Source organism: Apium graveolens, chromosome 11, assembly GCF_009905375.1.
Source record: "Apium graveolens cultivar Ventura chromosome 11, ASM990537v1, whole genome shotgun sequence".
NCBI lineage: Eukaryota > Viridiplantae > Streptophyta > Magnoliopsida > Apiales > Apiaceae > Apium > Apium graveolens.
The window spans coordinates 134,823,420-134,895,508 of record NC_133657.1 but is presented as its reverse complement, the minus strand read 5'-3'; the positions used below and the strand labels follow the sequence as shown (position 1 = coordinate 134,895,508).

The following is a 72,089-nucleotide window of genomic DNA, read 5'->3' as shown; positions in this document are numbered from 1 at the left end:
AGACATTAATATTTTGCATACCTTTGCCTTTATTATAGCTCGTTGACGGAAAATTACTCTTATAGTTAGGAGTGTAATTTTGAGAGTAATTTGGCCTTCCATTAGAGTTAAAAACTCTTTGTTGATTATTTGATTTAAGGAAGCCTTTTCCATATCTTCGAGTTTTTCTTTGAAGCACACGACGGAGTTGTCTCTTAAGTAAAGCAATTTCGGTTTCATCGAGATTTTGGATTTCTTCATTTAATTCATCTTCGTTTTCTTCTTCATCTATAAGTATACATTTTAAAGCCATGTTTATCTTTTTGTCTTCCACTTTTGGAATGACTTTTTCTTGTAGATTATCTTCTTCGTATGCACGAAGATTTCCAAATAGATTATCTATTTTGTAATCATTGAGATTGTGCATCTCTTTGATTGTGGTTACTTTAACCTTCCAACTCGGAGGTAATGATTTAAGAATTCTTCGGTTCTTTTCATTTTGTGTATAACTCTTGCCGAGTTGAGATAGTTCATCGACAATGCGAGTGTATCTAGTTTCCATATCGATGATATTTTCTCCTTCTTGGAGTTTAAAGTTCTCGTATTCTTGGATCAAGGTGTCCATTTGAGAATCTTTTATATCACTGGTTCCTTAGTAGGTAACCACTAATTTATCCCACATTTCTTGTGCTGACTTGCAATTATTTACTCTTTTATATTCTTTTTCAGCAAGTACACTTGTGAGTACCATTTCTGCCTTAGCAACTATATTCATTCTTTCTTCCTCTATTGCGCTATATTCACTAACCTTCTTTTCGATGATGATGTCATCAACCGTTTTGGTAGGAATAACAACTCCATCTTCTATGGCCATCCAAACTCTGACTCCTTGAGATCTAACATAAATGCGAAACCTCGTTTTCCATGTTGCAAAGTTAGTGCCGTCAAATAGAGGAAGGCGAGAGATAGATAGACCTTCACCACAACCAATGGTATTTAGATACGCCATTTCTGATCACTTTTTATTGTGCCTGTAAATCTGCAAATCACTTAACAAACACGTTAAAAAGCACTGCTCTGTAAATAAAACATGAACGGTTTTTTTATGAAAGCAGATATACCTTGTTGGCTCAGTTTGGGCTATAATAAATAATTAAAAATATAATTCCCTAAATATAAAATATTTTAAGAGTGTGGGAAATATTTTTAAGTATTTAAAAGTATTTTCTTCGATAAATAATATATTTGAGATACGAGAGAAGTTTACTTTGAAAAAATATAAAGAGGGGGATAAAATGAGATATTAATATTCCTTTATCAAATATTAATTTCTAAGAGTGTAAAAATATATCTTTGGATTTATAAATGTTTATGGAGTGAAGGATATATATTTTATCCCTTTTAAAACATTTGTTTTTGAATTAAATTTAGCACGAGCCTTCTAAAGAATATCCAAGTTGTGATATTCCTTTTTCAAACTTGTTGCCTTATTAATATTGTAAGAGAGCCTAAGAAAGATCATATTCCGATAATTCTTTTACGATCTCATTACTTTGAAGTATATTCCTTTAAATATATATATATTTTGATTTTCAGCAAATTGAAATATCTCTTGTATTTATATTTAAAATATAAATACATGTTGAAAAACATTTTTGAAATATTTTGCTAGATATGGTTTTTCACTTTTGATTATGTCAATTAAATTCATGCCTATTTGGAGAGGATATACGTGTTTTAAATTTTATGTTAAATTATGCAAATACCAAAATAAATAATTAATTGAAGATGTCCTTTCAATCTTCCCCTTTTGGTATTTGCCAAATAAAATTTAAAATTTAAAATTTTCTAAGTGTGTGATTCTCCTAAGTGTATGCATGTAGTTTGAAAAATATTTTTCACATTAATATATTAAAGGAGAAAGTATTATTGTATATCCCATGAATTTAATTCTTGCAAAACTGAACAACTTATTAGATAAATAAATTTTGATGTAGAATTTACGTCATTTTAGCAAGAATGTTTTAAAATTTTCAAATTGGGGGTCTAATTTCTTCTTCCCCTTTTATTTGGATAATATCAAAAAAAATAGTAAAAAGTGTATATAATTAGCTCCCCCTTAATGTAATATCATTTTAGAAAAATGTAGAGACAAGATATGTAATTTTAAAAGAACTTTGCTAATTTCTTCTTCCCTTTGTAAATAATATTTCTTTCCTTTTGTTGTGATTTTATCATTTTAGAGATAAGAGATTCTTCATTTAAAGAGTGATGAAATGATAATTTGGTTGTTATCTTTATTTTAAGATAACACAATTTACAATTTCTTTCTTTCCCTGATTTTAGAATTCTAGTGCATCAATGTGATTCTGTTTGATCGAATTCTTATAAGTCCGTTAAATCATTTATGTTTTAACTACAAAGGAGGGTGTTTATTCATTTTCCTTGTATGCATTTTAATTTATACCAGTACCTTTATTTAGAAAGAATTATGTTCTTTCAATTTTATACAAGTTTTAGTCAAACTCGAGATTTCTATTATGTATAATAGATTTCTTGATTTCCTTTTTGGTTAAACTATTTCTGAGTCATTAAACCAATATTTACTGATTTGGTGTGAACTTGTTCACTTTTATCAGTTTTTAAGCTTGACTTAGGTGCTGAGGTTGAACTCTCCTCATAAACTAACTTAATAGCATCAACACTTAAGTTAAACTTAAACGGTCTTAACTGAGACTTATTCAGTTTTACCTTCTTATCAGTATTTACTGATTTTACTTTCTCAGTTTCCTTCTTGTTACACTTTTCAGAATTAGTTTTATCAGCATGTCCTAATTCTGATCCTTAACTGCCATTTTCTATTAAACCATGAGTTGTTTTTCCTAAATCAGTCCAAAGTTTAATCACTTCTCTTTATTTAGATAATTCCTTTTTCTAGATAAACATGCTTTTCTAATAGTTTTTCTTTAACATACAACACATCATCTCTTTTCTTTTGAGTTTCTAGCATGAAAATCAATTCAGATTCTAAGTGATCATTCATTTTCTTAAGATCAAGGTTTTCAGTCTTAATCCTAGCATTTTCAAGAGTTTGATCTATATAACTAACATGCAGAGATTTAAGAAACACCCTTAGTTCATAAATATCATCATTATCAAAAGCAAGTGTGATTTGAGGTACCTTTAATTCAGCAGTGTCAGCCTCAATATCAGCATTTTCCATAAGAGCATAGTTAACACCATCATCAGATTCTGATGTATCATCTCAGTTCTTCTTAGTGGTGATTGTTGTGCAAGACATGTCTGTACAATAACAAGATTAAGTCAAATTGACAACCCTAAGTAAGTTGTATTGTAATCTTAGTTTGTATTTTGTATTGTAACATTTAAAGTCTGTAAAAATGTCAAAGAGCAGACTGGAGTTTTTTCCTTTAAACAGTATCAAGCCTAAGAATTCTATCTGGAAGAAGATCAAGAAGATCATGCCTCAGAAGAACTATGAAGAAGCTTGGGGTTGAATAAATCTGTTTTGAGAAAAATGTTCCAAGTCAAGATCTCTACAAGTCACAGATTTAGTTTTATAGAGAAGTCATTCTAGAACTCCAGAATGACTTAAAGAGAACTCAGGAAAGCTACTAGAGAACTCAGAGATATTGACAAGCCAAATTGAAGACATAAAGATTGAAGATATCGACAAGTCATTTCTTCACTAGAGAACTCAGAGTTATTGGCAAGTCAAATATCATTAGAGAACTCTGAGTTATCGACAAGTCAAATATAATTAGAGAACTATGAGATATCGATAAGTCCATTATCACTAGAGAACTCTGACATATCGAAAAGTCAAATATCACTAGAGAACTCTGAGTTATCGACAAGTCAATTAGTCACTAGAGAACTCAGAGATGTCTATAAGCCAAAGTGAAGGCATGAAGTGAAGAGATCTCGACAAGCTAAATTCTCTTATATAGAACTCAGAGACCTCTACAAGTCAAATCAACTATAGAGTAATGAGAGATCTCGATAAGCCAATATACTTATCAAGATGTCAAGTTCTCTATATACCAAACTGGAGATCTAGAGGTAAAACTCAAAGTACAAAGTGCAGATCAGTTCAATATCCAAGATTAACAATCAACAAACAATCCAACCAGTTGGATTGACAAGTTTACAAAAAGCAGCTTGAAGAGTATGCAAGATCAAGGGTGAAGATTAACTGACAAAGGAAGATCAAAGTTAACACAGTATGCAAAGATATGCTAAGCCATAAATGGAAGATATACTTTTCCTAAAATGGAATGATCAGTGACAGTTTACTAAAGTAAATAGCATCTCTTATTACATACTGTGTAAACCAGTAGTTAACTATCATAAGAAGTTTACACTGGTCCTTTGTTAGAAACAACAATTTAGATAAGAAAATCTTGTATTCTCTCAAGGAAGAAGCTAAGCTCTTTATCAAAAAAGAGCCTAGAAATTTTGTAGCAAGACATTCTTAATTTTAATATAAAATTTAGTGAGTTTTGAAGATCGGTGTTCTCTATTATTAACTGTCAAATTTTAGTATTAATACAATTGACTACAAGATCAAATTTACTTTGTTCACCACCAAATATAAATCAAGAAAAGCATAAAAATACTAAAATACATTCACCCCCCCCTTTGTGAGTTAGTCATTACCTAACAAGTGATATTAGAGCAAAATCTGAAAGTAAACAGATTCAAGATCTTGGAAGAATGAATACACAAAAAATCAGTAGTATTAAAATCCCTACTTTTGATAAAGCTAACTATAATCTATGGAAGAAGAAAATGATTGTAATAACCCCAAAATTTTGAACTTTTGTAACCCTTATGAATAGTGTTTTTGCTGTTATTGCTGAATAAGAAAACTTTTCATGTCACACTATGTAGGGGTTCTTTTATTGTTATTCTGAGATCTTATTAGTACTCTATATGATATATAAGTGTATGTAAAGATCGTTAGAATCCAAATTCGAACACTTTGATTTTTCCCGAAAATCCACCAGATACCGAAAGAATTGAGTATAAGGTAACAGGATAAAAAGGATTTAAATTAAAGGATTATAAGAGAGAATCATAAAAGGAATATAATGTATTGAGAAAGGTTAAGGAAACCCAAGTAATAAGATCCCGGGTATGATCCCTCAAACGATAAACGAAAACGAAAGTTAAGCGAACCGTATAACAGATCAGCGGTCATTAGCCAAGTAATTAGAAGCTAATCAAAGAGGTTAGTGAGGATGATGTCATCAAACCAATAAGAGGAGGACAAGTGGGGGAGGATGACATAACAAGGTGACATAAGCATGACAAAGAAAGGTGTGTTGTTGGTTGATTAAGAACCACACAAAAGTTACCATGGTAAAAAGTAATTAATCAAAACAAAAACCAAAAAACAACCAACCAACCATTCATTTCACCAAAACACAAGTTGACTTCCCCTTTTTGCAAGCAAAGCTCTCGGCCTTTTGCATTATTTCAAGAAGGAAAATTCAAAATCTAAGATCCAAGCCTTGTTAATTAGTGAGGTAATTATCTAATACTCCTTATGCATAGATATAGCTATCCTATAAGTTTGAGCTTCTAATTCATTCACAATCTCTTCCTAAAAATCATGGACGAAGAGGGTGAATAGTGTTTTTCAAGAACTTAAATTTTTGTTCTTGAGTTTTTGTTTAGATTAAGCTTGGATAAGAACTTTTAAGGGTGATTCCAAGCTAATTACTTGATTCTCCACTCTCCAAGGAAGGTATTACCCCTCCAAACCCTAACTTTACTTGAGTATTAGGTTTAGTTTTGTTGTTATGGCTCATGAGAAGCATGATTCTTGTGGACTTAGAGATTGGTTGGTTTTATTATGTTTTGGAGTTGTAAATCTTGATGATTAGTTAGTAAACTTAAGTAAACTCTTAGTTCATGATTGAGAAATAAGTATGAATTGGTAATATTGAGTTGTTGGGGCTGTTATAGTATGGTATGGATGGATTTTTGTTGTATAAATGAATTGTGGTTGATTGGTGGTTGGTTTGGAGTAGAATAAAAATTGGTAATCGCGTAAACATAGCCGTCGTAATGTCCGATTTACTTTAGACTGTTTTTGCTCATAACATCAGGACCCGAGAACTCCCTGTTAGATTTTGACCATTGCCATGATTAGATAGTACATGTTACGAGCTTCTTTTTGATATGTGGTTCGTTTGAATCCGATGGACGGTTTAGGAGAAACGACCGTTTTAAATAACGGCGTTTCGTGAACGAACCATTACCCCTCGCCTTACTTTGAAACATAGGTTAAAGACCTAAAAGGACTAATTGGAATATGAAACATTTATGTAAAGTGTATTAGGCAGTTGGTAAGGCACTTGCGAAAGAATCGCCTTAAAACTCTTAATGGTTAATTTATTAAAAATGGTGGAGCCGAGGGTACTCGAGCGACTTAAGAGAATCATTAAGCGCAAAGCGAGCGTTAGAGTCTAAATTGGTTAAAGTATAGATTTATAAGTGACTTTGGTTTAATTCCAACTTATATGTTGTTTATAGGTTACCAGACTCGTCCCAAGCCATTTATAACCCCCAGTCGCTCAGGCAAGTTTTCAACCCGTTATACTGTTGTTGTGATGTATACATATGTATATGCATTATCTTGTGATAGATGCATGATGGTTAATTAGCAAATTCTTGCGATATATTGTAGCATGTGATATGGTATATATGCATGCCTGTTTCGTAATCTTGATACATATATCTGTTGATTCAGTTGATAATACCTATGCTAGAGATAAGCGGTATTTGCGTATACCCTTAGTATAGGGGACCCAAAGGTGAACATTTTTCTAAAACCGGGAGTCGATGTTCCCGAGTATAATATATATATATTTATATATATATATGAATAGTTTTCATGACTATTATTCAAATAAGGTTTATTCGATAACTTTATTTTTATTAATGAATATTACTTTGAATATTCATTCGAGGACTTATGACTCCGTTTATTTTATTTAATGAATATTATTTTGAATATTCATTCGAGGGCTTATGACTCCGTTTATTTTATTAATGAATATTATTTTGAATATTCATTCGAGGACTTATGACTCCGATTAATTACTAATTATTATTCTTTATTTTATTAAGGAATAATGTGTCGATAATCAAACTCACTTTTGATTATTCAAATAAAGATAGTACTTTCGTATTAGTATATCTTTGGTTATTTAATATTCATTGCAAGTATAATTTTTAAAACTTCTACTTCAATTATTTTTATAAAGATTATTCTTTATGAGAATATTATTTAAATAATAATATTCAGATATTTTCTAATATATTGGGACTGATTTATTTTATTAAAGCAGCATCACTCCAAACATTCTTAAAAATGTTTTCGAGTCTTCAAAATGATTTTTAAAGGTTAGGGTGGATCCCAAAAACTCATATTTATATTTAAGATCCTCTTTTCAAAGGGGATTTAAATACTCACTCAAAACCTGAGGGATCCGGCTCTGTGGTGTGTTTATATTCGCAACAAGGTTACTGTTTTGATAAAAGAGTTTTTGATTACTTACCCAACACTCGGGAAGTAAAATTCTTGGAACAAGTTAATCCATTAACAGGCATCGCCTGGGAAATATTGGTGAGTTTTCCTTTCCAACTAGATACGACTTCTTGGTGGAGCCGTATCAACAAGTTTCTACTTGGGGAAAGGGGGACGAGCTTTACGTTTCAGAGTCATGGATTTCTTCTGAACTAGGAGTGGCGTAAGTGGTCGAGTCGCGCAGGCCCAGCATTATTATTTTGGCCCAAATGGCCTGGAAGTTCCGCTAAGACGGTACATTCCTTAGGAGTCCAGTGTTCGGTTGATAAGTAAATCCGACAGGTTCTCCTCTACATGTAGAAAATGGTGGGGTTGCACTACTACGACTGATCATCGTAAGTGGTCTTCCTGGCGCGGCAAACTCCCGTAATGAGTTCATCGTCCAGTTGGATAATTCTGCAACACTACTCGGAGCATTTCAATCGAAAGGCTACGAATGGGTGGTTGCCGAAGCTTTGACAGGGTCAAACAGTTATAATGGTGTTTCCATTGAATGAAGTATCTCGTAACTTCATTTCCTTTAAAAATATTTCAAAGATTGAATCTATTCAAGTCTTAACTTGTGGTCCCATCTATGGGATGACCTTTTGAAACTTATTATACTTTGAATAGTAGTAGTTCAAGTAGATTTCTAAAAATGGTATAAGTATAGTGAAGTAATTGGTAAATTCATCTTCCTTTAAGCTTATATCCAGTAAGTAATTACCTTACACTTGATAAAGGATTCCAGTAAGTTATCCATTTAGATACTTGCATTATTGTTTACACTATATATTATCTTGCGAGCTGTAATGCTCACTCTTGCTTCATTTCTTTATCACACAACAACAGTTAGGAAAGATCGCCAGACTCAAGCAGACCCAGCGCAAGCGCGTGGGAAGCGTCCCGCGTCTTCCCGTTGATGTTGTAGCTGCTATAGCTGCAGAGGTAGATCTATTGGTAGATTAGGCATTCTACTTTTGGGAACCAAATATTGTATAATTATAACTTGTGACAGATAATGGCAATTAACTGTAAACTTATCAAGTACTCATTTTGGGTTGTAATAACTTTTAAAATTGTGGATTCAAGGACTTGTACTTATTTCAATTTCATCTCTGAGACTATAACGGGTTGTGGTGTGTGTTAGTGTGGGGTCACAGTATGAGGTTATTTATTATTAATTAAGTGAAGTGATATTGTGGAAAGAAAGACCGTGACGACCCGGATCCCCGACCCCGGATCTGGGGGTGTTACAGGAATGGTATCAGAGCCAAGCGTTATAAACCTCAGAGATGATGACACGATATAATAATAAACTCACAAAGATAATCAGAACTCTTGCCAAGTTCATAGTCAGACTACTTAAAGTAGCACTGACAGTTAAAAGCTTACGGGAACCCTTATAAGTATCATGATAGTAACTTAGCTCGTTTAATGTGTAGGCACATGAGATAGAGGACCCTGAGATGTTCGAGCGTGAGCATGATGAGGCACTGCTAGATGCCGAGGATCAGGAGGAGCCTGAGATGGAGGAGGATGAGGAGGACCCCTCAGAGGAGTCAGAGACAGAGGTTGTTGCTATTTTAGATGAGGAGGACCCGGATGAGGTCCCAGTAGCTGAGGAGCATGTCGGAGCTATAGTGGAGTATACTAGTACCCCTTTACCCTCACTCCCGGTGGTCAGAGCTCCTACCCCTCCACCACTATCATGGAGCCCCTATGACGACAGCTCAGAGACCCATACTCCCGAGCCTAGGCAGACCGATGAGGCACCCCCAACGGCTCCGAATTCACCACCTCTCGACCCTGCCCATAGGCAGTCTTTGTTAGCCCACGGCTATGTTCAGGATGTACTGAGGACCCGAGTGGCTGTTGCTGAGGCCCGGCTGGATAAGGTCAGGAGGGAGTTGGATGCGGAGAGGGCGGGTAGGTGTGCCCGAGCTTATGAGACTAAGGCAACTATACCCCGATCCTTGAGGAGGGAGCTGACGGGGATAGAGCTCACGTCCCGAGCGAGACTCCGATCGCTCCAGGGGGACAGGCATGGTAGGATCTTCAGGCGGCAGGCCGACTATATCTTCCGTTGTGCGATGGAAAGGGTATGGGAGCTGACCCGCTCCAGTGTGTGATTCAGGACTGACGATGGGATAGTCTAGTTGTCTAGTTAGTCGAGGCCTTAGTAAGAGCCAATTTTTCGGGATAGTTGACTTGTATATAGGATCCCTTTTTCTGACTAGACAGATAGACTCTTGTGTATCACTTTTGGGCAGATGGCTGTAGCACTGTTGTACTTTTGACCAGATCAAACTATGTATTTCTCGTATTATGTATATATTTGTTTCCTTTCAGTTCAATTCCTTAGTGACGAGATCACTATTTTTATCATTATTATTACTGCACTTCTTTTAGAACTATCATAATATAATAGAATTGCGAGATACATTCTCCCCATTATAGAACTGTGCAAGTCACAATGTTGTGTATGATTGTGACCTAACATTGAATTTCCCAAATATTTATCAGTATCATGTCGCCAAGAAAGATTGGAACTAGGGTGAACCCTGGGTCTGAGGACCAGGGAAGCCATAACCAGGACGGTAGGAACCAAGAACACAGTGAAGAGGAAAACGAGGATTATGTTGAACAAGATGACTCCCTGTATGAAGAGGAGGAGGAAACATATGATGTTGAGGGATTTGAGATAGAGGCTGAAGAAGGAGAAACTGAGGTTGAGCAACCAGTACCAAACCCAGGCATGGATCTCATGGGACAGTTTATGCAACTACTAAGGCAGAATTTGGAATGTCAACCCAACCCACCCCCTCAAGGAAATAACAATGCAGTGGCAAAGTCTTTCAGGGCTTTCAAGTCCCTTAAGCCCCCTGAGTTCCACGGATCAGCCGACCCAGTTGAGGCAAGGGCATGGTTAAAGGAAATGGAGAAATCCTTTGAGATTCTGAGTATCGATGAGGCACAGAAGACTGTATTCGCTACCTACCTTCTGAAAGGAGAGGCTAACTACTGGTGGGAGGCCAAGAAAAACATGGAGACAGATGCTATTATAACCTGGGAGAGATTCAGTCAGTTGTTTCTGAGAAAATATTTTCCGAGGTTTATGGAAAACCAGATGGAGCTCAAGTTCTTGGAGCTAAAGCAGAATAACTTATCTGTAGCAGAGTACGAAGCGAAATTTACTGAGTTATCAAGGTTTGTGCCGGAGTTTGTGAGCACTGAGGAAAAGAAAGCTAGGAGGTTTCAGCAGGGACTGAAACCGTGGATTCAAAATAAGGTGGCAATCCTTGAGCTTACTGATTATGCCACTCTGGTGCAAAAGGCAACAATTGAAGAAGCCGGAAGCGAACAGATGCAGAAGGAAAGAGAAAAGAAAGGAATAAAGAGGAAAAGTATGAGCATGGGTGGAGGTTCCACAGGAAGGAGCTTCCCAACTAGATTTAATCGAGGAGCAGTGTCCCTACCTGGAAAGAACACTGGGTTTAAGCGGCCAATGAGTGTGAATGTGAGCCAGAGCGGCCAGAAATCAAGAATGTCCTATTCCAACCAGTCTCGACCCCCATTGTCAGCCTGTAACACTTGTGGAAGGATGCATTCTGGGGAATGTAAGGGAAAGCCAGTAACCTGCTTTAAGTGTGGGCAAGTGGGCCACTATTCCCACAAATGCCCTTCGTCAGCCCCTGCCGTCATTCCAACCACCACTTGTCATCAGTGTGGACGCCCGGGTCATTGGAAGAAGGAATTCCCAATGAACAAACCAGCAGCTTCAGGAGCCAGCAGGGCTGCCTCCAATAAGCCATCTACTGCGAGGACTTTCAACATGACAGTCCAGGATGCTATGAAAGACTCAGATGTGATAGCAGGTACCCTTTCTCCAAATTCAGTCAGTGCAAACGTTTTATTTGATTCGGGAGCAACTAAATCTTTTATATCAAAGGACCTTGCGCGTAAATTAAGACTTAAGGCTGAACCCTTGATAGAACCCTTACAAGTAGAAATAGCCAATCATGAAATTATTCATGTTAACCAGATTCACCCCGTCTGTGAGTTAGGCATAGGGGAACATACTTTTAGTGTTGATCTGATTCCTTTTAAATTAGGGGAGTTTGATGTAATTTTGGGAATGGACTGGCTATCTAGCAATGATGCTCAGATAGACTGTAAGGGGAAAAAAGTTAAGTTGAATATCCCAGGAAAGAAAGAAATCCTATTTAGAGGAAAGAGGTAGACGCAAAATTTTTTGACTATGGCCCAGGCTAAAAGGATGCTACAAAAAGGAAATGAGGCTTACCTAGCCTATGTGGTGGACACGCAGAAGGAGGTGCCCAACTTACAAGATATTCCGGTAGTCAACAAATTTGAAGATGTATTCCCACAAGACCTTTCGGGATTACCACCCGATAGAGTGATTGAATTTGCTATTGAGTTGGCCCCAGGGACGGCGCCAGTTTCAAAAGCACCTTACCGGTTAGCCCCGTTAGAAATGAAGGAATTAGCTACCCAATTGCAGGAACTCTTGGATAAGGGTATGATAAGACCCAGTGTGTCTCCGTGGGGAGCACCAGTGTTATTTGTTAAGAAGAAAGATGGGAGCATGAGGCTGTGCATCGAATATCGAGAGTTGAACAAGCTAACCATAAAGAACAGGTACCCGTTACCTAGAATAGACGATCTGTTCGACCAGCTAAAGGATGCTGTTTATTTTTCCAAGATTGACCTGAGAACTGGATATCACCAACTAAAGATTAAACCCGAAGATATTCCCAAAACCGCGTTCCGTACCGGGTATGGGCACTATGAGTTCTTGGTAATGTCCTTTGGATTAACCAACGCCCCAACGGCTTTCACGGATTTAATGAACAGAGTATTTAAGAAGTACTTGGACAATTGTGTGATAGTTTTTATCGATGATATTTTAATCTACTCAAGGACTGAGGCAGAACATGCAGAGCATTTGAGGATAGCACTAGGAATACTCAGAGGGGAATAGTTATATGCCAAATTCTCGAAGTGTGAATTCTGGCGGAATGAAGTACAGTTTTTAGGACATGTGATCAATAAAGAAGGAGTATTGGTCGACCCCTCCAAGATAGAGGCGGTCTCAAATTGGGAAAGGCCAACCACACCCACAGAGGTAAGGAGTTTCATAGGATTGGCCGGCTACTATCGTAGATTTGTGCAGGACTTTGTGAAGATTGCAGCCCCTTTGACACGACTTACTCGTAAGACAGAGAAGTTTGAATGGACGGAGAAATGCGAGAACAGTCTTCAGGAATTAAAGAAAAGGTTGGTAACGGCCCAGGTGTTGGCATTGCCAGACGGAAAAGGAGATTTTGTGATATATAGTGACGCGTCGCACAAAGGATTAGGGTGTGTGCTTATGCAGCATGGTAAAGTGATTGCGTATGCGTCGAGACAACTGAAGGAATACGAGATTAGATATCCTACTCATGACCTGGAGCTCGCAGCAATAGTTTTTGCCCTAAAAATTTGGAGGCACTACTTGTATGGAGAGAAGTGCGAGATTTTCACAGACCATAAGAGCCTCTAGTACATATTTACGCAGAAAGAGCTCAACATGCGCCAGAGGAGATGGTTAGAGCTAATCAAGGACTATGATTATGAGATTCTCTATCATCCGGGGAAAGCCAATGTGGTGGCTGATGCCCTTAGTAGGAAGGAAAGACTCAGAATGATAATGACTTTGAAAGAATTGATAAAGGATTTCGAGAGAATGGAAATAGAAGTAAAGGTAACCGGAACCGGAACTGAAAAGCTGTTTGAGATCTCGATGCAGCCAGAGTTATTGGAAAAGATCATATTATGCCAAGAGAAAATAATGAATGAAGGCAGAGAGTCAATGACTGGAGAAGAGACCCATACTGAGAAAGATGATAAAGGGATAATGAGGAACTCCTACCGGATTTGGGTTCCGAACGTTCAAGAGCTTAAAGACGAGATTTTGGATGAAAGCCATAGTTCAAGATATTCCATTCACCCGGGAAGCACCAAGATGTATAGGGATTTGAAGGAGTATTACTGGTGGCCCAACATGAAGAGGGACATATCAGAATGGGTAAGCAAATGTTTGACTTGCCAAAGAGTAAAGGCAGAGCACCAGAGACCCAGTGGACTTTTACGACCCCTGGAGATTCTCGAATGGAAATGGGAACAGATAGCCATGGATAGCCATGGATTTTGGAGGAGCTTTCAAGAATGTGCGGGGACCAAGTTAAATATGAGTACCGCTTACCATCCCCGGACGGATGGGCAGAGTGAAAGGACCATCCAGATACTAGAGGATATGTTGAGAGTCTGTGCAATTGACTTTAAAGGAAGTTGGGATGATCACTTGCCGTTGATCGAGTTTTCTTATAACAATAGCTTTCATGCTAGCATCGGAATGCCGCCTTATGAGGCCCTGTACGGAAGAAGGTGTCGATCTCCCTTATACTGGGATGAAGTAGGAGAGCGGAAGATGCTCCGACCCGAAGTGGTCCAAAGGACCAAAGACATAGTGGATCTTATCAGAGGACGACTGGTAGCAGCCCATGACAGACAGAAGAAATATGCAGACCTAGCCCGAAAGGACAAGGAGTATAAAGTAGGGGACTTAGTACTACTAAAAGTATCCCCTTGGAAGGGGTTAATGAGGTTCAGAAAGAAAGGAAAACTAAGCCCAAGATACATTGGACCATTTGAGGTACTAAGACGGATTGGAATGTTGGCTTACGAGCTAGCCTTACCCCCGAACCTACAACAAGTTCATAATGTGTTCATGTGTCAATGCTAAGGAAGTATCATCGGGATGCCAGACACATAGTGGAGTACGAGCATGTGGATATGCAACCAGATCTGACTTACGTGGAGAAACCAGTAAAGATTATGGATAAGAAGGAGCAGGTGCTTCAGAACAAAGTGATCAAGCTAGTCAGAGTGCTATGGCAGAATCATAATGTGGAAGAATCAACTTGGGAACTAGAGAGCGCAATGCTAGAAAAGTACCCCCATTTGTTTTCTATTTGATTCCGGGACGGAATCCTTTTAAGGAGGGGAGACTGTAATAACCCCAAAATTTTGAACTTTTGTAACCCTTATGAATAGTGGTTTTGCTGTTATTGCTGAATAAGAAAACTTTTCATGCCACACTATGTAGGGGTTCTTTTATTGTTATTTTGAGATCTTATTAGTACTCTATATGATATATAAGTGTATGTAAAGATCGTCAGAATCCAAATTCGAACACTTTGATTTTTCCCGAAAATCCACCAAATACCGAAAGAATTGAGTATAAGGTAACAGGATAAAAAGGATTTAAATTAAAGGATTATAAGAGAGGATCATAAAAGGAATATAAAGTATTGAGAAAGGTTAAGGAAACCCAAGTAATAAGATCCCGGGTATGATCCCTCAAACGATAAACGAAAACGAAAGTTAAGCGAACCGTATAACAGATCAGTGGTCATTAGCCAAGTAATTAGAAGCTAATCAAAGAGGTTAGTGAGGATGATGTCATCAAACCAATAAGAGGAGGACAAGTGGGGGAGGATGACATAACAAGGTGACATAAGCATGACAAAGAAAGGTGTGTTGTTGGTTGATTAAGAACCACACAAAAGTTACCATGGTAAAAAGTAATAAATCAAAACAAAAACCAAAAAACAACCAACCAACCATTCATTTCACCAAAACACAAGTTGACTTCCCCTTTTTGCAAGCAAAGCTCTCGGCCTTTTACATTATTTCAAGAAGGAAAATTCAAAATCTAAGATCCAAGCCTTGTTAATTAGTGAGGTAATTATCTAATACTCCTTATGCATAGATATAGCTATCCTATAAGTTTGAGCTTCTAATTCATTCACAATCTCTTCCTAAAAATCATGGAAGAAGAGGGTGAATAGTGTTTTTCAAGAACTTAAATTTTTGTTCTTGAGTTTTTGTTTAGATTAAGCTTGGATAAGGACTTTTAAGGGTGATTCCAAGCTAATTACTTGATTCTCCACTCTTCAAGGAAGGTATAACCCCTCCAAACCCTAACTTTACTTGAGTATTAGGTTTAGTTTTGTTGTTATGGCTCATGAGAAGCATGATTCTTGTAGACTTAGAGATTGGTTGGTTTTATTATGTTTTGGAGTTGTAAATCTTGATGATTAGTTAGTAAACTTAAGTAAACTCTTAGTTCATGATTGAGAAATAAGTATGAATTGGTAATATTGAGTTGTTGGGGCTGTTGTAGTATGGTATGGATGGATTTTGGTTGTATGAATGAATTGTGGTTGATTGGTGGTTGGTTTGGAGTAGAATAAAAATTGGTAATCGCGTAATCATAGCTGTCGTAATGTCCGATTTACTTTAGACTGTTTTTGCTCTTAACATCATGACCCGAGAACTCCCTGTTAGATTTTGACCATTGTCATGATTAGATATTTCATGTTATGAGCTTCGTTTTGATATGTGGTTCGTTTGAATCCGATGTACGGTTTAGGAGAAACGATCGTTTTAAGTAACAGTGTTTCGTGAACGAACCATTACCCCTCGCCTTACTTTGAAACATAGGTTAAAGACCTAAAATGACTAATTGGAATATGAAACATTTATGTAAAGTGTATTAGTCAGTTGGTAAGGCACTCGCGAAAGAATCGCCTTAAAACTCTTAATGGTTAATTTATTAAAAATGGTGGAGCCGAGGGTACTCGAGCGACTTAATAGAATCATTAACCGCAAAACGAGCGTTAGAGTCTAAATTGGTTAAAGTATAGATTTATAAGTGACTTTGGTTTAATTCCAACTTATATGTTGTTTATAGGTTACCAGACTCGTCCCAAGCCATTTATAACCCCCAGTCGCTCAGGCAAGTTTTCTACCCGTTATATTGTTGTTGTGATGTATACATATGTATATGCATTATCTTGTGATAGATGCATGATGGTTAATTAGCAAATTCTTGCGATATATTGTAGCATGTGATATGGTATATATGCATGCCTGTTTCGTAATCTTGATACATATATCTGTTGATTCAGTTGATAATACCTATGCTAGAGATAAGCGGTATTTGCGTATACCCTTAGTATAGGGGACCCAAAGGTGAACATTTTTCTAAAACCGGGAGTCGATGTTCCCGTGTATAATATATATATATTTATATATATATATATATGAATAGTTTTCAAGACTATTATTCGAATAAGGTTTATTCGATAACTTTATTTTTATTAATGAATATTACTTTGAATATTCATTCGAGGACTTATGACTCCGTTTATTTTATTTAATGAATATTATTTTGAATATTCATTCGAGGGCTTATGACTCCGTTTATTTTATTAATGAATATTATTTTGAATATTCATTCGAGGACTTATGACTCCGATTAATTACTAATTATTATTCTTTATTTTATTAAGGAATAATGTGTCGATAATCAAACTCACTTTTGATTATTCAAATAAAGATAGTACTTTCGTATAAGTATATCTTTGGTTATTTAATATTCATTGCAAGTATAAGTTTTAAAACTTCTACTTCAATTATTTTTATAAAGATTATTCTTTATGAGAATATTATTTAAATAATAATATTCATATATTTTCTACTATATTGGGACTGATTTATTTTATTAAATCAGGTAAAGGACAATCATTCAACAAAGACAACAGCTGGAAAAGAAAGGAAAGTACACATCTGATAGAAAAAAATGGTAACAAAACTCGATATGTGGACAGATCAAAGATAAGGTGCTTTAACTGTGATGAGTTAGGCCATTTTGCTACAGATTGCGGGAAACCCAAGAAAGCAAAGAAAGATAAAGCTTATCTTGAATTGGAAGTAAAATATGAAGCTCTTCTAAAGAAACAACAAAGCAAAGATTATATTGCAGAGGGTAAAAGTTGGGATGATTCTGATAATGATGAAGATGATGAAGTTGGAAATTATGCACTAATGGCCTTGGAGAAAGGAGAGTCATCCTCATGAAAAACACAGGTACCAACTCTTACCACCATTGATTTAAATGTAAATCATTATAAGGAAACTGTTGAAAAGATGAGCACATAAATGTTTCACATTCATACAAGTATGGTTGCTGCTAATGAAGAAGTTAGCAGACTGACAAAGATAAATGAGAAGCTTGAGAATGAGAAACAAGAAACTGAATTGTTGATAGTGGAGCTTGAAGCTGTAAAATAAGAAAATGCATACCTGAAGAACAAGCTCAAGTGTACAAATGAGATTGAAGTTGTGTCAAGGGAGAAGCTAGAGAAAATGAAGTAAAATTGAAGTCTTTCAAGAATGCATCTGAGTTGGTTGGATTATACCATGAGAAAAATAAAGCATGTGCTAACATAGCCATTGGATTTGATTATGAAGCCTTGAATAGAAAAAAAAGTTGCAGATGAAAAGGATAAGAGAATTGCTAGTGAAGACGTCCCAGTAATTCTGAGAAAAGTGAAGTCACCTGTGTTCAAGGCTGGAGAAATTAAATTCAGTGAAAATGAGTTAATAATCAAATAGGAGCTGGCAGATGAAGATGCTGCAAAGATAAATGAAGAAAGCTCTCTTATCAATGAGGTTAAAATGAAGCTCATGGATGATCAAGACTCCAAGACACCTGTCAAGGAAATAAAAACTGAAGATGCAAGAAAGAAGAAGAAGAATAGGAATGGGAAAATTGGAATAAATAAAAGCAATAACTTTGTTTATGTTACAGATGCTCCAAGAAAGAAATGTGAAAAATGTGGTTCTGTAAATCACCTAACCTAACCTTGTAAAAAGTTAGTTAGCAAGCCAGTTGAGGGAGCCTGCAAGTATAATGAAGTCAAGGCAAATAATCCCTATTCATTCTGCGATAAGTTTGATTGCATTCCCTTTAATTTAAAAGTAATGAAGAGTTGCCACAAGATGAGAGTAGATCTTAAAGAAGTTAGTATTGGATCTACAACTGCAAGGGAGAATGCACAAACATCTATGAATACTAATCTTTCTGAGACTTCTAAATCTACTTCTACTAAATCAGTTAACAAGAAGAAAGTACCCAACACTGCTTGGGTTGCTAAACACGCTTAAAACTCATTGTGTGCGGGGCAAAATGAAGAAGGTCATATGGATTATAGACAGTGGATGCTCCAGACATATGACATCTGATAAGGCCATGCTATCATAATTTGAGGAGAAGGTTGGCCCTTTGGTGACCTTTGGAGACAATAGCAAAAGATTCACAATGGGATATGGCAAGATTGTTTCTGGAAATATTGTCATTGATGATGTAGCATTGGTAGCTTGTCATGAAGTAAATCTTCTCAGTGTCAGCCAGTTTGCAGACAAGAGTTTTAAAGTTCTATTTGATAAAGAAGAATGCATTTTCATCAGCAAGAAAACCAATGAAGTTGCTCTAAAAGGAGCAAGGAAAGGAAGCTTATTTGTTGCAGACTTGGAATCAATAAATGAGGATGGAATTTGTTGCTTCTACACCAAGGCATTTACAGAGCAAAACAAATTATGGCATAAATGTAATAACCCCAATTTTTGGAAATTTTTGAAACCCTTATGAATAGTGATTTTGCAGATTATGCTGAATGAGAAAACTTTTCATGCCACTCTATGTAGAGGTTCTTTTATGGATATTCTGAGATTTTATTGGCACTCTATATGACATATAAGTGTATGTAAAGATCGTCAGAATCCAATTCCGAACACTTTAATTTTCCCCGGAAATCCACTAGATACGGAAAGAATTGAGTATAAGGTAATAGGATAAAAATGATTTAAATAAAAGGATTACAAGAGAGGATCATAAAAGGATTAGAATGTATTGAGAAAGGTTAAGGAAACCCAAGTAATAAGATCCCGGGTATGATCCCTCAAACGAGAAACGAGAACGAAAGTTAAGCGAACCGTATAACAGATCAGCGATCATTAGGCAAACAATTAGAAGCTAATCAAAGATATTAGAGGGGATGATGTCATCCAACCAATGAGAAGAGGGCAAGAAAGGGATGATAACATAGCAATGTGATGTAAGCATGACATAGGAGGGAAGGAAGTGTGGTTGAATGATAACCACACAAAGTCAAGGTTAATTAGGTAATTAACCTAAAACAAATCAAAATTCAACCAACCAAGCAAAACGTTTCATTTTTTTCATCAAACAAAACACAAAACCCTCCATTTCTTCATGAAGCTCTCGGCTTCTTTCTTAGCAAAATGAAGATCCAAGCTCCACCACTTACTATTTAGTAAGGTATTTATCTAAGCTTCCCCATGGATAGTTACATACTTCCTATAAGTTTAAGCTTCTAATTCCAAGCCAATCTTTTTTTATAAATCAAGGAAGAAGATGGTGAATAGTAACCTTCAAGAAATAACTTTGGTTTTCTTGATTTTTATGAAAGTTCAAGGTAGCTTAAGCATAGATCAAGGCTTCCATGGGCATTCCAAGGATCTTTCATTGATTAAGAAGCTTCAAGGAAGGTATAACATCTCCAAACCCTAGCTTTACTTTGTATATCAGGGTGATTTTGGTTGTTTTGGTATTAGAGTAGCTTAATGATGGATGGTTTAGAGTTGGGTTGAAATGGTGGAGATTGGAATGTTGAAATCTTATGATTTGATTAAAGAATGTAGTATAGTTTAAATTCAAGTTTTAGGATTAAGTAAATTGATTATAATGAGTTTATTTGGGGCTGTTGTAAAGTAATATGGATGGAGTTTTGATTGGGTTGTGAATTGGGGTTGATTGGTGGTTGTTTTGGAATGGTTTAAATTTGGGAAATCGCGTAAACATAGTCGTCGTAATGCCCGATTTACCGTAGACTGTTTTGGTTCTTAACATAAGAACCCTTGAACTCACTGCTAGGTTTTGACCATTGCCATATTTAGATAGCTCATGTTACGAGCTTCGTTTTGATATGTGGTTCGTTGGATTCCGATGAACGGTTTAGGAGTAACGGCTGTTTTAAGTAACGACGTTTCACGAACGAACCCTTAACCCTCGCCTTACTTTGAAACATAGGTTAAAGACCTTAAAGGACTAATTGAAGTATGAAACATATATGTAAGGTGTAATAGGCAGTTGGTAAGACACTCGCGAAGGAATCGCCTTAAAACTCGTGATGGTTAAATTATTAAAAATGGTGGAGCCGAGGGTACTCGAGTGACTTAAGAGAATCAGTAAGCGCAAAGCGAGCGTTAGAGTCTAAGTTGGTTAATATATAGATTTATAAGTGACTTTGGTTTAATTCCAACTTACTTGTTGTTTATAGGTTACTAGACTCGTCCCGAGCCATTGTAACCCCCAGTCGCTCAGGCAAGTTTTCTACCCGTTATACTGTTGTTGTGATGTATATATGTATATGCATTATCTTGTGATAGATGCATGTTGGTTAATTAGCAAATTTTGTGATATATTGAAGCATGCTGATATGGTATATATATGCATGCCTGTTTCATATTCTTGCCATATATATATCTGTTGGTTCAGTTGATAATACCTATGCTAGAGAATAGCGGTAATTTGCATATACCCTTAGTATAGGGACCCAAAGGTGAAAACATTTTCTAAAACTGGGAGTCGAGGATCCCGAGTAGATTTTATATATATATATTTATATATATATATGGTTATAGTTTTCAAAACTATTAATCGAATAAGGTTTATTCGATAACTTTATTTTATTAATGAATATTATCTTGAATATTCATTCGAGGACTTATGACTCCTTTATATTATTTATTGAATATTACTTGGATATTCATTTGAGGATGTATGACTCCTTTATTTTATTTAATGAATATTATTTATAATATTCATTCGAGGTATTATGACTCAGCTTATTATTTAATGAATATTATTTCGAATATTTATTCGAGGGCTTATGACTCAGCTTATTTATTTAATGAATATTATTTCGAATATTCATTCGAGGGCTTATGACTCAGCTTATTTATTTATTGAATATTATTTCGAATATTCATTCGAGGGCTTATGACTCAGCTTATTTTATTTATTGAATATTATTTGAATATTCATTTAAGGATCTATGACTCCGATTATTTGCTGAGATATATTCTTTATTTTATTAAAGAATAAGGTGTCGATAATCAAACTCACTTTTGATTATTCAAATAAAGATAGTACTTTCGTATAGGTATATCTTTGGTTATTTAATATTCATTTCAAGTATAAGTTTTAAAACTTCTACTTCAATTATTTTTATAAAGATTATTCTTTATGAAAATATTATTTAAATAATAATATTCAGATATTTTTTAATATATTGGGACTGATTTTATTTTGTTAACTCAGCATCACTCCAAACATTCTTAAAAATGTTTTGTGAGTCTTCAAAATGATTTTTTAAAAGTTAGAGCGGATCCCAAAACTCATTTTTATATTTAAGATCCTCCTTTCGAAGGGGATTTAAATACTCGCTCAAAACCTGAGGGATCCGGCTCTGTGGTGTGTTTTATATTCGCAACAAGGTTGCTGTCTTGATAAAAGAGTTTTTGATTACTTACCCACTACTCGGGAAGTAAAATTCTTGGAACAAGTTAATCCATTAACATGCATCGCCTAGGAAATATCGGTGAGTTCTCCTTTCCAACTAGATACGACTTCTTGGTGGAGCCGTATCAACAAGTTTCTACTTGGGGAAAGGGGGAACGAGCTTTACGTTTCAGAGTCATGGATTTCATCTGAACTAGGAGTGGCGTAAGTGGTCGAGTGGTGCCGGCCCAGCCTTATTATATTGGCCCAAATGGCCTGGAAGTTCCGCTAAGGCGGTCCATTCCTTAGGAGTTCAGTGTTCGGTTGACAAGTAAATCCGACAGGTTCTCCTCTACATGTAGAAAATGGTGGGGTTGCACTACTACGACTGATCATCGTAAGTGGTCTTCCTGGCGCGGCAAACTCCCGTAATGAGTTCATCATCCAATTGGATATTTCTGCAACACTACCCAGAGCACTTCGATAGAAAGGCTACGGTTGGGCGATTGTTGAGTGTTGGCAGGGTCAAGTTTTCAAAATGATGTTTGCATCAAATGAAGTATCTCATAACTTCATTTTATTTTGATGATATTTTAAAGGTTGAATCTATTCAAGTATTATCTTGTAGTCTCATCTATGTGATGAACTTTTGAACTAATTATAACTTAAACGGTGGTGGTTCAAGTAGTATTTGGAAAAGATATAAGTATATTGGAGTATCTTATAACTTCATCTTTTAAACTTATATCTAGTAAATGATTATCTTATGCATGACAAAGATTTTCAGAAAAACGTTGAGACAAGGTGAGATATATGAGATCACCTTGCAACGGTATTTTTATACAGTTATACACTGGAACTCTGTGTGTATTATGCATGGAAGAGGACTTCCAATATTTTGAAAAGTATATATATATATACTGAATATTTTGCGACTTCATCGCATTAAGATATCGACTTGGTTCATTTCTTCTTAACCAAGACTTTCTTGAGTACTATGAGAATGCTCATATATTGTAAGTTATTATAAATATTATTTTGGTGGGCTTGCTGCTCACCCTTGCTTTCCTCTTTCATCACACAACATCAGATAGGCAAGATGAACAGGACCAAGCTCCCAATTCGTGAGCAGATAGGAAACGTCCCGCAGTTTCCTATAGGCGTTGATGTCGCTGTAGCTGAGGTAGGAACTACCAATAGGCTAGGCTTTCAACTTTTAATGTATCAGATTATGTATATTTATGAATTGTAATAATGGCAAAGAAATGTAAATTTATTCAGAACCCCTTTTAAGGTGTATTGGCATATATTGGTGGAATAAAACGACTTGTGATTATTTTTGGATATTCATCTCTAGGACTATAACTTGTGGTGTGTGTGTTTATTGTGGGGTCACAGTACAGAGTAGTTGATTATTTATTAAGATTGGGTGTTATTAAGGGAAATGGAACTCGTGACAACCCGGATCCCCGACCCCGAATTTGGGGGTGTTACAGAAATGGTATCAGAGCTAAGCGTTATAAACCTCAGAGATGATGTGACGTTAAGATAATAAGTTCACTAAGATAATAAGAACTCTTGCCAAGTTCATAGTCGGGCTACCTAACGTACTACTGACAGTTAAAACCCTTATGGGAACCCTTATAAATATCGTGATAGAAGCATAGTTCATTATCGTATATGGTAGCGGGACTCCAAACCCTAAGGTTGAGGAGCAACAATGCGATGATGTTTTATTACTTATTGGAGATCAGATTATGGATCCGATAGAGCGTCCTAACACGGGATCGGATGATGTTCATATTGAAGATGTAGCGGTGGAGGATGTTGTCCTAGAAGGGACAGTTGCTGAGGAGAATCCCATGGAGGATCCTGACAAGAATGAATAAAGGACCATTGATGAATTGATGACCATGGTTAGGTCGACTACCAGAGGTAGGATTGGTCGGTCACTACCGGAGGTTCGTTCAAGTTTGTAAAGATAGTAGCCCCCTTTAACGCGGCTTACTCGTAAGACTGAGAAGTTCGAATGGACAGAGAAATCCGAGAACAACTTTTAAGAACCGAAGCAAAGGTTGGTGACGTTCCCTATGTTGGCGTTGCCGGATGGAAAATGAGATTTTGTGAAGTGTAGTGACGCTTCGCATAAGGAATTAGGGTGCTTCTTATACAGCACAGCAAGGTAATCGCGTACGCGTCAAGACAATTAAGGGAATATAAAATTTGATATCCCCACCCATGAGCTTAGGCTCGTGGCAATAGTTTTGCCCTAAATATTGGAGGCACTACTTGTATGGAGAGAAGTGCGAGATTTACACAAGCCATAAGTGCTCTAGTGCATTTTCACGTAGAAAGAGATCAACATACGCCAGAGGAGGCGGTTAGAGCTAATTAAGAATTATGATTGAGAGATTCTTTATCATTCGGGGAAAGCCAATATGGTGGCTGATGCCCTTAGTAAAAAGGAGAGACTCAAGATGATAATGTCTTTTGGAAAGTTTATAAGAGATTTTGAGAAAATGGAAATAGAAGTGAAGGTAACCGGAGCCGGTACCGAAAAGCTGTTTGAGATTGCAATACAGTTCAAATTATTGGAAAAGAACAGATTGTGCCAGAAAAAGTGATGAACGAAGGCAGAGAGCCAACAATTAGATAAAAGATTAATATCGAGAAAGATGATAAGGGAATAATGAGGTATTCCTACAGAATTTGGGTTCCAAATGTTCAAGAGCTTAAAGATGAGATCTTAGATGAAAGCTAGTTTGAGGAATAAGATTTAGAGCAAACCCTGAACGTGATAGTCAGGGAGGTCGCCATCAAGATAGAAAGAACCCATAACATAATGAAGTGGAAAATGAGGATTTAAAACATGAAGGATGACCCCGATTACGGGGGGGAGGAGGAAACGTTCAGACTAAGGAAATAGAAGTCAAGTAAGGAAAGGATAACCGAGACGGTACTCCTATACGACAATTTATGGACCTTTCTAGACATAACTTAGACTATTATCCCCAACCACCACCCAGAGGAAACAATGCGGTGAGAAATTCTTTCAGGACCTTTAAGTCGCTAAGCTCTCAGAGTTCCAAGGAACAAGCTGACCCAGCCGAGGCAAGAGCCTGGCTAAAGGAAATAGAGGAATCATTTAAGATTCTAAATGATTGACGAATCACAAAAGAGTGTTTTTGTCACTTACCCTCCTAAGAGAGAGACCACCCACTGGTGAAAGGCCAAGGAAGGCACGGAGCAAGAGATTATAATAAACTGATTTAGGTTCAGTCAATTGTTTTCGGGAAAGTAATTCCCAAAGATAAGGAGATAGTGTAAAAGCTTTGGAGCTAGAACAAAGGCAGACGAGTATGATGAATTGTGAATCTAAGTTGTAAAAGTTGTCAAGTTTCGTTCTAAGGGCACGAATCCAGAATGACGGGATGTTTGAAATCAATGCTTATGTTGTGTTGGTTCATGAAATAATGATAAGAGAAAGGAAAATAAAAAGAAATTGAAGTGGAAAGGAATATAACGGCAATAGAGTTTGAGGAATGATAAGGGAGTTGGGTATGTGGAAACCCTAAAGACTCGTAGCAATAGAAATAGAAAAGTATGTAATCGTCAGGATGAGGGTGATTCACCATGAGTTAAAATTAATGGTTGAGGGCATAAGAGAAACATATATTTTATCCCCTGTAAGTTGGGAAGATTCGAGGAAACCTTGAGATAATTCGAAGGATAAATAATGAGACGCGGATAGACTGAGGAGACAAGAAAGTAAGAAATTAAGAAAATTGGATGAAGGAAGTGACCTTCAAGAAGGTGAAGTGTAAGACCGGTGGCATGATACCCAGAAAGGGAGACGCCAAATATGAAAGATATCCCAACATTGAGGTGACTGTTGAGATAAAACAACAAAAGTAAATAAGGAATTATTAAGAAGAAGTTCACGTTGAACACAACCAATATCTTCCAGAACATCCTTGTTATCGTTACCAAATTAGGCAAGAAAAACGGATAACCGTTGTTATCTTATGAAGGCCATATGGGTTGACCTCAGTTTGAATACAGATGTTATTGTGAAATTAGACATGTACTATCGAGGTGGGAATGATTGAATAAGACACCCTTATCAGGGATATATGACTTGATCTATCCATGGAAGGATGCATGTACCTTTTTAAAGGTAGGAATTAAGGATAGAACATCGGTAACTTAAAATGAATCCTAGGGGAATGCATAAAGGTTGGCATTTCACCCTTAATAGGGACAGTATGAGTTTTGACAGTATGATTTGGAAAGGGTTAAGGTAACAACAACCTTTAAGAATCAGTGGAGAAATTTTTCAGAAGTATATAGACAATGGTTCTAGTATTAGTAAATGGTATTTTGATATGCCATGTATATAGGGAATACAGGAGGAACGATTGAAGGATAACCTTAGAGGTTTTACAAGGAGAAAGGTAAAATTCAATATTCTCAAGAATAGAAATGTTGATAAAGTAAATATGACGTAATTATAATGATGCCAGGTGGGCACGTGTTAAACCACGAGAAAGTATGGATCGAACCAGTAAAGGTCGAAATTGTTCAGGGCAATTAGGGCCTAAGATAAAAGATGTTCTAAGTATGATTGAGAGTCAATCGTGACAGTGGTTAACCTCTAAAGACTGAGGCAATAACTTATGGAAAAATGGTGATTTTTTTGTACTCATCAGATTTTAAGGAAAACATCTTCTCGTAAGCTGTGATTGAAATAAGGTAGAAAATTTATTTGGAGGTGGTTAAAATGACATTGACTGTAAGGAAATTTTACTATCAGGAAAGGCCAAAGAGGTGGCCGACACTTTAAAGGTAAGAGGATAATTATAGGCGCTTGTGCCAAAGGAATACAGTGATGATGGTTAAAGCTATGCAGGTTGTATTATGGTTTGGAAGATTGACATTCCTTCCGATGACTGTGCAATACCCAACCGTAATAGTAGTTGGTAAAGGTTTAATTCGTGTAATCGCCATGAGCGGGCTATCTATCTCAGAAGATACTATCTTGAGATAAGCCAGGACCATGTTTCAAAAAGGACTAGACGAACCCTTGAGTTAAGTCTTCTATTTAAGGTATACGATTAAGAATGGTATTAACCTGCTATCGTTGCTTTGACTGAAATTCTTCTGCAATTTTATCTACTTCATGTCATGAAAGTACGTCAAGTTCAGGAGTGTTCTTCATGAATCATGAACGGTGATCATGTTACCTCCTTAGAAGAATTAGATACGAGATGTATGGACTCCGTATGATTAGCTATTAAGACTTCATGGAAAATGAACGACTACAGTAGGTCAGTGGTGGACCATAGTAAGGTAGCAATGATTCTGCGAGTAATGAGCTGATTATAACCGTGAGAGTTGTATTGGAATGGGTGTGAGATTGAGTACCACTAATCGGGTCGTGGTAGTGTATAACTTATCATTGATAGACTAATTAAGTAGAGTATCTACCTATTGAATATTTATTCTTTCTTATCAATAGAGAGTCGTATTATTATGCGAGGAAGGTTGCGATACAAGCATAGAATTCTAGTAATGATGATGTCTAGAATGAGATCCCAGATTCGATTTTCGATATCGAGGGAGTTTCAAAGGTGATTGTGTATAAGCTCGAGGAAGAGCTTGGGTCCATAGAATGATGGACGGAATAGCGAAAATATTTAGGCATGTGAAATACGATGCTATAATACTTGATGTTGATATAAATACATATATGTTTTGTTCTCCTATGACAAACCTCTATAGTTCAGAGGTAGGTTCCAAGCCAGATATTTTGTGGCAGTATATTTTTTTTTTCATATATACAATTCTCTTCAATTCGTTCTTTTCTCTTCTTTTCATTTCATATAAACTGAGAAGAACAACCCTTCCAGAAGGGGAGGTATTGCCGAATGACTATCTATCTGTGTGATAGAAGCCTAGTAGGATACCATCTATTGTTTAATTACTTGTCAAGTACTAAAGGCTGGCCACCTTCTGTACTAACTATGCAATAGAACAAGTGTTCATGATCATGGTGATCTCTCAACAAATTCCTTTACTACTATATGATTGATCAAATTTTGGAAAATAGAAACAGCTGAAAAAGGAGTAATAAAGTTGTGGTAGTATTCGGAATGGAAACACATTCGTGATACTAAGGTTGACGAGGTTATTAAAAGGTTATAGAACGCTAACGAGCAAAAGTATAACCAGTATAATATTAGGAACGGAAGGTAGTAGCGATTATGAACTGGAAAAGAATGGGTATTGAGAAGCAAAAGCTATAATGCTAGAAGCTATGATGAGAGCCGGTGCAATAGACTTGAAAGAATTTGGAATGATCACTTAACGCGGATTAAGGTATCTTACGACAATAGATCATATGTCATTATTGAGATGTCGCCTTATGAGATCCTTGAGGGAAGACAATGTCGATCTCCCTTATGTTAGGATGAAGTTGTAGAGCGCAAGATGCTCAGACCAGCAGTGGTCCAAAGGACCCAGGATTTAATAGATTTAATCAGAGGACGGCTGGTAGTAGCCCAAGATGGACATAAGAAGTATGTTGATTTGACACGAAAGGACAAGGAATAGGAAGTAGGGGACCTAGTGTTGTTATAGGTATTTCCTTGGAAAGGAAGGATGAGGTTCAGAAAGAAATGAAAGCTAAGTCCACGAATTATTGGACCCTTGGATATATTAAGACGTATTGGGAGGATAGCATATGGGCTAGCCCTAACCCCGAACATGTAGCAGGTCGTAACGTGTTTCACGTATCAATGTTAAGGAAGTGTAATTCGGATGCCAGACAAATAGGGGCATATGAGCGCATAGACATGCAACCAGACGTAACCTACATGGAGCAACCAGGAAGGGTTATAGATCAAAAATGGACAAATACTTAGGAGAAGAGTTATCAAACTAGTCAAAGTTTGTTGGTAAAACCACAATGTGGGAAAATTTACTCGAGAGTTAGAAAGTGCAATGCTAAGAGAGTATCCCTATTCATTTTCTATCTGATTCCGGGACGAAATCCTTTTAAGGAGGGGAGACTGTAATAACCCCAATTTTTGGAAATTTTTGAAACCCTTATGAATAGTGATTTTGCAGATTATACTGAATGAGAAAACTTTTCATGCCACTCTATGTAGAGGTTCTTTTATGGATATTCTGAGATTTTATTGGCACTCTATATGACATATAAGTGTATGTAAAGATCGTCAGAATTCAATTCCGAATACTTTGATTTTTCCCGGAAATCCACTAGATACGGAAAGAATTGAGTATAAGGTAACAGGATAAAAAGGATTTAAATAAAAGGATTATAAGAGAGGATCATAAAAGGATTAGAATGTATTGAGAAAGGTTAAGGAAACCCAAGTAATAAGATCCCGGGTATGATCCCTCAAACGAGAAACGAGAACGAAAGTTAAGCGAACCGTATAACAGATCAGCGGTCATTAGGCAAACAATTAGAAGCTAATCAAAGAGATTAGAGGGGATGATGTCATCCAACCAATGAGAAAAGGTCAAGAAAGGGATGATGACATAGCAATGTGATGTAAGCATGACATAGGAGGGAAGGAAGTATGGTTGAATGATAACCACACAAAGTCAAGGTTAATTAGGTAATTAACCTAAAACAAATCAAAATTCAACCAACCAAGCAAAAAATTTCATTTTTTTCATCAAATAAAACACAAAACCCTCCATTTCTTCATGAAGCTCTCAGCTCCTTTCTTAGCAAAATGAAGATCCAATCTCCACCACTTACTATTTAGCAAGGAATTTATCTAAGCTTCCCCATGGATAGTTACATACTTCCTATAAGTTTAAGCTTCTAATTCCAAGCCAATCTTTTTTTATAAATCAAGGAAGAAGATGGTGAATAGTAACCTTCAAGAAATAACTTTGGTTTTCTTGATTTTTATGAAAGTTCAAGGTAGCTTAAGCATAGATCAAGGCTTCCATGGGCATTCCAAGGATCTTTCATTGATTAAGAAGCTTCAAGGAAGGTATAACATCTCCAAACCCTAGCTTTACTTTGTATATTAGGGTGATTTTGGTTGTTTTGGTATTAGAGTAGCTTAATGATGGATGGTTTAGAGTTGGGTTGAAATGGTGGAGATTGGAATGTTGAAATCTTATGATTTGATTAAAGAATGTAGTATAGTTTAAATTCAAGTTTTAGGATTAAGTAAATTGATTATAATGAGTTTATTTGGGGCTGTTGTAAAGTAATATGGATGGAGTTTTGATTGGGTTGTGAATTGGGGTTGATTGGTGGTTGTTTTGGAATGGTTTAAATTTGGGAAATCGCGTAAACATAGCCGTCGTAATGCCCGATTTACCGTAGACTGTTTTTGTTCTTAACATGAGAACCCTTGAACTCACTGCTAGGTTTTGACCATTGCCATGTTTAGATAGTTCATGTTACGAGCTTCGTTTTGATATGTGGTTCGTTGGATTCCGATGAACGGTTTAGGAGAAACGGCCATTTTAAGTAACGACGTTTCGCGAACGAACCCTTACCCCTCGCCTTACTTTGAAACATAGGTTAAAGACCTTAAAGGACTAATTGAAGTATGAAACATTTATGTAAGGTGTAATAGGCAGTTGGTAAGACACTCGCGAAGGAATCGCCTTAAAACTCGTGATGGTAAAATTATTAAAAATGGTGGAGCCGAGGGTAATCGAGTGACTTAAGAGAATCAGTAAGCGCAAAGCGAGCGTTGGAGTCTAAGTTGGTTAATGTATAGATTTACAAGTGACTTTGGTTTAATTCCAACTTACTTGTTGTTTATAGGTTACCAGACTCGTCCCGAGCCATTGTAACCCCCAGTCGCTCAGGCAAGTTTTCTACCCGTTATACTGTTGTTGTGATGTATATATGTATATGCATTATCTTGTGACAGATGCATGTTGGTTAATTAGCAAATTTTGCGATATATTGAAGCATGCTGATATGGTATATATATGCATGCCTGTTTCGTATGCTTGCCATATATATATCTATTGGTTCAGTTGATAATACCGATGCTAGAGAATAGCGGTAATTTGCATATACCCTTAGTATAGGGACCCAATGGTGAAAACATTTTCTAAAACCGGGAGTCGAGGATCCCGAGTAGATTTTATATATATATATTTATATATATATATATATGGTTATAGTTTTCAAAACTATTAATTGAATAAGGTTTATTCGATAACTTTATTTTATTAATGAATATTATCTTGAATATTCATTCGAGGACTTATGACTCCTTTATATTATTTATTGAATATTACTTGGATATTCATTAGAGGATGTATGACTCCTTTATTTTATTTAATGAATATTATTTATAATATTCATTCGAGGTATTATGACTCAGCTTATTATTTAATGAATATTATTTCGAATATTCATTTGAGGGCTTATGACTCAGCTTATTTATTTAATGAATATTATTTCGAATATTCATTCGAGGGCTTATGACCTAGCTTATTTATTTATTGAATATTATTTCGAATATTCATTCGAGGGCTTATGACTCAGCTTATTTTATTTATTAAATATTATTTGAATATTCATTTGAGGATCTATGACTCCGATTATTTGCTGAGATATATTTTTTATTTTATTAAAGAATAAGGTGTCGATAATCAAACTCACTTTTGATTATTCAAATAAAGACAATACTTTCGTATAGGTATATCTTTGGTTATTTAATATTCATTTCAAGTATAAGTTTTAAAACTTCTACTTCAATTATTTTTATAAAGATTATTCTTTATGGAAATATTATTTAAATAATAATATTCAGATATTTTCTAATATATTGGGACTAATTTATTTTGTAAAATCAGCATCACTCCAAACATTCTTAAAAATGTTTTGCGAGTCTTCAAAATGATTTTTTAAAAGTTAGAGCGGATCCCAAAACTCATTTTTATATTTAAGATCCTCCTTTCGAAGAAATTTAAATACTTGCTCAAAACCTGAGGGATCCGACTCTGTGGTGTGTTTTATATTCGCAACAAGGTTGCTGTCTTGATAAAAGAGTTTTTGATTACTTACCCAATACTCGGGAAGTAAAATTCTTGGAACAAGTTAATCCATTAACAGGCATCGCCTGGGAAATATCGGTGAGTTCTCCTTTCCAACTAGATATGACTTCTTGGTGGAGCCGTATCAACAAGTTTCTACTTGGGGAAAGGGGGAACGAGCTTTACGTTTCAGAGTCATGGATTTCATCTGAACTAGGAGTGGCGTAAGTGGTCGAGTGGCGCCGGCCCAGCCTTATTATATTGGCCCAAATGGCCTGGAAGTTCCGCTAAGGCGGTCCATTCCTTAGGAGTTCAATGTTCGGTTGACAAGTAAATCCGACAGGTTCTCCTCTACATGTAGAAAATGGTGGGGTTGCACTACTACGACTGATCATCGTAAGTGGTCTTCCTGGCGCGGCAAACTCCCGTAATGAGTTCATCATCCAATTGGATATTTCTGCAACACTACCCAGAGCACTTCGATAGAAAGGCTACGGTTGGGCGATTGTTGAGTATTGGCAGGGTCAAGTTTTCAAAATGATGTTTGCATCAAATGAAGTATCTCATAACTTCATTTTATTTTGATGATATTTTAAATGTTGAATCTATTCAAGTATTATCTTGTAGTCTCATCTATGTGATGAACTTTTGAACTAATTATAACTTGAACGGTGGTGGTTCAAGTAGTATTTGGAAATAATATAAGTATATTGGAGTATCTTGTAACTTCATCTTTTAAACTTATATCTAGTAAATGATTATCTTATGCATGACAAAGATTTTCAGAAAAACGTTGAGACAAGGTTAGATATATGAGATCACCTTGCAACGGTATTTTTATACAGTTATACACTGGAACTCTGTGTGTATTATGCATGGAAGAGGACTTCCAATATTTTGAAAAGTATATATATATATACTGAATATTTTGCGACTTCATCGCATTAAGATATCGACTTGGTTCATTTCTTCTTAACCAAGACTTTCTTGAGTACTATGAGAATGCTCATATATTGTAAGTTATTATAAATATTATTTTGGTGGGCTTGCTGCTCACCCTTGCTTTCCTCTTTCATCACACAACATCAGATAGGCAAGATGAACAGGACCAAGCTCCCAATTCGTGAGCAGATAGGAAACGTCCCGCAGTTTCCTATAGGCGTTGATGTCGCTGTAGCTGAGGTAGGAACTACCAATAGGCTAGGCTTTCAACTTTTAATGTATCAGATTATGTATATTTATGAATTGTAATAATGGCAAAGAAATGTAAATTTATTCAGAACCCCTTTTAAGGTGTATTGGCATATATTGGTGGAATAAAACGACTTGTGATTATTTTTGGATATTCATCTCTAGGACTATAACTTGTGGTGTGTGTGTTTATTGTGGGGTCACAGTACAGAGTAGTTGATTATTTATTAAGATTGGGTGTTATTAAGGGAAATGGAACTCGTGACAACCCGGATCCCCGACCCCGGATTTGGGGGTGTTACAATAAAAAACTTTCACATCTAAACTATAAGGCAATCAATACTCTGGTCAAGAAGGAGTTGGTGAGAGATATTCCAAAGTTAGAGTTTTCTCAAATTGAAGTTTGTGAAGCCTGTTAGAAAGGAAAAATGAAAAGATCAAGTCATAAGTCAAAAACTGTGAATTCCATAAGTGCACCATTGCAACTTATTCACATGGACTTGTTTGGGCCAGTAAATGTCTTATTCAATTTTAAGGAACAAATATGCACTTGTGATGGTGGATGATTTCTCAAGATACACTTGGGTAGAATTTATGCATTTTAAGGATGAAACTCCACACATCATAATTGAGCATATAAAGAAGATAAGAAAAAAGATTGAAGATCAAAACTGTGTGAAAAGATTGAGAAGTGATAATGGGACAGAATTCAGGAATGCAACATTGAGTAAATTCTGCAAAGGAAAAGGCATTGTACAAGAATTTTCTGCTGCTAGAACACCTCAACAAAATGGTGTAGTTGAGATAAAGAACAGAACATTAGTAGAAGCTGCAAGGATAATGCTGCAAGATGCCAAGTTGCCAACTAGTTGCTGGGAAGAAGCTGTTAATACTGCATGCTACACTCAAAACAGATATCTCATCAACAAAATACATGGCAAATCACCTCACTCAATCATGTCTAAAAGAAAGCCTACTGTAAAGCATCTTCATGTGTTTGGAAGCAAGTGTTACATTTTAAAAAACAACTCTGAATATGTGGGAAAATTTGACTCAAAGGTTTTTGAAGCAATTTTTCTGGGATATTCATTGGAGAGAACTGACTACAAGGTTTATGTAGTTGATCAAAAGAAAATCATGGAGAGCACATATGTGACTTTTGATGATGACAAATGTCCAGGCTTGGAATGTGTTGATGAGAATGAAGCTTAAGCCCTTGCATTTGAAAATCTTAACATTAACAGTGATTCTGATGAAGAAGGTGAAGTCAATGCACCAACAAATAATGAATAAAGAGTCTACTGAACAGGAAAATCATGGAAATGGAAGCTCATCTCAAACAACTGATTTTGATAGCACAAACTTAGGGGGAGAAAGAGAAGAAGGATCTACAAATCATACCAATAATGACGAAAATGATGAAGGCACTAATAAAAAAACTCACCATAAAATGGGATAGAAGCCACAATCCAAATGCAATTATTGGTGATCCAAATGCTGGTGTAAGGACTAGAAGTGCAACTGCTAATGAATGCCTACATGCATGCTTCCTGTCTCAGGTAGAGCCCAAGAAAACTGAAGAAACTCTAATGGATCCTGATTGGATATCTGTCATGCAAGAGGAGCTTAATCAGTTTGTAAGAAACAAAGTTTGGGAGCTGGTTCCTGCACCAAAGAATAGAAGTGTAATTGGAACAAAATGGGTGTTCAGGAACAAGATGGATGAAAATGGTATAGTTACCAGAAACAAATCAAGGTTGGTTGCAAAAGGCTACTCATAGGAAGAAGGAATTGATTATGATGAAACTTTTGCTCTAGTTGCAAGACTTGAAGTAATAAGATTTTTTCTAGCATTTGTTGCACATTCAAATTTCAAAGTGTATCAAATGGATGTTAAGAGTGCCTTCCTAAATGGTGAGTTAGAAGAAGAAGTGTATGTGCAACAGCCACCTGGCTTTGAAGATCCAGAATTTCCAAATTTTATGTACAAGTTACTCAAGGCTCTATATGGACTAAAGCAGGCACCTAGAGCTTGGTATGATACATTGTCAGAATTCTTGCTTAAAAATGGTTTTACTAGAGGTATCATAGACAAGACTCTCTTCTACAAAAACCATGGTAATAATATGATCCTATTTCAGATCTATGTTGATGACATTATCTTTGGTTCTATAAATGGAAAGCTTTTCCAAAGATTTTCTAAGCTTATGCAGAGTGGATATGAAATGAGCATGATGGGGGAATTAAGTTACTTTCTTGGACTTCAAGTTAGTAAAAGAAATGATGGGATCTTCATCAGCCAAACTAAATATGTAAAAGATTTATTGAAGAAGTTTGGTATGGTTGATTGTTCACCTGCTTCTACACCTATGTCTACAGCAACAAAGTTGGATGAAGATAGAAAAGGCAAAACTGTAGATATTTCAAGCTATAGAGGAATGATTGGATCATTGCTTTACTTAATTGCAAGTAGACCAGACATCATGTTTGCAACATGTCTTTGTGCAATATTTCAAGCCAATCCAAAAGAATCATATTTGATGGTTGTTAAAAGAATTTTCAGATGTTTGAAAGGGACTCCTAAATTGGGATTATGGGATCCCAAGGGAACTGGTTTTGAACCTGTTGGATACACACATATGCAGATTTTGCTGGATGCAGGGTGGACAGAAAGAGTACTAGTGGAAGCTGTCAGTTTCTTGGATAAAGACTATCCTGGAATAGCAATAAATAACAATCCGTGTCAACTTCCACAACTGAAGCATAATCTATAGCTGCTGGAAGTTGATGTGCTCAAGTGCTTTGGATTAGAAATCAGCTAATGGACTATGACCTAGTGTTACACAAAATTCCAATTATATGTGATAATACTAGTGTTATATCTATTGTGGCTAATCCAGTTAATCACTCTAGGACAAAGCACAATGATGTAAGGTACCATTTTATTAGAGAACATGTTGCAAATGGTACCATTGAGCTCATCCTTGTTCCAACAGAAAAATAATTAGATGATATTTTTACTAAACCTTTGGATGAAGCTACTTTCACTAGACTTATAGGTGAAATTGGAATGTTAAATTCTCCATCCTAAGGCAAGAACTCAACTAATGTGTTGCAGCAGATTAATTTCAAGTAAATCAAAATTAATTTAATTTTATTAGAAATTAACTAAAATATGAAATATATATATATATATATATATATATATATATATATATTTCAGAAATCTCTGCATATTTATTCTTCAAAAATAAAAATTTAGCTTGGAATTTTTCAATTCTAAGAAAACTGTCAAAATGTTAATTTACATATTTAATATGTAAAATAAACACAAGATAAAATCAAAGTGATCAAAAGTATATAGAGAACTGAGTTCTCGATAAGTCTAACTGACTTATCGACAAGTCATTTTAAGACTTCTCGAATGAGTTCTCGATAAGTCAGTTTACTGATTCTCGAGTGACTTCTCGATAAGCTTCGCTATGACTAATCGATAAGTCATTGGAGAGTTCTCCACAAGTGTTAACTTACAGAGTTCTCTACAAGTATAATTTTTAGACTTATCAATAACTCAAAACTGAAATAATTTAATTTAATAAATTATTTTGGTAAAATACTTTTTGAAAATTTATTCTGATTTTATTGAATTTATTCAAATAAAAATTGGAAACAATTTAGTCCATTTTGGACAAACTGGGTATTTATTTAACATCTCAATAAGTCAATCTTTTAGTTCTCTACAAGAATAATTAAAATGACTTATCAATATATTTCTCACATCTCAAAATGACTTCTCGATAAGTATATTTCAAACGTCTATTTTTGACTTCTCGATAAGTCATTAGCTTTTACTATAAATACCCAGACATCTCGATATGTATACATACTTACAACTTTCGAGAACTCAAGTGACCTAGCTTTTCAATCCAAAATTGATTTCTCTCTCATTTTCACTCCTTTCTCACTAATTTTTATTAGCCATTCACTCTCACTAAACAACAATGGCACTCAATAGAGCTACTATCCCAGAGAAAGGAACAAATTACCTAGCTTTTACTGATGCTTACCAAGCCCTTGATAGTTTCAAGGGATTTGTGAAATTCTTGTCTGAATCCTACCTTGCAGGAGCTTTATTAGCTAACCCAGTCTTGTAATTGGATGTTCTACATGACTTTTGGACAACAACTGTGGTAAGAACTGTTATGAATGACAACTCTGTATCTATGGTGGTAACTTGCACAGTTGGAGGCCAACAGATAAAGTTCAATGAGTAAGATATGAATATAGCTTTGGGGCTTCCCACTGCAAACTTAGTGGAGGTGCCAACCCAGGATGAACTGACTGAGTTTATAGACTTCATCAACTATGATGGAAGAATCAACTTGTCAAGCTTGAACAGAACCAACTTAAGGAAGGAACGGTCCTTTGGGTTTGATTCTGTAGTGAGGGCCTTCACATGCAGGAAGAAAGAGTATGACAACATTTCAAGTGTTATGCAGAAGCTGGTGTACTCAATTGATGGGATTTATGTATACACAGAAGCGTGGATAATAATTTAAATCGCATAAAACCACATATAAATCGCATATAATTCGTAAATAAAGTGAGTGATCGACTACTAACCTTTAAAAGCGATCCAAGAATGATGAACGGAGATCCCTAGCAGCTGCTCCTCAAGTGTGAAGCACTCCACCGGTATCCACCAAGAGATCGAAGTAATGGAGGGAGGAAGAGGTTGAGAGAATTAGGGTTGCCTCTTTTTTTTCTTCTTCAAAAATTAGGGTTTTTAGAGTTAAGGCAAATAGGGTTTATAATAGTATATTTATAGGCAAAAATTCCAGCTGAAAATTTTCCCATAAAATATTATTATTAATAACCCTTTAATTAATTATTCTCATTAATCAATTAACTAATAATTAAAACACCTTTTAATCATTAATCCCTTTTTCTAAACACTTTAGAAAACAATTCTCTCACTTGATTTAATTTCTAAAATTAAATTCTTAATTAATAATATTAAGAATTTTGCTTAATTAATTTATAATTAATTAAATCTCATTTAATCAATTATTAAATTTTCTAATATTATTTATTTCAGAAATAAATAATTACCAGCCATTATTAATTAATTCCTCCACCATTAAATCATTCTCTTTTATGGTGTGACCCTGTAGGTTCAATATTAAGCCGGTAGTAGAAATATATAATAATAAAACTATTTTATCATTATTAATATAAATTCTCTACTTTATTAAATATGATTAATTAATAATTTAATCATATTTATTCAACATCGTCAGGGATACTTCTCAACATATCGCGACTATTCGGATAATACGAATTCACTGCTTAGAATACCAAGAAGCTATTCAGTGAATAGTTACCGTACAATCAATTTCTTCTACCCTACAATGTCCCGATTAAATACAAGGCATAGAACTCGTGTCAAGTCTATCTAATTTAATCATATGCTTTCCCATTCACTATGCTTAGTTCTAATTAATGTGAACTAGAAACTCCTTTCTAATTCCATTCACTCTGGCCGGAGATTCCTGAACTAGCATAAGTGGATCATCATAGAACATTCTCTTCCTTCACTAGAAGGGGTAGATCCTTTATTGATCATTCACTATCTTCGTGTACAAATTTCTACACCCAGAAGAGCCCTTATTATTGTCCCTGGAGACTAAGAACTAAACCAAAGTATAGTTCGGTGTACACAAGATGACTATGATGACCTCAAGTCTAAGGACACTTGTACAACTATCACTATGTGAACAACTGCTGACACATGAGTGAACTCCATCAGGTGTTCAGCTGTGCGAGTCATGTTCAGTGAACTTATTCTATAATAAGCACCTACATACTAGCTATAGTGTCACCACACAAATGTCTATGAGAACAGACATCCTTCATACTGAAGCAAACATAGTATGTACCGATCTTTGCGGATTACTAATTACCAATTAGTAATCCTATGACCAGGAACTATTTAAGTTCAGAGTTATCATCTTTTAGGTCTCATTATTATGATCTCATCATAATCCATAAAAAAGCTTTACTCTAAATTATGGTATATCTTATTTAAACACTTAAATAGATAAAGCCCGTAATAAAAACAAAACAAGTATTTTATTAATATAATTGAAAACAAACAAATTACATAAAAGTTATTCCTAAATAATCATACATGATTGGACTTAGGACACATCTCTTTCAATCTCCCACTTGTACTAAAGCCAATCACTCTGGTATCTAATACCTATCTTGTCTTTATGACAATCAAAGTGACTTTGAGAAAGTGGCTTTGTTAAAGGGTCTGCTATATTGTTATGTGTGTCAACTCTCTTGACGTTGACATCTCCTCTTTCAAAAATCTCCCTAATTAGATGAAAGCGCCACAGGACATGCTTGGAATTCTTATGAGATCTTGGTTCCTTAGCTTGTTCTATTGCCGCATTGTTATTACAATACAACACTATTGGCTCTTCTATGCTAGGAACAACTCCCAACTCAGAAACAAATTTCTTTATCCAAACAGCTTCTTTTGCAGCTTCACTTGCAGCTATATACTCTACTTCTGCTGTGAAGTCAGCCGTCGTTGACTGTTTGGAACTCTTCCAACTAACTGCCCCACCATTTAGGGTAAATATATACCCTGGCATGGATTTACTATCATCTATTTCTGACTGAAAACTAGAGTCTGTATACCCCTTTATTTTCAACTCAGAACCACCATAAACAAGAAAAATTTCCTTAGTCCTTCTCAAGTACTTCAGGATGTTTTTCACCGCTTTCCAGTGTTCTTACCTGGATCGGACTGAAATCTGCTTGTCACACTAAGTGAGTGAGCAACATCAGGCCGAGTACATAACATCGCGTACATGATAGATCCTATTACAGAAGTATAAGGAATCCTACTCATACGCTCTCTCTCCTCAGATGTCTTTGGAGATATTTTCTTGGAAAGAGAAACTCCATGGCTCATGGGAATGAGTCCTCTCTTGGAGTTTTCCATGCTATATCTCTTTAGAACTTTTTTGATGTATGTACTTTGGGTCAAGCCTAACATTTTCTTTGATCTAGCTCTATAGATCTTTATTCCAAGAATGTAAGATGCCTCTCCCAAGTCCTTCATCGTGAAGTTTTTATATAGCCACACTTTGACTGATTGAAGCATTGGTATATCATTCCCAATGAGAAGTATGTCGTCCAGATACAGTATTATGAATATTACCGCGCTCCCACTAACCTTCTTGTAGATGCATGGTTCATCCATATTTTTGATGAAATCAAATCTTTGATTGTCTCATCAAAACGGGCGTTCCATGTGCGAGAAGCTTGCCTCAGTCCGTATATGGATCGATTCAGCTTACAAACTAGATGTTCATTTCCTTTAGAAACAAATCCTTCTGATTGTGTCATATACACATGCTCTTCAAGTTTCCCATTGAGGAAGGCCATTTTCACGTCCATTTGTCAGATCTCATAGTCATAGTAAGCCGTAATCGCAAGCAAAATCCGAATGGATTTAAGCAAGGCTACCGGCGAATAGGTTTCATCAAAGTCAATCCCTTGTCTTTGTTTAAATCCTTTTTCCACTAGCCTAGCCTTATAGGTCTCCACCTAGCCATCTGCTCCAATCTTTCTCTTATATTCCCACTTGCACCCAATAGGCTTAACACCTTCAGGCGCCTCAACCAGAGTCCACACTTGGTTAGCATACATGGAGTCCATTTCGGATTTTATGGCACTCTGCCATTTCTCTGAGTCATCAAAACTCATAGCCTCATCAAAGGTCATAGGGTCTTCTCCATCAATAAGTGACAAGTCATTGTCATTCTCAATGACAAGGCCATAATACCTCTCAGGTTGACGAGACACCCTATTTGACCTACGTACAGGCTGTTCTACAGAAGGTTGTACTTTCTAAATAGGTACTTCCTCTTGAACCATTGTAGGTTGTGCTTCTTGAACTTCATTAAGTTCAACCTTGCTCCCACTGTTCCCTTCAAGGATAAACTGTTTCTCCAAGAAGGTCGCATGTCTGGAAATTAACACCTTTTGTTCGGTGTAAAAGTAATATCCTAAAGTCTCTTTTGGATATCCCACAAACCTACATTTTACAGATCTTGATTCCAGCTTTTCAGGTTCAACTTTCTTGACAAAAGCTGGTCATCCCCAAATCTTAACGTGTTTAAGACTTGGCTTCCTTCTTTTCCATATCTCATATGGAGTTTTCAGAATAGATTTAGAAGGTACCTTGTTCAGTAAATATGCTGAGGTTTCTATGGCATAACCCCAAAGGGATACTGGAAGATCTGTATAGCTCATCATGGACTGAACCATGTCCAACAAAGTCTGGTTCCTCCTTTCAGAAAATCTGTTCAATTGTGGAGTTGCATGAGGTGTCCATTGTGATAGTATACCATTTTCTTTGAGATGATTTGGAAACTCCCCACTTAAGTATTCACCTCCTCGATCTGATCGAAGAACTTTAATACTCATTTTGGTTTGTTTCTCTGCTTTATATCTGTACTCTTTGAACTTTTCAAAAGCTTCAGACTTGTGTTTCATTAAATACACATATCCAAACCTGGATTTATCATCCATAAAAGTAATGAAGTATGAAAATTCTCCCATAGCTTGTGTTGACATTGGTCCACATACATCTGTGTGTACCAAGCCTAACACGTCTGCACCTCTCTCTCCATGTCCAGTAAATGGAGATTTGGTCATCTTACCAATGAGAGAAGATTCACACACCGGATATGATTTAAAATCAAATGGTTCAAGTAACTCTTCCTGGTGTAATGAGCGTAATCTTTTCTCACTAATATGACCTAGCATACAGTGCTATAAATAGGTCAGATTTTCATCATCTCATTTTCTTTTATTAGTTTATTCAATCTGAAGTAAATCATTTCCTAAGTCGCATACATACAAACCATTATTTAAAGTACCACATCCATAAAGAACATTATCTCTAAGAATTGAACATTCATTATTCTTAATAATAAATGAAAAACCATCAAAATCCAACATAGGAATAGAAACAATATTCCTCACAATAGAGGGAACGTAATAACAATTATTCAAAATAATAGTCTTGCCCGGAGGCATATGTAAACTAAATGATCTTGTTAGATATATTTGAGATGTCATGTCTAATATGTTTCATGTTTAGTTTTCAGATCTTAACAAACAGGAAATATCAATACTTACTGGAATCAGTACTTACTGGAAGTCAGAACTTAAGGATATCAGAACTTAGGCTATCAGAAGATAAATATCAGAAGATAGATATCAGAATTTAAGTATGGGAGGACTTACAGTTAAGGAAGGAAGTTGATTTACAGGAAAGAAGATCGAGACTAATACAAAAGAAGATATGCATGGAAAGAGTTAGAAGATAAGAAGACTTGTATAAGATATCTGATTGATATATTTTAGGAGACAAAATTATATTCCATATCAATTAGAAGTTATCTTGTAACTGTGTACTATATAAACACAGACATAGGTTTACACTATATGTGTTATCATTAACGAGAAGATCATACATTATAACCTAGCAGCTCTCATGATATTTGTTCATCACTGAGAGAAACAGTTCCATTGTAACAGAGTTTATTATATTGAATATATCTGTTTACTGTTATTTGTGTTCGAAATCGATTTGATTGTATTAAACACTGTATTCAACCCCCTTCTACAGTGTTGTGTGACCTAACAATTGGTATCAGAGCTTATCTGTTAACACACATACAGTAAAGATCCAAACAATCATGTCTGAAGAAGCAGAAAATCCAACCAAGCCCGCCAAAACTGAAGAAACTAAAAACACTCAAATCCATAGTCGATATGAGACTATTAGGGTTCCCATACTGAGACCTTCTGAGTATCCCATATGGAAAGTGAAGATGGCTATATTTCTGGAAGCTACAGATCCAGAATACCTTGACAGAATTAATGAAGGACCGCATAAGTCAACCAAGCTCTCTGTTGTAGTTGTAGATTAGCAAGCAAAGACCATACCAAAGGAGAAAAATGAGTATACAGCTGAAGATATCTCATCCATTGCCAAGGATGCAAAGGTAAGGCATTTGCTGCATAGTGCCATTGATAATGTCATGTCAAACAGGGTAATTCATTGCAAGACTGCAAAGGAGATATGGGATGCTTTGGAGACAAGATGCCATGGAACTGATGCAATCAAGAAGAACATGAGGACTATACTCACTCAAGAGTATGAGCACTTTGACTCAAAAGATGATGAGTCATTAACTGACTTATATGACAGGTTTGTCAAACTCTTGAATGATCTGTCACTGGTGGACAAGGAATATGATCTTGAAGATTCAAATCTAAAATTCCTTTTAGCTCTTCCTGAAAGTTGGGATTTAAAGTCTACTACTATAAGAGACAACTATGCTCTTGATGAAACCACTCTTGATGAAATTTGTGGTATGCTCAAGACTTATGAACTTGAGATGGATTAAAGGAGCAAGAGGCATGGGAGAAAGTCAAGGACAGTTGCTCTTAAGGCTGAGGAGGAATCCCCCAAAGTGGCTGTCTCAAAGAAAGGCAAAGGAAAGGCTCTCATCATAAAGTCCGATTCAGAATCATCAAGTTTCGATGATGATGATTCAGACACTGAAAGTTTACCTGAAATAGATGCTGATGAAGAGATGATGAAATTGTGTGCTCTTATGGTGAAGGGTATCACAAAGATAGCCTACAACAAAATTCAGAAGGGGGAAGAAGTTTTCCAGGAAAGGTGATAAGAAAGGGTTCAGAAAGTCTGAAGGCAAAAGTGCAAAGCCTGACAGAGGAGACAACTCAAATGTCAAATGCTACAATTGTGGTGAAAGAGGCCACATATCTCCTGACTGTAAGAAAGGAAAGAATGACAAAGGCAAGGCACTCATCATAAAGAAGAAAATATGGATAGACTCTTCAGATTCTTAAGATGAGGTGAATTATGCTTTAATGGCAAATGTAGATGGCAACCCTGAAACTGCTCAATTGAAGGTACCTCAAACAACTTATGTTTTTCATACTGATGATATTACTGAGTTGAGATTATATCTTAAAACCATGTTTATTAGCTACAGAGATCAAACTTTAACATGTGAAAGATTAACTTCTGAAAGTCTTGCTTTTAAGAAAAGGAATGATTATTTAGAAAAAGAGTTATATGTTCCATCAAACTTAGAAAGAAAGAGATGATGCTTTTATGTTAAAGATGAATTGCTAAAATTGAATAAATCTCTAAAAACTGAGTTAGAAAAAGAAAAAGAGATTATCAGGACTTGGACTAACTCTGGCAGAACAACTCAGAATTTATTAAGTAGTGGAAACTGGAAAGAGGGCTTAGGTTGTGGAGATGATAAAAGTAAAAAAGAAACTGAACAAATTGAGCCAATTATTGTTAAACAAACTGCTAAGCCAAAGGTAAATCCTGTTAAGTTTGTAGCTAAAACTGTAAAGTCTGATTCTGAAAAGATGAAAGAGTCTGTGACAGAAGTTAAGGAGAAGTCAACTTCTGACAAATTAGAACAGGATAAACCAGCTGGACTCAACATAGGCTTAATGACAAAGAAGCAGCTTAAGCATAAGCTGAAAGAAATAAGGAATGTCAACAAGGTAAAGGAAGCTAGGAAAAATAGAAATGGAAAGGAAGGTGTAAATAAAAGCAATAATTATATGCCTGTTCCTAATGCTCCTAGAAAGAAATGTTATGATTGTGGAAACTCTAACCATCTTGCTTCTTTTTGCAAGAAGAATAAGAATATAAACTCTTTACCTCCTAAGTCAGGAGTTAAGAGTCAGTTTGTTAGGTTTAAGCCACAAAATCCTTGTTTTCATTGTGGTAGTTTATGGCATTCCATTTAAACTTGTAAGGAATATCATAGTTTGTACTATGATTATTATCAAATAAAACCTTCTTTGAAAAAAGTTGCTTTAATTCCTTCTAGTGTAAAGTCTGATGCAAAGTCTGATATAAGTTCTGATAAACAGCATGTTAGCATAAACTCTGATATTAAATCCGTTACAAATGCTAACAAACTTAAAAAGGCCAAAGGATCCAAGCAAGTCTGGGTCCTTAAAACTAACCATTAGTGGTCTTTGTGATTGCAGGGCAACAGGAAAAACATCCTAGTATTGGATAGTGGATGTTCAGGACATATGACTGGAAATAAAGCCCTGCTCTCAGACTTTGTGGAGAAAGCTAGCCTAGGAGTTTCTTATGGAGATGGCAACATGGGAAAAACTCTGGGATATGCCAATATTAATCTTGGGAATGTCATCATTGAATCAGTAGCTCTTGTCTCAGGACTTAAATACAATCTGCTGAGTGTTAGTCAAATCTGTGATAGAGGTTATCATATGGATTTCTCTGAAGACTGTGAAGTTGTAAGCAATTCTACAGGCAAAGTGGTTCTGAAAGGTTACAGGCATGGTAACATTTATGAAGCCAGACCTTTAACAAGTTCTGATGGTTCTACAATCTGTCTGTTAAGTAGAACATCAATTGAAGAGAGCTGGAATTGGCACAAAAGACTCTCTCATTTAAACTTCAATAACATAAATGAGCTTGTAAAGAAAGATCTTGTGAGAGGACTGCCAAAATCAGTATTTGCTCCTGATGGCCTTTGTGATTCATGTCAAAAGCCAAAATAAAGAAAATCTTCTTTCAAGAGCAAAACTGAGCCATCAATTCTTGAGCCTTATCACCTCCATGTTGATCTATTTGGTCCAGTCAATATCATGTCTATTGCAAAGAAGAAATATGCTATGGTTATAGTGGATGAGTACACAAGGTACACTTGGGTGTACTTCTTGCACAAGAAGAATGAAACTGCATTTACTCTAACTGATCATGTCAGAAAGCTGGATAAGTTGGTCAAAGATTCTGTTAAAATTATAAGAAGTGATAATGGCACTGAGTTCAAGAATTCAATTATGGAAGAGTTCTGCAAAGAGCATGGAATCAAACTGGAATTTTCTGCACCTGGAACTCCACAGCAAAATGGAGTTGTAGAAAGAAAGAACAGGACTCTCATTGAAGTTGCACGAGCTATGCTTGATGAAGCAAGGCTACCAACCTACTTTTGGGCTGAATCTGTGTAGACTGCTTGTTTTACACAGAATGCTACACTCATAAACAAGCATGGAAAAATACCATATGAGATGGTTAAGAAAAAGAAGACAAATCTGAAATACTTTCATGTATTTGGATGTATGTGTTTTGTTCTTAAGACTCATCCTGAACAGCTGTCAAAATTTGATCTAAAAGCTGTTGAAGGAATTTTTGTTGGATACTTTCCACAAAAACCTTCAGAGTCTATAATTTTAGAACAAGGGTTGTCATGGAATCTGTCAATGTATCTTTTGACGATAAGAAGATTACGGGACTTGAAGATTTCAATGATCACGATCAGCTGAGATTTGAAAATGAAGACTTAAATTCTGATTCTGTAAATTCTGATGACTTAAACTCTGATCCTGTAAATACTGATGTCATTGAATATGTGGTAACAACTCCAAAGTAAAATGCACATGTCCAGGGGAGCAAGCTGAAGATCTTACCACATCTCAAGACTCTCAAGAAGCATCAAAACCTGTCACTAGCTCTTCAAGTTCTGATTCATCTAGTTCTAATGAGCCAAATTCTGATAATTTTGGAAACTCTGATACTTCAAATCCTGAAGGATCCAAGTTAAATTCTGAATTCTCAGAGAGCATAACTACAGGGGGGGCATCAGAAAATGCTGATGGAGACAGGATGGATCATGGGGGAGGATCCAGTTCTAGAAGTTAACTTTAATCTACAAGGAAGTGGACCAAATCACATACACCTAACTTATTAATTGGAGATCCTGAAGTAGGTATCAGAACTAGAACTGCAACATCAAATGAATGTCTCTATCATTCTTTTCAATCTCATACTGAACCAAAGCAAGTGGAAGAAGATCTTCAAGATGCTGATTGGGTGCAAGCAATGCAGGAAGAGTTAAATGAATTTGAAAGAAATAAAGTATGGACCCTAGTGCCAAGACCAAAGAACAGATCAGTAGTTGGCACAAAGTGGGTGTTCAGGAATAACACTAACAGTGATGTCATAATTACAAGGAATTTGCACCAGTTGCTAGATTAGAAGCCATAAGAATCTTTTTGGCTTATGCTGCTCAAAAAAAGTTTAAAGTCTTTCAAATGGATGTAAAAAGTGCTTTTCTTAATAGAGAATTGGAAGAAGAGGTCTATGTTGAACAACCTCCAGGCTTTGTAGATTCAAAATTTCCAAATCATGTCTACATGCTTGACAAAGCACTTTATGGCCTTAAGCAAGCTCCTAGAGCATGGTATGAAACTTTAGCTCAATTCCTTCTACAAAGTGGATTTCACAGAGGTACAATTGATAAAACACTGTTCTACCTCAATCATGGAAATGACTTACTTTTGGTACAGATATATGTTGATGATATCATATTTGGTTCTACAAATGCCAAACTCTGTGAGAGGTTTGCAAAGCTAATGCAGTCAAGATATCAAATGAGTATGATGGGAGAACTTAGTTATTTTTTGGGCCTTCAAGTCAAGCAAAATGAAAAAGGTACTTTTATCTGTCAATCCAAGTACACCAGAAATTTACTCAAGAAGTTTGTAATGCAAGACAGTTCAACAGCATCCACTCCCATGACCACTGCAACCAAGTTAGATAAAGATACTGGCTCATCAGTAGATATTACTAACTACAGAGGTATGATAGGCTCTTTAATATATTTAACTGCAAGTAGACCTGATATCATGTATGCTACCTATCCTTGTGCAAGATTTCAGTGTTAGGACACACACACTGTAGAAGGGGGGTTGAATACAGTGTATAACACAATCAAATCGAACTCAAAGAACACAAGTAACAGAAAACAAACTTTATTAAACTCTGTTACAATGTAGAACTGTCCTCTCTCAGTGATGAACAAAATATCACGAAAGCTGCTAGGGTTACAATGAATATTATTCTCGATAATGATAACACTTATAGTATAAACCCTATGTCTGTGTTTATATACTACACAGTTACAAGATAATCGCTAATTGATATGGAATATAATTCTACTTCCTAAAATATATCAATCAGATATCTTTTCTTCCAAGTATTCTATTCTTCATAGAATTCCTTCTTCATGCATATCTCTTCTTGTGTTTGTCTTGATCTTCTTTCCTTTCAACCAGCCGCCTTCCTTATCTGAAAGTTTCCTTTAAGTCCTGATATTATCTCCTAATAAATATCTCCTGAACCTTAAGTTCTGATAACTTAAGTTCTAACTTCAGTATAAGAAGTGTTGATTTCCAGTTAAGTACTGATTTGTCCTGTTTAAGTAAGATCTGAAAACTAAACACAAATCATATTAGACATGACATTATCAAATATATCTAACAATCTCCCCAAACTTGTAAATTAGCATAATATACAAGTTTAACAGATATTTGATGATGTCAAAAATATTAAGTATAAATGCATGAGAATTTGACTAGATAACTACAACTTACAGTCCTTAAAGATTTACCAACTTTAACTTCTGATAACAACTTTAGTCTGTATACACATCAGAATTTGAGCAGTTGTAGATCTTGACTTGGCTTCAATTTCTGATCTCTTCGATGTCAGGAGTTGTTCTGAGATAGTTCTTTAACTAACATCTCTCAGCATATCTGAGTTCATCAATCATCCTCCTTTTAGCATCTTTAAGCTCTGCAGTATCTTCACCAGTTTGGAAGATAACATATCTGAGATCATTAATTTTTGCTTTTCTCAACTCTTGATCTAGTCTGATGACATAGGCTTTATCAGACTCTAGATTGAATTCAAGTCCCTTAATACCAAGATATGTACTGATCTTTGCAGTATTAGGCTTCATATTAACAATATCACCCTCGTGATCTCTGTACTTGGGACAGTATGTGCTGTCAGACTTTACAGAATAGAGCTTCTTCTGTCTCTGAATTTGAGTCTTTAAATAATTTGCAGCACTATCTGTTAATCTGTTCTTCACTTGAAGTAAGAATAAAACATGTTCTAGTTCCTCAAAATACTTCAGTGGTATAGCATTTTCCCTTATGTGATAAACCCTTCCATCTGTCATGAAATATAACAAGATGTAATCTTTCAAGAAGGTATGGTAAACCATTTGTACAGATTCAAGTTGATTCAATCTTTCAGGAGTTGCTCCAACACCTGGTTCACTTAAGGAAGTTGGATCATTGGTTGTGTTCTGCACTCTTCTTTCATCAGCACTACCCAATCCAGATTTATCTCTTGCTTCCTTTCCAGTAACCACTCTTTCTTCAAAACCACTTGTTGCAGTCTTCAAAGGTAGAGTCTGTTTGGCTTTAGTGAATCCTGGTAGGAGTAACTTTGAGGATTTAACATGAGCAATGTCAGAGGTTTACTTTGACTTATCTTCTGATATCAAGCCAACTTGAGCTATGTCAGAGGTTGCTTACTTCAAAGTTATATCAGAACTAACTATATCTTGACTATGAACAACTTGAGCCATGTCAGAGGTTGTTTGAGAAATCTTTCTTGAAACCAGAGTAAGATTAGCATCTTCATCAGATATTTCTTCATCCATAGGAGGCACATAAACCTTTACAGGTTCACCAACTTTTTATTTTCCCTTAGACCTTGGATCTATCTGCAATTGTGATTTGGCCTTGGTTGCCACAGGATTTGTCCTTTCTTTTATCAAAATGCCTTTAGCCGTAGGAAGTTTCTTTTCAACAACAGAAGCTTCAGATTTGGAGTTGAATTTTTCTAACTTAAGTCTAGCTTCTTCTTCCTTTAGACTCTCAAAGTCCATTCCTGGATTTTCTTTCAGAAATAACTGTCTTGAAATTTCTTCATAAAGTTCCAAAAGTTCATCAAAACTTATCCTTTTACCAGTATCAGAAGTTATTCTTCTCCCAGTATCAGAAATTGTTCTTTGACTTGTAGTTCCAGTTCTACTTGATGAGATACCTCCACCTTAACCATGACCTCCACCCATTCCAGATTTTCCCGGGTCATTACCATCATCCTTTCCCTTCAGTGTCTTAATAGGTTTGCATTTGGACTTAACTACTTTCTCCCCCTTTTTGGCATCAGCAGGTAAAAGAAGAGAGACAAGCAATTCCACTGAGGATTGGATCTCATTGAGTTGAGATTGCTGAGAAGCTTGATTTTTTAAAATTTCATCAATCTGAGACTGTTGCTTCTCTTGGGTTTTCTCAATGTTGGTAATTTTGTCAAAGGAAGATTGGAAAAACCTTTTCTTGTCCAACTTGACAACTGTATCTTGCTGATTTAAGGATTCTTGAATGTTGTCCACCTTGGCCCGAGTTACAGATTGTTGACCTTGAAGGTGCCTTGTACTAAGTGCAGTAACTCTTAGCTGTGTTTTGAAATCATCATTAACTAGCATCTCATCAGCTTTTGCCAAGTGATCAGCAAGAATCTTTTCAGAAGGAACAAAGGTAATTGTGTTCCACTCCTTAGTCCACTCCTGTCCTCTAGGAGTTTCATTCCAAGGTACTGGTGTTTCCCCTGTAACAAACTTTTTGACTATCTCAGCTTTTGAAGGAGCTTGTAGAGGTGCATGTCCAGAAGGACCAGCTGCATCAGCATCTATATTTGTAGCATCATTACCAGTATCATCAACATTTGCAGCATCAGAACTTACAGAGTCAACATCTTCAGCATTCTCTGATAAAAGAACAGTATGACAGGCTATGGAGGCTTCAATATCATCCTCTAAGTGCTGACCTCTAACTATGTTCTGATCAACAGCCATATTCTGATGCTCACCTAAAATCTGATCTTCAGTATCTAGATGCAGAGAAGGTGTTGTAGGCAATTCTGGATTAAAATCAACATCAGGAATTGGTGTTGTCGGTGGAGGGACTTGAGTTGGTGGAGTGATTGGAACTGGTGGAGCTTCTAGATTTAAAACCTGAGGAACTTCCAAGTTATGGATTTCAATTTCATCACCTGGCCCCTGGTTATCAGCTTGTACTGGAGATACTGGAGGTGTGAAAATGTGAGTAGTTGCTGGCTCATGTAGTAAAGAGTGATCATGACCCCCTTCCTTAGTTGCTGCTTCCATTCCTTTACCAGAATCTTCAGGCCTTTTTGCCAGTGATTGGAATCTTTTAGCTTTTGAGGAGTCTTTAGGAGCTGTATCATCAGAATTACGCTTTCTAAGCCTTTTTAGGGGCCTAAAACTCCCAATATCAACATCCTTCTGAGAAAAGACCTTCTCAGCTTCTATAACAATAGGTTCTGATACAGGAATCTATTCCTCAGCATCTGATTCATCTCGCAGAATGAATCTCCTTCTCTTCTGTTGTATCTGAGGTACTTTCTTAGTCCTCTTAGGTTTGGAAGATGAAGGCTGCACTGTAGGATCTGAAGGTTGAGGTTGAGAAGTTTGAGGTGGTTGAGTAGAGGTGGTAGGTGCTGATGGATGAGGTTCAGATTGTTGAACATCAGGATATAGTGCAGTGTATTTAACGGGATCATAGGTTATTAAGGCTTGTTTGACAGATAAAGGAATTAAGTGGGGTATTAACACAGCCTTCTTATTATCAGTAGATAATAAGTCATTAAAAGCTCTTTTAGTTAGTTTGAATGATGAAATTAATTCACTAGCAGATTGGGGCTTATTATCACAACAGAAACTATAGATAAGCTGACAGAATCTAGCAAAATAAACAGTAGTTCTATCTTCTGTCATTCTATCCCCAATAAAACCTAAGACAACACTTGCATAGTCAAAATCGGTTTGATTTATGAGAGCATACCCGATTTGTTGACTGAATATGGGAATTACATCGAAATTGGAACATTTGTTTGCAAAAGCCTTAGTTATGCAATCAAAGAAGAAATTCCATTCCCTCCTTATGAAAGATCTCTTCAACTGGCCCAGCTTTTCCAATGTCTTCTCATATCCCAGACTGGCCATCATGTTTTGAAGAACTGGCTTTTCAACAGTAGAATAGACACAGTTCTCAGGTAGCTGCAGTGCTTGTCGAACCGTAGACAATGTCACAACATACTCATCCTCCCCTGATGAAAAAATAATACTTGGGGACCCTTGAGCACCACCATCATCATATACACCGCTTCTCCAGAACTCCAGTACTTGAGTACAAGAGACTGCTTCAGGTTCGGTCAGAGCATACCCAATATCAGAACTAGCAAGAAAGTCCTGAATGAAGTGAAGTTCAGTTGGTGCTTCTGACTTGCTAAGAATAGCGGAGAAGTTATTAGGAACAAACGTAGCTCCATCAAAAATTATGTCCTTGGGTGCCATGAGAAATTCGTGAGAGAAAATTTCCTGTAAGGTGTTTGATAAAACGTCTGTATGAAAAATTGTCAGTAGATGAGAGAGAATAAAAGTAAAAAGAGAGAGATAAAATATGAAAGTAAAGAAAAGATTTTACAATCTTTTCTCTCTTTTAATTATACACGGTTAAAAAAATAACCATTGAGACACCTGTCAGACATGCAGCAGTAAAAGATAATTAATGGGCACGGGTATTCAGTAATCATTACTTATCACATGCAGTTTTTCAAGGAAAAATCGTTCCACTTACCAAGTAATCCCATTAATCAAGGCCATTCAGTTTTATTTTAAATTTTAAAACTGTTCCCACGAAATAAATTATTATTACTGCTTTACCAATATTCTGTAAAAATATGACCAATGAGAGAATGACCATAAATAAAACAAATATTGTCACGTCAGAATCAGAACTTGATTTGCATCAGAGCTAAAAAGGTCATCAAAATATGGTTAGTATCAGGATTTAATAAATCATCAGAATATGAAACGACTCAGAGATAAAATCTTGCAAAAAGATAAAATTTCATTAATATATTAAGAAAATACATTTCATGAAACTTAAATTACATGCTTAAAATTACAAGATTGTCCTAAGCTACAATTCTTAACATCAACAGCTTTAGTCCTAGTCTAAGAAGACTGATAAAGCTGACGGTGAAGAGAAATGTCTGGCTGCAATTAATTCTTCTTCCGACTCTCAACAAAGAGAAAAGCAAGACGAATGATCCATTCTTGCTATCGGAGAGCTTCTCTCCTTTCGTCTTCCAGACGCTCAAGATGGCGATGATAGTCCATATAGAAGAATAAGAGGTCTGTGAGAACCTCTTGGGGAACTGAGTCCCAGATTTCATCAGGAATGGCAGTGACATGCCACTCCTTCCGCCAATCAGCACAACTCAACTCTATATTAAAAGTGTCATAGTTCATGACCAAGTTGAAACGAACCATGTTTTAGATGAGGATGTAAAAAGAGTGAGTTTGAGAGAAAATGAGAGATGTGTTGGATGGAATGAGGTGTTGGTTTATATAACCAATAGAATACTAAGAGACGCAAGGAAAATTGAATGGTTATAGGTAAAAATAATTATACCTCATCTCCCTAGACTGATGAGAATAATAACAGCCATTGGAAGCTTAAAATAGGATTTAATGCGCACATGAAACAAGTAAAAAATACTGTGCATATACGAGTACCACTAACCCAAATTATGTTGATTGTTAATATCTCACCCAAATATATTCTGATTTTTAATAAGACTGTTTCAGATTTTAACCACAAATAAGTCAAGTAAAGAATCAGGATTTAATATCAAAACTTAGACTTATATCAGAACTTAACAGTCATCAGAACATGATTCCTTAACTCAAAAGGTGAATGCCTATTTTTGTAATTCTTCACACAAATGTTGATGTCGTTTCTTCAAAACTTAATCATCAGAACTTCCATCAGAACTTGTCCTCAGAATTTATGCAACTGACACTTAAATTGTTCATCTAAAAGAACATTTATCACCACATTAATTTTCATCATTCATATGGAGTGTATGTGTGTGCAGTAAGCTAAATATCAGATAAAGATTAAAGTCTGATTCACTTCAGTACATCTTAGAAATAAGGCATAACTAAGAACTTTGCTCAAAAACTGTCATGATTCTGAAGTCTACTTTAAAATGAGTACATGAATGAGTCCACCTCAACTGTTTTGTGCTCATTTTATGCATCTTTTGAAATTCCAGTTTACAGTGGCTTCTTAGTGTAAGTGAGTCACGACTGCTTGTCAGAATTTATGCTATTATCAGAGTATTTCTCCAATAATCATAGAGTGTGAAAAGTCACCAAGAAAATATTTATTTTGCTTTTCTGATGCATATTACTTAATACCAGCAATGCACTTGGGTCTTCCCTTCCACATCTTTACTCTAGATCTCAAAGGAGTACCTGATTTTAATTTATTTTTCTTTTTCTTTTGATAAGTGAGGCTTATCAGCACTTAGTACATTCACTAGATTTAATGACATCATAACTTAACAGAGAAGAAGTATTATTCTAGTTTTTAACTTAGTAATAAGATAGACAAAGTAAACTTAACTAAGCTCAATATCAGAATTTGCTTGTGTTAAAAGATTTCCACATAAACAATTACTTCAAACATGGGATCTTTAGTATATTAAAGACTATTAGGTCAGCATCTAGCATAGTTATCCTCATTGAATTGAATAGTCACAGAAACATTCATATCACTATCAGAGTTTAGAAATTCACATCAGACAACAATCAGCACTTAAGCAATTTTCAATTTAAGCACAAAATACACAAAGATAGTAATATCTGCAAATACTGATCATAAAATCTGATGCATCATAACAAAAACTAAGCAGATTTAGAGAAAGAACCTGAAACCATTCCAAGTTCATTTACTAATCTTGTAAAAGTAGCTTCACACAGTGGTTTTGTGAAGATATCTGCTAGTTGTTGATCTGTTGGAACAAAGTGCAATTCCACTGTACCTTCATTCACATGTTCCTTTATGAAGTGGTACATAATGCTGATGTACTTTTTCATTGGGTGTTGAACTGGATTACCTGTCATAGCAATAGCACTTTGATTATCACAGTAAATAGGGATTTTAAAATATGTTAACCCATAATCCAGTTACTGATTCTTCATCCAAAGAATCTATGCACAACAGCTTCTTGCAGCAATGTACTCTGCTTCTGCAGTTGATGTGGAAATTGACTTTTGTTTCTTTCTAAACCAAGAAACCAATCTGCCTCCAAGAAATTGGCAGCTTCCACTTGTGCTTTTCCTGTCAATTTTGCATCCTGTAAAATCTGCATCTGAGTAACCTATTAGCTTAAATTCTGATTCTCTGGGATACCACAATCCCAGATCAGCTGTACCCTTAAGATACTTGAATTTTTTTTTTCACAGCTGTTAAGTGAGGTTCTCTTGGATCTGCTTGAAATCTTGCACAAAGACATGTAGCATACATGATATCAGGTCTACTAGCAGTTAGATAGAGTAGTGAGCCAATCATACCTCTGTAATCAGTAATATCTACTGATATACCAGTATCCTTATCCAGTTTTGTTGCAGTGGCCATGGGAGTGGATGCACTTGAACAATCTTGCATTCTAAATTTCTTCAGCAAATTTCTGGTGTACTTGGATTGACAAATAAAAGTGCCTTCTTCATTCTGCTTGACTTGAAGGCCCAGAAAATAGCTAAGTTCCCCCATCATACTCATTTGATATCTAGAGTGCATCAGTTTGGAAAACTTCTTGCAAAGTCTGTCATTTGTAGAACCAAAAATGATATCATTAACATATATCTGCACCAAAAGTAAGTCATTTCCATGGTTGAGGTAGAACAGTGTTTTGTCAATAGTTCCTCTGTTAAATCCACTTTCTAGAAGAAACTGAGCTAAAGTCTCATACCATGTTCTTGGAGCTTGCTTAAGGCCATAAAGTGCTTTATCAAGCCTGTAGACATGATTTGGAAATTTGGAATCTACAAAGACTGGAGGTTGTTCAACATATACTTCCTCTTCTAATTCTTCATTGAGAAAAGCACTTTTCACATCCATTTGAAAGACTGTAAACTTTTTGTGTGCAGCATAAGACAAAAATATCCTTATGGCTTCCAATCTAGCAACTGGTGCAAATGTTTCATCATAATCAATTCCCTCTTGTTGAGAATATCCTTTTGCAACCAGCCTTGCTTTATTCCTTGTAATTATGCCATCACTATTAGTTTTGTTTCTGAACACCCACTTTGTACCAACAACAGATCTGTTCTTTAGTCTTGGCACTAGGGTCCAGACTTTATTTCTTTCAAATTTATTTAACTCTTCATGCATTGCTTGCACCCAATCAGCATCTTGAAGAGCTTCTTCCACTTTCTTTGGTTCAGTCTGAGAAAGAAAAGAATTATAGAGACATTCATTTGAAGTAGTTGTTCTAGTTCTGACACCTGTATCAGGATTTCCAATAATTAAATCAGGTGTGTGTGATTTAGTCCAATTCCTTACAGATGGAAGATTTTCTCTAGAACTGGATGTTCCCCCATGATCCATGTTGTCTTCATCAACATTTTCTGATGCTCCCCCTAAAATTATGCTCTCTGAGTTGGATCCTTCAGAATTTAAGTTTTCAGAATTATCAGAACTTGGCCTATTAGAACTTTATGAATCAGAACTTGAAGAGCCAGTTGTAGGTTCTGATGCTTCTTGAGATGTGGTTGTATCTTCAGTATGCTCCCCCTGCACAAGTGCATCTTCTTTTGGCGTAGTCACCACAGTTTCAATAACATCAGAGTTTAATCCATCAGAGTTTGTAATATAAGGATCTAGACTGTTAGGATTTTCAGTATCAGAATTTAAATCTTCATTTTCAAATCTCAGCTGATCATGTTCATTGAAATCTTCAAGTCCAGTAATCTTCTTATCATCAGAAGAGACATTGATAGATTCCATGACTACCCTTGTTCATAAATTGTAGACTCTGAAGGCTTTTGTGGAAAGTGGATATCCAACAAAAATTCCTTCATCAGCTTTTAAATCAAATTTGGATAGCTGTTCAGGATGAGTCTTATGAACAAAACACTTGCATCCAAATACATGAAAATACTTCAGATTTGGCTTCTTTTTCTTCACCATCTCATATGGTGTTTTTCCATACTTGTTGATAAGTGTTGAATTCTGAGTAAAACAAGCAGTCTGCACAGCTTCAGCCCAAAAGTAGGTTGGCAACTTTGCTTCATCAAGCATAGTTCGTGCAACTTCAATAAGAGTTCTATTCTTTCTTTCAACAACTCCATTTTGCTGAGGAGTTCCAGGAGCAGAAAATTCCTGCTTTATTTCCATGGTTTTTGCAGAACTCTTCCATGATCAAGTTCTTGAACTCAGTGCCATTATCACTTCTTATGATCTTCACATAATCTTTGACTAATTTATCCAGTTGCTTGACATGATCAATCAAGATAGATGCAGTTTCACTTTTTGTGTGCAAGAAATACACCCATGTGTATCTGGTGAACTCATCCACTATAACCATAGCATATTTCTTCTTTGCAATAGACATGATATTCACTGGACCAAATAGATCAACATGTAGTAGGTTATAAGGCTCAAGAATTGATGATTCAGTCTTGCTCTTGAATGAAGATTTTCTTTGTTTTGCCTTCTGACATGAATCACAAAGGCCATCAGGAGCAAATACTGATTTTGGCAGTCCTTTCACAAGATCTTTCTTGACTAGTTCATTTATATTGTTGAAATTTAAATGAGAGAGTTTCTTGTGCCAATTCCAGCTTTCTTCAATTGATGCTCTATTTAACAGACAGATTGCAGAATCATCAGTACTTGTTGAAAGCTTGGCTTCATAAATGTTACCATGCCTGTATTCTTTCAGAACAACTTTGCCTGTAGATTTGCTTACAACTTCACAGTGTTCTTCAAAGAAACCCACATGATAACCTCTGTCACAGATTTGACTAACACTCAGCAGATTGTGTTTAAGTCCTGAGACCAGAGCTACTTTATCAATGATGACATTCCCAAGATTGATATTGCCATATCCCAGTGTTTTTCCAATATTACCATCTCCATAAGAAACACTTGGGCCAACCTTCTCCACAAAGTCTGATAGCAGGGCTTTATTTCCAGTCATATGTCCTGAGCATCCACTGTCCAGAACTAGGATGCTTTTCCTGTTGCCCTGCAATCACAAAGACCACTAATGATTAGTTTTAAGGACCAGACTTGCTTGGATCCTTTGGCCTTATTAAGTTTGTTAACATTTGCAGCGGATTTAGCATCAGAGTTTGTTAACATTTTTCTTATCAGCATTTACACTATCAGACTTTGTATCAAAACTTACACTAGAAGAAACAATGCTAACTTTCTTTAAAGAAGGTTTTATTTGGTAATAATCATAGTACAAACTATGATATTCCTTACAAGTATAAATGGAATTCCATAAACTACCACAATAAAAACAAGGATTTTGTGGCCTATATCTAACAGACTGACTCTTAACTCCTGACTTTGAAGGTAAGGAGTTTATGTTCTTATTTTTCCTGCAAAAAGAAGCCAGATGGTTAGAACTTCCACAATTATGACATGTCTTTCTAGGAGCATTAGGAACAGGCTTATAATCATTGCTTTTTTTCACACCTTCCTTTCCATTCTTATTTTTCCTAGGTGACTTTACCTTGTTTAAATTCTTAACATCTTTCAGCTTATGCTTAAGCTGTTTCTTTGTCATTAAGCCTACGTTTACTTCAGTTGGCCTTTTCTGTTTTAGTTTGTCTGAAATTAATTTCTCTTTAACTTCTGATTTTTCATTATCAGACTTTACAGCTACAAACTTAACAGGTTTTACCTTTGGCTTTTTTTAACAACTATAGACTTAATTTCTATAGTTCTTTTATCATTCTTATCATCTCCATAACCTAAGCCCTCTTTCCAGTTTCTAATACTTAACAAATTCTGAGTTGTTCTTCCAGAGTTAGTCCAAGTCCTGATAATCTCTATTTCCTTTTCTAACTCAGTTTTTAGAGATTCATTCATTTTAAGTACTTCATCCCTAACATAGAAAGCATCATCTCTAACTTTCTGAGTTTGATGGAACATGACTAACTTTTTTTCTAAATAATCATTCCTCTTTTTACAAACAAGATTTTCAGAAGTTAATCTTTCACATGTTAAAGTTTGATCTCTAAAACTAATAAACATGGTTTTAAGATATCTTCTCAACTCATTAATATCATTAGTATGAAAGGCATAAGTAACTTGAGGTACCTTTAACTCAGCAGCTTCAGAACTGCTATCAGCATTTGCCATCAAGGCATAGTTCTCCTCACTTTTAGAATCTGAAGTGTCTGTCCAGCTTTTCTTCTTTGTGACAAGTGCCTTGCCTTTGTCACTCTTCACTTTCTTGCAATCAGGAGATATGTGGCCTTTCTCACCACAGTTGTAGCATTTGACATTTGTGTAATCTCCTCTGTCAGACTTCCCTCCTTTGCCTTCAAATTTTCTGAAACTCTTCTTATCAGAACTTGCACCTTTCCTGGAAAACTTCTTTCCCTTCCTGAATTTTTTGTATGCAATCCTTGTGATTCCTTTCACCATAAGAGCACACAGCTTCATCATCTCTTAATCAGCATCCATCTCAGGCAAGCTTTCAGTTTCTGAGTCATCATCACTATCAGAACTTGATGACTCAGTATCAGACTTTGTGTGAGCGCTTTTCCCTTGCCTTTCCTTGAGGTAGCTGCTTTGGGGGATTCTTCCTTAGCCTTAAGAGCAACTGTCCTTGACTTTCCTCATTTCCTCTTTCTTCTTTGTTCCATCCCAAGTTCATGAGTCTTGAGCATCCCATAAATTTCATCAAGAGTTGTTTCTTCAAGATTATAGTTGTCTCTTATAATTGTGGCCTTCAAATCCCAACTTTCAGGAAGAGCTAACCGGAATTTAAGATTTGAATCTTCAAGATCATACTCCTTATCAACTAGTGACAAATCATTCAAGAGTTTGAAGAATCTATCATATAAATCAGTCAATGACTCATTAGGCTTTGAGTCAAAGTGTTCATACTCTTGATTGAGTCTAGTCTTCCTGTTCTTCTTAATCGAATCAGTTCCCTGGCATCTTGTCTCCAAGGCATCCCATATCTCCTTTTCAGTCTTGCAGTTAATTACCCTGTTTGACATTACATTATCAATGGCACTATGCAGCAAGTGTCATACCTTAGCATCCTTAGCAATTGATGCGATATCTTCAGCAGTGCAGTCACTCTTCTCCTTTGGTACAAACTTTACTGCTTCACCTGCAACAGCAACAACGAGTTTGGTTGGCTTGTGAGGTCTTTCATTGATTCTGTCAAGATATTCTGGATCTGTAGCTTCCAGAAATATAGTCATCCTCACCTTCCATATGGGGTATTCAGATGGTTTCAATATGGGAACTCTAATAGCCTCATATCGACTATGGATTTGAGTCTTTGGAGGTTCTTCAGTTTTGGTGGGCTTGGTTGGAGTTTCTGCTTCAGACATGATTGTTTTTGGATCTTAAATTGTTTGTGTGTTAATAGATAGGCTCTGATACCACTTGTTAGGTCACACACACTGTAGAAGGGGGGTTGAATGCAGTGTAAAGTACAATCAAATTGAACTTTAATAACTTAAGTAACAGAAAACAAACTTTATTGAAACAATAAACTCTGTTACAGTATGGAACTGTTACCTCTCAGTGATGAACAAATATCACGAGAGCTGCTAGGGTTACAATGAATATTATTCTCGATAATGATAACACTTATAGTGTAAATCCTATGTCTGTGTTTATAGACTACACAGTTACAAGATAATCGCTAATTGATATGGAATATAATTCTGCTTCCTAAAATATATCAATCAGATATCTTTTCTTCCAAGTATTCTATTCTTCATAGAATTCCTTCTTCATGCATATCTCTTCTTGGGTTTGTCTTGATCTTCTTTCCTTTCACTCAACCGCCTTCCTTATCTGAAAGTTTCATTAAAGTCCTGATATTATCTCCTGATAAATATTTCCTGAACCTTAAGTTCTGATAACTTAAGTTCTGACTTCAGTATAAGTGCTGATTTCCAGTTAAGTACTGATTTGTCCTGTTTAAGTAAGATCTGAAAACTAAACATAAATCATATTAGACAAGACATTATCAAATATATCTAACATTCAGGCTAATCCAAGAGAACCTCACTTAATAGTTGTGAAAAGAATTTTCAAGTACCTTAAGGGTACAACTTATATGGGATTGTGGTATCCTAAGGATTCATATTTGAAGCTAATAGGTTACTCAGATGCAGATTTTGCAGGATGCAAAATAGATAGGAAAAGCACTAGTGGAAGCTGCCAATTTCTTGGAGGCAGATTGGTTTCTTGGTTTAGCAAGAAACAGAAGTCAATTTCCACATCAACTGCAGAAGCAGAATATATTGCTGCAAGAAGCTATTTTGCATAGATTCTTTGGATGAAGAATCAGTTACTGGATTATGGGCTAGAAATTTCTAAAATCCCTATTTACTGTGATAATCAAAGTTCTATTTTTATGACAGGTAATCCAGTTCAACACTCAATGACAAAGCACATCAGCATTAGGTACCATTTCATAAGGGAACATGTGATAGAAGGTATAGTGGAATTGCATTTTGTTCCAACAGATCAATAACTAGCAGATATCTTCACAAAACCACTACGTGAAGCTACTTTTACAAGATTGGTTAATGAACTTGGAATGGTTTCAGGTCCTTTCTCTAAATCTGCTTAGTTTTTGTTCTCATGCATCAGACTTTATGATCAGTATTTACAGATTATCTTATCTTCATGTAATCTGTACTTTAATTAAAATTCATTAAATGCTGATTGTTATCTGATGTGGATCTTTAAACTCTGATAGTGTTTTGAATGTTCTGTGACTATTCAATCCAATGAGGATAACCGTGCTAGATGCTGACCTAGTAGTCTTTAACATACTTGAAATCCCATGTTTGAATTAGTTGTTTATGTGGAAACTTATTAACACAAGAATATTCTGATATTGAGCTTAGTCAAGTTTACTTTGTGTATCTTATTACTAAATCACAAACTAGATTCTTACTTCTTATCTGTTAAATTATGATGTCAGTAAATCTTAAGGATGAACTAAGTGCTGATAAGCCTCACTTATCAAAAGAAAAAGAAAATAAAAGTCAGGTACTCCTTTGAGATCTAGAGTAAATATGTGGAAGGGAAGACCCAAGTGCATTGCTGGTATTAAGTAATATGCATTAGAAAAGATGCATTAAAAGAGCAAATAAATTTTTCTTGGTGACTTTTGATAATCTCTGATTACTGGAGAAATACTCTGATAACATCATAATTTCTGATAAGCAGTCGTGACTCACTTACACTGAGAAGCCACTGTAAAAAGGAATTTCAAAAGATGCATAAAATGAGCACAAACAGTTGAGGTGTACTCTTGCATAAATTTGTTCTTGAGTAGACTTCATGATTGATGACATATTTTAAGCACTTTTCTCAGTTATGCCTTATTTCTAAGATGTACTGAAGTTTATCAGACTTTAATCTTTATCTGATATTCTGCTGAATGCACACACTTTCACTCCATATGAATGATGAAAATTACTGTGGTGATTAAGTTGTTTTTGATAAACAGTTAAGTGTCATTTGCTTAAATTCTGAGGACAAGTTTTGATGAAAATTCTGATGATTAAACTCTGAAGAATCAAATCAGTATTTGTATGAAGAAACACAGAAAAGGATATTCACTTTTTGAGTACAGAAGCCATATTCTGATGACTGTTAAAATATGATATAAGTTTAAGTTCTGATATTAAATCCTGATGGAATCCTTGATGCTTACGTGGAATTATTCTTTACTTGACTTATTTGTGGTAAAAACTGAAACAATCATATTTAATCAGAATATTTAGGTGAGATAAAAACAGTCATAATCATTAAGGGTTAGTGGTAAACGTGTTTGTCTTGAAAAACTGCATGTGCACAGTAATTATTGTTTATTTCTCGTGCCCATTAACTCCTTCTTTAACTTTTTACTGACTGTTATTATTACACATCGGTCTAGGGAGACGAGGCATCATTATTTCTACTCTTAATCGTTAAATAGTCCCGAGTCCCTTGGTATTCCGATAGCTATTTAAACCGATAATTCATGTCAGCCATATAATCTTCCATTTTCTCACAAACTCACACTCTCTCTTAATTCTCATCATTTTTCTTCTTCATAAACAAAAATGGTTCTTTTCAACTTGTTCATGAACTATGAAACTTTCAATGTAGAGTTGAGTTGTGATGACTGGCAATAGGAGTGGCATGTCACTGCCATTCTTGAAGAGATCTGGAACTCTGTTCCACATGAGGTTCACACAGACCTCTTGTTCTTTTCGATGGACTATCAGCTCCATCTGGATCAATTGGAAGAAGAAATGAGAGAGGCTCTCCTTCAGCAAGAACAGATCATCCGTCTTGCAGTGCTCTTTGTCAACAGCAGGAGGAACTAGTCGATAGGTTTTCTTTTAGGACTAAGGCTGTTGATGTTAAACTTCTTAGACTAGGACTATCTTGTAATTTTTGCATGTAATCTATAAATTTCATGAAATCTACTTGTTTGATATATTAATGAAATTTCCTTTAATTTCAAGATTTAGTCTCTATTTCTCTCATATTATGTGACTGTGAATGTTCTAATTGTAATTTTTTAATCTTTACTTCATCTATTTGAACTATATCTTGTGATGAATGTTTTGATTAAAATTATGGTCAATAATAAATTATGATAATTTGAGAAACAGTTGAAGCACAAGTTCATGCATCAGAACCTATGATAGTTGAAGCTGAGAATGTTACTTCTCAGAAAGAAACAGCAGCTCAAAGTTCTAATACTTTGAGAAGAAAAAGTCTGTAAGTTCTGTTGCTGCTGAAGCAATTCCTTCATTGGCAAGGATGTTGAAGAAAATGAAGGCTAGGAGGTATTTGGCTAAGGCTCCATCAGAGGATACTGAAGAAGCTGAGGAAGGAGATCAGGAATCTCTAATTTCATAAGAACCAATTATCATTGAAGCCCTTCCAGCTCAAGCCCAAGACACTGCTAATGATACAGTGGTTACCCCTCATATCTCTCCTATTAAAGCTACAGATGATGCTAAAGAACAAACTGAAAACTCTGAGATAGATATTCACAATTTGAATATACCAACTGTTCTTTATCTGGAAGCTCCATCTACAGCAGCTCAGCAATCTCCAACTCATTTTTCAATTTTAAATGCTGAGATACCATCTACACCAACCACACCAGCTCTGGATATAAATTCTGATGCTCAGAATTTAAATGAAGTTGTTCCTGAATCTCCAGTTGCTTCACACACTATTGTGCTGTCAGAACATAATGAGTCTTCCTCAAGTTCTGAAGACAGTGTTTCTGTTGAGACTCCAATTCCCATACTAGGCAAGGAAACATTGGTGAAAAATTTGTTGAAAAGGAACCACCTATTCCTCGGGAGGATACTCACAGAGGTGTGGAGTGGACCAAGAAGTGGAATGAATCAAATTTTATTTCAAGCCCTAAAATTCTGACAGAGCATATTGCTAAAGTTGATGAGTTGCTCACAAATGCTGATTTAAAGACACAACTCAAGATCACTGCTCTATCTACCAAACATCTTCAAGGTCTACATTCTCTACTCATGAAAAGGTTGATACACTAAAGGAAAAAGCTGATAAGCTAGATCTATAGCTCAAGCTTGACAAGAATAGATATACCAGACCTACTCTTAAGAAAGTTGAAGCCATTGAGAAGATTCAAGAGAAGCAACAAGCCCAAATTGATGAGGTCCTGGCTAACCAAGTTTCTCAGAAAGATCAAAAGGATGAAATCCAATCTTCAGTTGAACTTCTTTTCTCTCTCTTACTTCCCGATGATGCCAAAAAGAGGGAGAAGGTAGTTAAGTCCAAATGCTCACCTACTCAAATACTGAAGAAGAAGGATGATAAAGGTGATGACCAGGGAAACTTTGATAAGAGCAGAGGTCAAGGAAAAGTTCAAGGAAAATCTTCTACACAGAACAAGTCAAGTTCTGATGCTGTGAATGCTAAAAGTCTGAAGTCAAGTTCTGATAAACAAAGTCTGATGTTAAGTTCTGATATTCTGATTCAGTCAGGATCTAAAGACTCACAGAAGTTTTTACAAACTCTGAAGCTAAAAGGGAAGAAGACTATTGTTTATTACAAAGATCCTAAAATCCAGACACTTGATGAGGAGATAGCTAGAAGATTATTTCTGAAACAAAATCCAGGAATGGATTTGGAAACTCTCAAGGAGGAAGAAGCTAGATTTGCAGCTGAGAAGACAAATTTTAAGTCTAAAGCTTCTGATGCAAAGAAACCTCCAAGGCCTAAGGAAAAAGGCATTATGATCAGGGAAAAGTCAAATTCTGAGACTTCAAAGTCCAAGACTAGATCATAAACTGAGATTGATCCTAAGTCAAAAAGAAAAGAAAAGGTTGGTGAACCTTTCAAGATTGAGAAAAAGATAAGTTCTTCCGTTCCAGTCTATCAAACTACAATGCATGATAATGATTTGAGAGAAGATGAAACTGTTCAAATTCTGAAGAGAAGAAAGATAATTGAAGAATCTAAAATAACCTCTGGCACTGCTCAAGTTGTTCAGAATGAAGAATAACAAGTTACAGAAGAAACATCAAATTCTGATCAAGTTGATTTGAAAAATATGACAATTGCTGATAAGAAGAAGTTGTTATGGAAGAAAGCTACTCCAGTTGAACCAAAATCCAATCTTATGATTAATCAACTCGCAACATTTGGGTTGAGAGCCAAGCAACCTAGAGATAGAGCTGGATTAGGTTCTGATGAAGAGAAGATACAAACAGGAGTAGAAGTTACTCTAAGAGATCCTTTCATGTTGACAGACAAACCATATGAACAAATCAAACAAAAGCACCTTGACAAAGTGTTGTATGCTCAAATTGTGATAGATGCTCATGATAAGGATAATCTAAAGGAGAAATTGATTTTATTTCTCAATGATGGACTAACTTACAGACTAGCTGATACTGATGTGCTAAAAAAGTCTGTCAGAGAACTTCAACATATTCACTATCTTCTGGAAGTAAAATCTGATGTTACAAGAAGATGGTCAGAATATATTTTGAAGGCTATAAGAGATCTATTTAGAATCTCTGGTACAAAGACTTCTCAGTATATATCAATGATTACTGAAGGTGATGGAAGAGAAATTCCTATGCTGAAGAACTCTACTAAGGTGGAAGTTATTCTGAAAGGAAGATGCTTATGTTATAATGAAAACTCTTCACATCCTAGAGTTATCAGACTTGGTGATGGACTTGAAAGAACATCAATTCAAGCTCTTAGAACAGCCAGTTATCAAATTGGTGATAATAAAGATGAAGAACTGATGCAGGTCAAAGCACAATTAGTTGAAGTTCTGAGAAAAGCTGAAGATAAGCTGGTAAAAGATTTTATTAAGAATCATTATGGATTCAGATTAATCCATTGATATTGGTAAAGCTACAAGGACTGTAAGTTGTAGTTAATAGTCTTATTAAACTCTCATTGCATTTGAACTTAAATGTTTTTGACATCATCAAATCTATTAACTTGTATATTTTTGCATAATTTACAAGTTGGGGGAGATTGTTAGATATATTTGAGATGTCATGTCTAATATGTTTCATATTTAGTTTTCAAATCTTAACAACAGGAAATATCAGTACTTACTAGAATCAGTACTTACTGGAAGTCAGAACTTAAGGATATCAGAACTTAGGTTATCAGAAGATAAATATCAGAAGATAGATATCAGAACTTTAGTACGGAAGGACTTACAGTTAAGGAAGGAAGCTGATTTACAGGAAAGAAGATCGAGACTAATACAAAAGAAGATATGCATGGAAAGAGTTAGAAGATAAGAAGATTTGTATAAGATATCTGATTGATATATTTTATGAGACAGAATTATATTCCATATCAATTAGAAGTTATCTTGTAAGTGTGTACTATATAAACACAGACATAGGTTTACACTATATGTGTTATCATCATCGAGAAGATCATACATTGTAACCTAGCAGCTCTCGTGATATTTGTTCATCACTGAGAGGTAATAGTTCCATTGTAACAGAGTTTATTATATTAAATATAACTGTTTACTGTTACTTCTGTTTAAAATTGATTTGATTGTATTAAACAATGTATTCAACCCCCTTCTATAGTGTTGTGTGACCTAACAGATCCTACAGATATGGCGGCAACCATTGCTCCATTGCCCATACGTAGAATTACCTCATCTTATTCAAGAGTCCTACTTCTCTTTAGTCCCTACAACAAATTGCAAATATGAGAACCACAGGCGGTATCTAATACCCAAGTAGAAATTGGACTTAGTGACATATTATCTTCGATCATGAACATATCTGAATCAGAAGGGGTAGTCTCACCAGCCTTCTTCTTTTTCAACTTTGCAAGATAAGCCTTGCAGTTTCTCTTCCAGTGACCCACCTTGTTACAGTGGAAGCAAATAGCATTGCTTTTGGGGTCTACTTTAGCCTTTGTTGGAGTAGGCTTACTCTCACCAATCTTCTTCTTTTTCTTGGGAAAGGTCCTCTTCCTTTTTTTGGAAGTTGAGCCTTCTCCAATAAGAAGAACAGAACTCTTCTTTGAAGGAAAATTTGACTCAGCAGTTTTTAACATGTTATGAAGTTCAGGCAAGCTGACATCCATCTTATTCATGTGAAAGTTCACAATAAACTGCGAGAATGAATCTGAAAGTGATTGCAAAACCAAGTCTTGGCTCAGCTCCCCATCCATGGCAAAACCAAGTTGCCCCAAGCTTTCAATCAAATTGATCATTTTGAGCACATGGTCATTCACAGATGTCCCCTCTGCCATTTTACTGTGGAATAGCTCTTTTGATATCTCATATCGAGCTGTCCTCCCCTCTACATCATACAACTCTTGTAGATGCACTAGGATAGAGTATGCATCCATGTGCTCATGTTGCTTCTGAAGCTCAGGGTTCATAGATGCTAGCATAATACATTGGGCAACATTTGCCTCATCTATCCAATTATGATATTCTTGATGCTCTTGACAAGTTGCATCATCATCGGGGGCTTTAGGCAATGGTGAGTTTAGTACATAGACCATCTTCTCATACTTAAGAACAATTCTCAAGTTTTGAAGCCAATCAGCAAAGTTGGGACCAGTCAACTTGTTAGCATCAAGTATGCTACGGAGTGATAGTGCAGAAGACATGATATCTGTAAAATCTGAAAATATAAACACATAACAACATAAGCACATAAAAAAATCAATTATTACTCCACCATATGAATCGGGTCTTTATCCATTGGTGGCTCCCACTATTTAATTTATGCTATACAACCCTCTAAATGTATAACTAAGCATTCATAACACTAGTGAGAATAAGGATCCTATTTTCCATTACATCACCTCGGCTATAGCACGAAACGTAATGTGATGTTCTATAGGTAGAAAACTCCTTTCAATTACATCTCATGTTATTCCCTATAATATTTTAGCCTCTTGAATCATTGAGTCTCGGTTCTAGCACGACTCACTCAATATTTTAAGTCAAGTCAAACCCAACATCTTGTATAATTAAATTAGACTTTCAATAGCCCACGGCTATGGCACGTAACGACCAATGGAACCCAATTTATCATACACATCCCATGTGATAGAAAAGCATCTCTTAATCTCAAAACAAAGCCCTCGGCTATAGCACGAAACGACAATGTCTCAAAATAAGAACTCTACTTTCTATTATACCGGAAGGCTATGAACGACACAATCCCGTTATGTCATTGGCCAATTTACTACTTGATATTATTTTATGAGGGATTATATTATGTTACAACCATAATCATATTATAAATATATTCTTCCTTTTAAATTAAATATTTCAAATCAATAAATGATAATTGGATGATTCCCAGATCGGGGGGAGCATTGTCAATAGGCATCACTTAATACCCCTTTCTTACAGATCGAAATACGCTTTTGACAGAATCATCCTTTCTCTCAAAAATAAAAATTCATATTTAATTATGTATTTCACAAACACAAGAATCTCATGATTGTATTCATAATATTTATAATATTATCATGGAACACTTCCACTAAGCCTAGATCGTCTAATATATACCCTATGTCAATTAAGTTCACCTAAATCTATCATCGCATGATAAATCAATCATATATCACATATATAAACTTAAAAGATCATATTAATAGGCATGTTATAACATTTAACATAATTATATACAAATGTATGAATTAATCATGCATTTAATATTATCAAATAATACATTAAATACAATTTAAGGGATATAATCAGTTATAATTAAATTTATTAAAAGTATTAAATAATTCCATCAGATGCGCCTCGAAAAAACGAATCCAACGATATATTACACATCTCAATCGGAGTTCGGACGCGTCCTTACGAGCCAAAACAAAAACCTGGCGCAAAGCTGCTGCACGTTCAAAAACGCGCGCGTGCGCGCGTGACAATCAGACCGCCGCCTGCACACTGTACTCCCGTTCAACTCCTTTTCTTTTTCTAAATTCTAACTTTAGTAGCGCACGGAACACCGTGCAATCATTGGTACAATGATTATAGTAATCATCACACAAATTATATACAGATTATTTATCTATGTTTTTCTTAAAACAATTTTTAAAATACTTTCGTAAATCATAAATAAATAATCTATATATCAAAAAATTCAGAAAAAAATATCCTACTGATCTACAACAAATGTAGAATCATTTTATGGGATTTAAAATATTTTTATAATTTAGTTATATTTAATTCATAATTAAATCAATTCTAACCCCACACACAAATAAATCGATAAAAAATTCATACAACATAATAAAATTCTGAATTTTTTATCACGAATCTAGATTCATACAACCTATGCTCTGATACCAATGATGGGATTTATGCATACATAGAAGCGTGGATAATAGTTTAAATCGCATAAAACCACATATAAATCGCATACAATTCATGAATAAAGTGAGGGATCGACTACTAACCTTTAAAAGCAATCCAAGAATGATGAACGGAGATCCCTAGCAGCTGCTCCTCATGTTTGAAGCACTCCAACGGTATCCACCAAGAGATCGAAGTAATGGAGGGAGAAAGAGGTTGAGAGAATTAGGGTTGCCTCCTTTCTTTTTCTTCTTCAAAAATTAGGGTTTTTAGAGTTGAGGCAAATAGGGTTTATAATAATATATTTATAGGCAAAAATTTCAGCTGAAAATTTTCCCATAAAATATTATTATTAATAGCCCCTTAATTGATTATTTTCATTAATCAATTAACTAATAATTAAAACACCTTTTAATCATTAATCCCTTTTTCTAAACACTTTAGAAAACAATTCTCTCACTTGATTTAATTTCCAAAAGTTAAATTCTTAATTAATAATATTAAATATTTTTCTTAATTAATTTATAATTAATTAAATCTCATTTAATCAATTATTAAATTTGCTAATTAATTATTTATTTCACAAATAAATAATTACCAGCCATCTGCAGGTTCAATACTAAGCTAGTAGTAGAAATAAATAATAATAAAACTATTTTATAATTATTTATATAAATTCTCTAATTCATTAAATACGATTAATTAATAAATTAATCATATTTATTCTACATCGTGAGGGATACTTCTAAGCATATCGCGACTATCCGGATAATACGAATTCACTGCTTAGAATACCAAGAACCTTTTCAGTGAATAGTTATCGTACAATCAATTCCTTCTACCCTGCAATGTCCCGATTAAATACAAGGCATGGAACTCGTGTCAAGCCTATCTAATTTAATCATATGCTTTCACATTCACTATGCTTAACACTAATTAATGTGAACTAGAAACTCCTTTCTAATTCCATTCACTCTGGCCAGAGATTCCTGAACTAACATAAGTGGATCATCATAGAACATTCTCTTCCTTCACTGGAAGGGGTAGATCCTTTATTGATCATTCACTATCTTCATGTACAAATTCCTACACCCAGAAAAGCCCTTATTATTGTCCCTGGAGACTAAGAACTAAACCAAAGTATAGTTCGGTGTACACAAGATGACTATGATGACCTCAAGTCTAAGGACACTTGTACAACTATCACTATGTGAACAACTGCTAACACGTGAGTGAACTCCATCAGTTGTTCTGCTGTGCGAGTCATGTTCAGTGAACTTATTCTATAATAAGTACCTACATACTAGCTATAGTGTCACCACACAAATGTCTATGAGAACAAACATCCTTCATAATGAGGCAAACATAGTATGTACCGATCTTTGCGGATTACTAATTACCAATTAGTAATCCTACGACCAAGAACTATTTAAGTTTAGAGTTATCATCTTTTAGGTCTCATTATTATGATCTCATCATAATCCATAAAAAAGCTTTACTCTAAACTACGGTATATCTTATTTAAACACTTAGATAAAGCCCGTAATAAAAACAAAACAAGTCTTTTATTAATATAATTGAAATCAAACAAATTACAAAAAAGTTATTCCTAAATCATCATACATGATTGGACTTAGGACACATCTCTTTCATCAATAGCCCACAACAGACACTTGAATGTTGGTCTATTGATCTTGGAAGAACTTACAACCAGGATGACCATGCCCCAATCTCCTAGAGGTAAGGAAATTTTCTTTCCTAGATTCATTATGTCTACTTTAAACCATAAAGTAACAGGCATATATTTGTTGATGGTA

The 72,089-nt window shown here is 35.6% G+C and overlaps 1 protein-coding gene across 1 annotated transcript; it reads right to left on the bottom strand.

Annotated features, from left to right (window-relative positions):
* Nucleotides 1–40,104: 40,104 nt before the first annotated feature.
* Nucleotides 40,105–68,198, bottom strand: LOC141695904 (uncharacterized). Its single transcript, XM_074500111.1, has 4 exons — nt 67,674–68,198; nt 41,580–42,173; nt 41,019–41,222; nt 40,105–40,449 (listed from the first exon to the last, which is right to left on the bottom strand). Exons 1-4 carry the CDS (start codon nt 68,196–68,198, stop codon nt 40,105–40,107), a joined length of 1,668 nt encoding a protein of 555 aa, XP_074356212.1.
* Between the last annotated feature and the right edge of the window lie 3,891 nt (nt 68,199–72,089).

Bases quoted from the DNA above. Each gene is read 5' to 3' on its own strand.
- LOC141695904 (XM_074500111.1), bottom strand. From the start codon at position 68,198: ATGGCAGAGGGGACATCTGTGAATGACCATGTGCTCAAAATGATCAAT. The intron at 42,174-67,673 runs GTATTAGATACC...ACCTATTTATAG, and splicing joins TAAGTCCAATTTCTACTTGG to CACTGTATGCTAGGTCATAT. The intron at 41,223-41,579 runs GTACCTTCTAAA...TCTGTAGAACAG, and splicing joins CAGCATATTTACTGAACAAG to CCTGTACGTAGGTCAAATAG.